The 72089-nt window shown below is 35.5% G+C and overlaps 4 protein-coding genes and 2 pseudogenes across 4 annotated transcripts; all 6 read left to right on the forward strand.

Moving 5' to 3' along the window:
* The first annotated feature begins 2663 nt into the window (after positions 1 to 2663).
* LOC101393993 (olfactory receptor 51F1-like) lies at positions 2664 to 3599 on the forward strand. The gene has a single exon (XM_004434128.1). The coding sequence runs from the start codon at positions 2664 to 2666 to the stop codon at positions 3597 to 3599; it is 936 nt and encodes a 311-aa protein (XP_004434185.1).
* A 7929-nt stretch (positions 3600 to 11528) lies between these two features.
* LOC101400716 (olfactory receptor 51F1-like) lies at positions 11529 to 12488 on the forward strand. The gene has a single exon (XM_004433918.2). It carries the CDS (start codon positions 11529 to 11531, stop codon positions 12486 to 12488), a length of 960 nt encoding a protein of 319 aa, XP_004433975.2.
* Positions 12489 to 25334: 12846 nt separating this feature from the next.
* LOC101394235 (olfactory receptor OR51C1-like) lies at positions 25335 to 28380 on the forward strand (annotated as a pseudogene).
* Positions 28381 to 44780: 16400 nt separating this feature from the next.
* LOC101400976 (olfactory receptor OR51C1-like) lies at positions 44781 to 45732 on the forward strand (annotated as a pseudogene).
* Positions 45733 to 50553: 4821 nt separating this feature from the next.
* Positions 50554 to 51513, forward strand: LOC101401242 (olfactory receptor 51F1-like). Its single transcript, XM_004433919.1, has one exon. It carries the CDS (start codon positions 50554 to 50556, stop codon positions 51511 to 51513), a length of 960 nt encoding a protein of 319 aa, XP_004433976.1.
* A 16517-nt stretch (positions 51514 to 68030) lies between these two features.
* Positions 68031 to 71693, forward strand: LOC101394486 (olfactory receptor OR51C1-like). Its single transcript, XM_004434129.2, has 2 exons — positions 68031 to 68948; positions 71670 to 71693. Exons 1-2 carry the CDS (start codon positions 68031 to 68033, stop codon positions 71691 to 71693), a joined length of 942 nt encoding a protein of 313 aa, XP_004434186.2.
* Positions 71694 to 72089: the final 396 nt, after the last annotated feature.

Raw genomic sequence — 72089 nt, forward strand, 5'->3', positions numbered from 1 at the left:
AGCTTCAAATAAGCCTAATTTGGACCCTTACTCTACCCTTTGCTAGATGTATCACCTCAAACAAGTTACTTAAACAATCTGAGCTTCAATTCACACTATAACAAAATGATGAAAACAATGCCTTGTACTCCTCTTCCATGCTTAATCTCTTGCCTTCCAATAAGTTATCCGAAGAACAACAACTATCTTTTTACCTTGCAAATATGTTCATGATCCTTCTGCGATTAAATCCATCTGCTGTTTTCTATTGTTTCAGATTAAAGATGAAAGTCTTCAGATGGTACTTACCTCCCTTTCCAGCCTTTTCTGTGTCCCTACTCTTACTTGCTTTCCCAGGTTCCAGCGACAGGCCTTCTTTTAGATTCTTTCATCCTCAGAGTCTGAAACACGCACACTGTCTCCTTGAACCACATCTCCATCCTCACACTCTCTTATTTATTCCCAATTCATCCTTTAGATCCAATCACAGAAGTAGGTATAAGTAAATTTAATGTATCTGTTTTTCTCATTATTAGGCCTCACTAACAGAACTGGGCAGCACATAGTAGATCTCTAGCCAAATTATTAAATTAAAATAAATTTGTTAATTAAAATAGCCAAACATGGATGAATTAATTAAGCCATAAAATATAGCACATAGTAGCTGCTCAAAAATGGTCATTATCATTATTTCAGAAAATGCCAAAAAACTCTGTTTATTGAAGACTTGCTTTCATGCTTTCTTTTGGTCTTTCTTCATTTCTTTTTTCGCTCCTTAATTCATTGAAAAAATATTTACGAAGTGCTTTCTTCCTTCTGTTTAATGATTCTTTCTTTTAAGGCAGAATGAAAGGAATGAGATGCTAAATTAAGAACATTAGATAATATATGTAATGAATCCCTTCCTCTGCGGGGCTGTGTTAGATACTCAGTTATGTTGCTTCCTCTTGTTTTCCCCTCAGCGGCTATAATCCACAGCAGGAAAGATTTGGTTAACATCTGCACAAGAATGTTACTTTAATGAGTTTTTCCTCAAGTGTATCAGGTGCCTGAGGAAATCTGTGCATTTTCTCTGTGATGAGTTGAGAGGCCCCACTGGGGCCGGGGGTTCTGCTATTGCTAAGTCAATCATCTGGGAAAAGCCACTGAAATGGTGCTTTGTTCCTGAAAGGGCTGAAATTGTAGATTCTCCTGCACTTAAGTGTCTCAGGAAGTAGTTCCAGCAGCTCAGGAGTTTTCACTTCTCTTCTGTCTGGTAGGGTCCTGTGAGGACAAAGTAACTTCTTCCTCCAGTGAATAGTAGGTAAGGAGATGAAGGAAAGAGAAGATGCGAGGGAGAAGAACCAGGGTCACAGAGAAGTAGAGAAAGATGAAGCAGAAGTTTGAAAGAGGAGGAAATATCTCTTTCCTGCTTTTCCAGGCTTTGTGGAGTAGTGAGGAGGGAGATAGAAATGGGAGTCAGAGTTTGGGGAAATAAATCCTGCAGCAACTCGCTAGAAGTTTAAAATAAAGATGAGTATTAAAAGTTTTCCTTGGAACTCAGAATCATGAAAATTCTTCTTGGCCTCATTCATGCTGGAATGGGGAGACATACCAAGGATAGCAACTGCTAAGGGCCAGGACTATGGTGAGGGGAATGCAAAATTGAGGGGGACATCAAAAAGTTCAGTAAAAATGGTAAATGGTATTTTAATACAACATTTTTAATCTAAATTTTTTTAACTTTTAATTATTTTTTAAATTCATGATTAATAAAATATCTAAATTTTAAATAAATGTGCCAGTGCCATGCCAAGCCATATTAGAGCCTAAAGCAAAAGGAAAAGTGTGCACCTCCAGTTTTAATAGAAGCAAACTCATCAATAATATTTTTTAAATCTACTTTTTTGCTTATCTCATTTTCAGTTGACTAAATTGCCATGTTGAAATTTTTCTCTTGACTAGGTGAGGATTCTAAATAATTTTTAATTAACTTTAGCCAAAGTAAAATTAAAATAAGTTCTATTTTTGTATAAACAGAATATTTAAATTTAAAATAATGGCGTGAGATTTAATATAATTTTTCAATTTTTCAAGTATGTTAATTTTTATATACTTTTTAAGTATGTTAATGTTCCAGAAAACATTAACTATTAAAAGGCACAGAAAAACATGCACATAGAGGTGTACGTTTTTTCATTTTGCTTTAGACTCCAATGTGGCTTGACCTAGCTCTGGTCTTTATTTGGAATTTTAATGCTCTGTTTGTCATGGATTTTTTGCATTGATTCTGACTTTTTAAAACATTGTATAAAAATGTTATTAATCTGATTGTTGAGTCTTTCAGCACGTTCCTTATACTTCATACCCAAGGCAAGTGTCTTACTTGCCTCACCTGAGTTTCAGCCCTGCTGCTCATAGCACGTGCTAAGCATGATATAGTAGGAAGAGCAAAAGCTTTGAGTCAGAAACACTTGCCTGTTACTTTTGTTTAATGAATTAACTTAACCTGGCTGAACCTCTATTTTCTTATCTGTCAAATGAAGGTAATAGGAAAGAGCTACCTCTAAAGTAACTGTAAGGACTACACGAAGTGTAATAAATTAAGCAACTACCAAAATGTCTCACAGAGAGTAGCTTTGACTCAATGAAATGTATCATTGCAGGAACTTTCTGAAGGGGTGTGCCATTTCATTCAGACCACCATGCTGTCCATTGGTAATTCCACTCCCCAAACTTTCTTCTTGACTGGAGTTCCAGGGCTAGAAGATTTTCACATCTGGTTTTCGATCCCCTTTTGCTGCCTTTGTATGGTTGCTCTCCTGGGAAACAGCACTATCCTGTATGTGGTGATCACAGACTCCAGTCTCCATGAACCCATGTACTATTTCATCTCCATGCTCTCTGCCACTGACATGGGCATCACTATTTCTTCTGTTCCCACAACACTGGGTGTCCTCTGGTTCAATGCTAGGATTATCAGCCTAGATGCCTGCATCGTGCAGATGTTCTTTCTGCACGGATTCACCCTCATGGAATCCTCTGTGCTTTTGGCCATGGCTTTTGACCGCTTTGTTGCCATCTGCAACCCCTTAAGATATACTATGATTCTGACCAACTCTAGAATCATCAAAGCTGCTGTGGTGTTTTTTGTACGAATGCTGATTAACCTGATGCCCTTGCTCCTGCTCCTTAAGCGGTTGTCTTTCTGTGCTCCTAATGTGCTTTCTCACTCCTATTGCTACCACCCTGATGTGATTAAGTGTTCTTGCTCAAGTATCAAGGTTAATAGCATCTGTGGCTTAGTTGCTCTCATTCTGACATCTGGTATAGATATTCCCTGCATTTTCCTCTCCTATGTGCTGATCATCAAGTCCATTCTCAGCATTGCCTCCCCAGAGGAGAGACAGAAGGCTTTTGGCACCTGCATCTCTCACATTGGTGCTGTTGCCATCTTCTACATCCCCTGGGTCATCTTGGCTTTAGTACATCGCTTTGGTCATAATGCTCCTCCATATGTCCATACACTGATGTCAAATCTCCATTTCCTATTTCCCCCAGTTCTGAACCCCATCATATATAGTGTGAAGACCAAACAAATCCGTAAAGCTTTCCTCAAGCTGTTTCCAAACACAGAGTAGCCGATCTAACTATACAAGGACCTGGATAGAGATAATCTTTCTTCTTTACTGTCTTCTTTCTTCCTTCAACATTTTATTGAATAACATTAGTATTGGTAATATTAGGTATTGGTATTTTAGGTATTGGTAATATTAGATCACACAAGAAACATCCCCGTTTTTATAGTTTATATAGTCTATTGGCAGAGACATAAAATTAAATATATACTAAGAACGATGAATGAGAAGTATTATCACAGAATTATATTTAAGGGGGTAAACGGACACTTAAGAAAATATCTAAATCATATTGGAGACTCAAAAAATTCTTAAAGGAGTTGCCTACTTGGATTAAGAAGAATGTGTAACAAATAAAGATGGAAGGGCCTTCTAGGATGGAAGGGCACACAAATCCTCTGACTACAAGATATATATAAAGGCAGGGTCAAAATTTCACTGAAGGAAAAATAGATTTTTCTGCCTTATTTTATATCTTGTAGAAAAATTTACATCTTAAAATGATGTGTAGCTCATTGGGTTTAAGAGTATAATACCATTTCTGAACTTACTGTAAACAGTATTAATTTTTCCTTTGTTAAATTTCCCCAGAAGCAGCAGTAAAATTGAACAAACAATAGTAGACAGAGAAACAATAAATTAGTAGAATTGTAATATTATGTTCATACAAGTGTGTGTCTGATTACCCCCTAGTAATTTCTATGATGCCTTCCTCTGCTTTCACTCTCCACAAATAGTCTCATGATTTTATATGTTTCTTTTTTGTCATAAAGCCTTTATATATTTCCTCTCCTCATCATTTCTTCCCCAACAAATCAAACATTTGGAGATAAAGCCAAAACTGGGCTTAGAGAGACTTTTCTAGTCTAAAACGTATATATTAGGAAATACAAGAAAGGCAGAAAACAAGTTATTTAAGCATCCATCTCAAGAATCTAGAAAAAAGAAGAGAAAATTTTTAAAAAGCAGAATAAATGAAATAATAAATACTAGTGCAAAAATTTATGTTAAAAGCCATCATACAATAAATAAGATAAAAAGGCAAAAGTTAATTCATCAGAAAGACTAATAAACTTGACTGGCAAGAGTGATAAATTATAATTGAGGAAAAGCATAAAAATCAATGTGAGGAATGAAGAGGTGACATCATTACTCATCTTAAAGACATTTTTAAAGATTTAAAAGAAAATAATTCTTAAAATCTGGCTGCCTATTTTTTTGAAAATTTAAATGAAATGTACAAATGCCTAAAAAGCACAGCTTAGAACAGTCATAAAAGAAAAAGAAAACTCAATAGTGCCATATATGTTAAATACATTATATTTATATTTACAAACAAATACAAAGACATAAAAGTAGAAAGGAAGGAAGGAAGAAAAAAGGAAAGAGGGAGGGAGAGAGAGAAAGAAGAAAGGAAGGAGGGAAGGAATGGAGAAAGAAAGAAAACTAACAGAATAATTGGCTTCAATCTCTAACCCACAGAAACTTTACATAAACTCCAACTTGACACAAACACCTCAAGAGAATAAGAAAAGAAGGAACATTTTGTACTGAGGTTTAGGAAACCAATTTGATTCAACATTACAAAGAATGACACAGCCAATGAAATAATGCAAAGCAGAATAACACAGTCACACTCCCCCACGCACACACGCATACGCACATGTGCACATATACCAAAAATAAATGGAAAGGAAAGAAGAAATATAATTACTATTATTTATAGAAACTCTGATAGGTTGTGTAGAATACCAAGGAGAACCAACAGATAAACTTTTAAATTAAAATTGTACTTAGCAAGATTTATGATACAATGTCACCATACAAAAAATATTTTTCATATTTTTCCACTAACAACCACTTAGAAGAGCAGATTTAAACGATTACCATTTAAAATACATAAAAAAATCAAACACTTAAGAATAAATTTTTCAAAGATGTAAAACAGCTCTACTCGGAAAACTATAAAACAACATTGAAATTTTAAAAATGCTAAATAAATGGAGCGCTAAACCATATTCACTAATTGGATATTCAGTACTTTGAAGTATTCTGAAATATTCTCCCCAAGTTAGTTTATAGATTCAATAGGATCCCACCAAAACCTCAGAATTTCTGTGTAGCTGTGTGTGTGTGTGTGTGAATTAACAAGCTGATTCTAAAATTCGTAATGAAATTAAAAGAGTAAAGTTTGAAGTCTTACTCTTTTCAATATCAGAACTATTACAAAGCTACAATAATTACAGCAATGTAGTTTTGGCCCAGAATTAGACAAATGAAGTAATGAAGCAGAATAGACAGTCCAAAAAATATACCAAATATACAGCCAATCTATTTATAAAAAATGTGGAACCATATAGTCTTGGGGAAAATTGGTCTTTTCAAACAAAGTTGCTGAGTTAATTTGCCATTCATATACAGAAAAAAAAACTTGACCTCCACCTCAAATCATAAACAAAAATCTATTCTAAATGGATTATGGATTTAAATGTGAAAAATTAAAAAAATAAGTTCCTATAGATGATACTGGACAATATATTTAAGTTGTTGGAGTAAGCAACTATTTCTTAAACAGAACATAGAAGACACTAAATATAAAGAGAAAACAGCTTGCTCTAAAGTAATACAGTAAATTCTGTTCATCAAAAGATATTTTCAAGAAACCGAATATTAAAAAGAAGATTTGTGTCCTGTATATATAAGGAACTCTATAAAATCAATAAGAAAAATCAAACAGACCAATGGAAAAGTGGAGAAAAGTTTGAAAAAGACCTTCGTAACCATATTCACTCATTATATGAAAAGGTGTACAACATCGTTAGTTAGGAAAATGTGAACTAATACCAAAATCACATAGACTACAATCCCACAAGAATGGATAACCTTAAAAATACTGATAATACTAAGTACTGGTAAAAGTTATGAATCAACAGGAACTCTCCGATGCTACTAGTTTGAGTGTAAATTGGTACAAACTTTTTGAAAGACGATTTGATAGGATCTCAAAGTTGATCCAGCACTTTAACCTCTAGAATATAACCAACAGAAATGCACATATGTGTGTGCCAAAAGATATAATAATGTTTGTAGCTGCGTAATTATTTATAACCAAAACCTGAACACAACTAAGTGTACAAGAAAATAAAAATTGACAATTTTTAGTATGTTCATATAATTATAAGAATTAAAAACAATAAACAAATACTATACACAACATGGAAGAATCTCATACAGATAATGTTATAAAAGAGCCAGAAGCAAAAGCATACACACTGTATTATTTAATTTATATATTTATATTTTATTACATTATACATGGAAGTTATAGGCAAAACTAATACAGGATGTTGGAATTCAGGAGAGTAGTTACTTTTGGTGTAGAAGGGGGGATAGTTATGGGATGGGATAGAAGAGGATATCTAGTAAGATTGTCTATCAGGATTGGCAAATTATAGCCTGCAAGCCAAATCTGGCCTGCACCTGTTTTTACAGATGAAGTTTACTTTGAACACAGCCAAGTCAATTCAGGAATGTCCATGGCTGTTTCCATGCTACAACATCAAAATTGAATAGTTAAGACAGAGAATTTTATGGCCTGAAAAAGCCTAAAATATTTACTATCTTGTCCTTACAGAGAAGAAAAAAATCAACCTACTGGACTCTGTTCTTTATCATTGGTAGAGTTGCAGTTACATATGATAAATCACTGAGCAGTACACTAATGAAATGAATGATCTGCTGAATGTATATTATTACCTATCTTTTAAAATTTTATTTACAATTCAACAAATCATCATTTGCTTCCTGTGATGTATTCAGATGTATCCGGGTGTATTAGATAATGTACTAACCATAACGAGCACAGTCTTTGTCCTAGATAACTTCAAAATCTCAGTAAACAGTCATGAGTTATCACTTAGGGCAGAGGTAGATGTCACTCTGTATTTTAGTGCTTCTCTGCTCATTAGGAACCAGAGACCGAAGAGCAGTCAAGACCCACCAAAACAAATTTCTTTAGCCTTTAGGTAGAAGTTACCTATTGCTGCATAACAAATTATCACAAATGTGGTGGTTTAGAAGAACTGGAAATCTTTATCTCACAGTTTCTGTAAATCAGGAATCTGGGTACAGCTTAGCTGAGTCTCTGCAAGCCTATAATCAAGGTGCCCTTATGACAAGGTTCTCATTAGAGAATAGCTCAAATGAAAGTTATAAAAATAGCTTTGTTTGATCTCCAATTGCTTAACCACCAGTCCTGGGATGGGGCGGGGGGAGATAAGGGTGCCCTCCACCAACTTATAAGCCAAGTTTTTTCTGGCCTTTGGACACAAGCAAAGGCTTCTGATCTCCTGGGCAGGGGTAGGGGATACCAGAGAATGATACTTTCCCCCAAGCCTTCCCATCTATTCCTCCATTTTTCTACCAACACTTGAGCCCGGGTAGCTGTGCCCTGCCCTGTCCCTGCCCCAACGCAGCCTACCCTGCCTGACTGGAGAAGGATATGCTTTCAAGATCACGTGGTTATTGAAAAGATTCAGTTAGTTCCTTGTGGTCCATTTCTATCCAGCTGTTGGCTAGAAAACACCATATTGAGTTTCTAGCTGGTTGTTGGCTAGAGAAGGACCTCTGTTCCCTGCTGTGTGGGCCTGCCCAACGTGGCAGCTTGCTTCATTAGAGCCAGATCTTATGTTAACACAAGCACAGAAGTGATATCCTATTACCTTTGCCATATTCTATTGGTTACAGGCAAGTCACAGGTCCTAGCCACACGCAAGAGCAAAGGATTACGCAAGGGCTTGAGGACAAGGAGGCAAGGATAATCAGGGACTGTTTTATTACTTTATAATTGGTCCATCTTAGAAGGATTTAGGTGGAAATCCTAGTTAGATTATAAGCTCTTTGAAGGGAAAGTTTTAATTCTTTCACACTGGCTCACAAAATTTTGCATAATGATTTGCTCATAGTTTATCATTGTTGTTGAAGTATCGATCCAGACACTTGATAGCAGTTCCAGGCAGAGTTATAGTGCTTGAATTGAACACGTCACACCTTCTTCTGTTAAGAGTTTTCAAACAAGGAAGCATGGGAATAATAGCCAATAAAAGTTAGAGAAAAATAGCTCAATAGGAAACAAATTACTGGCTTTATTGATATCTAGGCAAACACAAGACTCTCTGCCAATGTGGGGCTTCTCTATAAGGAGAAACATAATGTTTGGGTCTGGGTCTTCTTTCCTTTGAAGCTAGACTTGCTAGGTCTATAAATCAATCTGAATGCATTACTCAACTACCCACATTGGCAAGAATGACCAAACTCCCCCAAGAGTCTATGCTCTTGAACTTATTACCACAGGAAAACAACAAGTACAAGAGCAAGAACACATGCACATAAGAACTTATCATTCACCCACAGTGACCCAGTCACTACCAAAATGGAGCCCAATTCCTATATCAGGAGCTGAACCATTTCTTGGGGAAAAGCAGTGAGTGGCTGGGCAGAGATAGATTTGGGAGTGGACCTATCATTCTCCCTACAGATCAGTGTGGTATAGTGTAGGTACAGGGGCCTGGAGACTGGGGTGCACATTCTTTCTCTCTTCGTTGTCACCTTAATTATTCCAGTGAACACCAGCTTTCTTTCCTATCTAACCAACATACTGATAACCCATAATAAATGACATGTGTCTCTCTATTCCCTAGTGCCTGGAACAATGTCTAAAATTTCCATTTATATGGATGATTTAGTTTATTTGCTTTGCATTTAATGTCCCTGTGGACCACTGACAACTTGAGTTAGTAGCTAAAACCATTCTGAGATTATTCAGCATTGTTCTGTACTTAGAGGTGAAGAGAGAGGGCTTTCAGTTTTTCTCTGTCTATGGTTCCAGGGAGATTCACATTTTAACAACGTCCCCAAAGCTCAATCCCACTTTATTATAAAGTCCACTGTTCCAGAACTGTAACCTGTTCTCTCTCTGCTGGTGAAGACAGAGAAGGCTCCTCTTCCCACATGAAGCTGGTAACACGGTAGAGGAAGGTGTTCATTGTGTTGACTTTGTGCTTTGCTTGTTACCTACCCACAAATATTCATATGGGCTTACCGAAAAGCCAGATAACATTAGGGCCCATGCTGTCCTCAGAGATCCATATAACACACATATATCTGACACCTACTGGTTTATAGTTAAATATTGTAATGTTTTTTCTCAAATTGAATGGAAACCATGAAAACTGGAGTTTAAAAGGAACCATAGAACACTAGCATAAAGGGAATGGCAACGTGCATACTTATTACAGAGTATTTACTCCCAGGAAGTAAACTTACCTACATTTTATAAAGCTTGCTTCAAAAATATTAATATTATAATCATTAATATTGCTATTACTTGATGTGTCTTCCTAAAATTGATTTTAATAATTTAAATATATTACTTTAAAATTATTTTTAAAGTTTTAATTTGAACTAGACTTTACAACATTTATAACATTCCTGTGTGTATTGATTCAACTGCCTCTCTTATTCCTTGCAATGTCTACTGAAAACCTCTATTGTATCCTCAAACCAGCATCCATCACTTCATACCCCTTGAACAGCAGTAAATTTCCCCCTAGTAATTCACAGTGAAAAAAGTAGGCATTGGTTAAAAAGGAAGGAAATTCTGACATATGCTCTGACATGGATGACTCTTGAGGATATTATGCTAAGCAAAATAAGCAGGTCACAAAATGACATATATTGCTTTATTCTACTTATGTGAGATATTTAGAGTAGTCAACATCATAGACAAAGTATAATGGTGGTTGTCAGAGGCTGAGAAAATTGCAGAATGGGGAGTTAGTGTTTAATGGGTATAGAGTTTCAAGTTTACTAGATGAAAAGTTACGGAGATGGATGGGGGTGATGGTTGCACAATATTAGGAATGTATTTAATACCGCTGAATTGTACACCTAAAATGGTTAAGATGGCAAATTTTATATTCAGTGTATTTGGCCATGATAAAGAAAAATGGAAAAAAAAAATCAACAATTAAGCACTGTCTGATAATTGCATCACCATAACCCTCCACCAACATACCCCTATGCCACATATCTCTAGTGTCAGTGAAAATGATGATCCTTATCTTTTTGAGAGCTAATTACTACCATTCTCTATGTTCAATCATCTAGTTCCATCTTTACTGGTTTTCTCTCGTAAATCTACTCTCTGAGGTTGTTCACCCACACCTTTGGATTAAAATGGAACTTAAGGGCCGGCCCCGTGGCTTGGTGGTTAAGTGAGCGCGCTCCACTGCTGGCGACCCGGGTTCGGATCCCGGGCTCCCACCGGCGCGCTGCTTGTCCAGCCATGCTGAGGCCGCGTCCCACATACAGCAACTAGAAGGATGTGCAGCTGTGACACACAACTATCTACTGGGGCTTTGGGGGAAAAAATAAATAAATAAAACCTTTAAAAAAAAAAAAAAAAATGGAACTTAAATGATAACTTCCAAATGTATATTACCATCAAAAATCTGGAGAATTTTGCCTGAAAATTCACACCCACATGGGTACTGCAGAGCCGTGGATGTCTTTAGGTAGATTTTTCATAGTCATTTCATACACATCATATTCAAAATAGAATGCATTAATTGTTCTTAACTAATTTTCTATTTATAGAATCTTATGATCTAATGGAGCTTCAAATTCTATCAATATAGAAAATAATTATCATCAAAATGCATAAAATAATGTGGACATATTTCCCTTGAAATTGAGTGAAAATGTATATACGTATATATATATAAAATAGAGTTTGCTTTAGAGTTTTCTGAATGATACATCACTTACCCATGACCTTAGATAACCTCTCCTACCCAAAAGAAATTTATCTAGACATTTTTGTATAACAGTGTAATTTATTATTTCTATAGGATGTGAGCATTGTGAGGACAAATGCTACAAGTCCAGAACAACATGGATATCTTAAGTAACTTGACATCTAAGTTGCCAACCTTCTTATTGACTGGCGTTCCTGGACTAGAGTCTGTCCGTGCCTGGATCTCCATTCCCTTCTCTTGTCTGTATGCCATTGCCCTCTCTGGGAACAGCATGATCCTGCTGTTCGTCATTACCCAGCAGACTCTCCATGAGCCCATGTACTATTTCCTCTCCATGTTGTCAGCTGCTGACTTGGGCTTGACTGTTTCTACAATGTCAACAACATTAGGCATCCTCTGGTTTGATGCAAGTGAAATCAGTCTAGATACCTGCATTGTTCAGATGTTTTTTCTTCATGGATTTACCTTCACAGAATCTGGGGTGCTAGTGGCTATGGCTTTCGACTGCTATGTGGCTATCTGTGATCCTCTGAGGTACACTACCATTCTCACTAATTCCAGAATCATTCAGATGGGTCTCTTAATGATTATACGCACTGTAATATTAATAATGCCACTACTCTTGCTCCTTAAGCCCCTCAATTTCTGTAGAGTGAATATCCTTTCACACTCCTACTGTTACCATCCAGATGTGATTAAATTAGCATGTTCAGATACTCGGGCCAACAGCATCTGTGGATTAATTGATCTCATCCTGACCACAGGAGTAGATATGCCGTGCATCATCCTGTCTTATATCTTGATCATTTGCTCTGTCCTCAGCATTGCAGCCCCTGAAGAACGACACAAGGTCTTTAGCACCTGTGTCTCCCACATTGGAGCAGTTGCTATTTTCTACATTCCCATGATGAGCCTGTCCTTGGTACATCGCTATGGTCGAACAGCACCCAAAGTGGTCCGTTCTATGATGGCCAATATGTACCTGCTTTTGCCCCCTGTGCTCAACCCCATCATCTATAGTGTAAAAACAAAACAGATTTGCAAGGCTATACTGAGTCTTCTCCTTACAAAATAAACAGAGATGATTGCTTGAGAACAATCAGCAAACACAACTTTCCGTGTAGAAAAGCAAGCCTGGTAGGTTACTGCCTATCAGATATTTTTTCTCATTTTTTTTCATGTATTCAACAAATATTTAGTGAGCATTTTTGTGATTTCAGTCATAAATATAAGTATGATATACCCCTAACATTTTCTAGTCCAACAACGGAAATGCTAAAATAGTAATAAAGAAATAATAAAAATAATACAGTAATTAATTAAGATTTAGTGACTGTTTATTTTATACTAAGCATTCTACTAATAGCTTTTCTTTTTTTTTTTTCTGTTGAGGAAGATTCGCCCTGAGATAACTTCTGTTGCCAATCGTCCTCTTTTTTTCCCTTGAGGAAGGTTTGCCCTGAGCTAACATCTGCACCAATCTTCCTCTATTTTGTGTGTAGGTTGCTGCCACAGCATGGCTGCCGATGAGTGGTGTAGGTCCATGCCTGGGAACCGAACCTGGGCTGCCAAAGCTGAGCACGCCAAACTTACCCAATAGACCATGGGGCCAGCCCCTCTACTAACAGCTTGTAAGACATTTTCCATTTATTCCTTAAAACAGCTCAATGAAATATGTCATATTATTAGTTATATTTCAGAGATGAAGAAACTCAGTCCTTGAGACCATCAAAAGCCAAACATCTAACATGGATCAGGGTTGAGATTTGAATCCAGGCTTTCTGTATCTTAGACGTGATGTTCTTCACTGGTGTATACTCTGCCAAAAGCATGTAGGAAATATGTTATAAGATCAAAAGTTAGAACTGGATCTCTGTGTCCATATATCATGCCTTTAAAGAGATGTGTTGTCCTTCTTAGAATATACTTTAGCTTATTTTCTTCATTCATAATTAATAGTTCAAAAGGTAGAAATAGATATGTCATGGCATGTAAGCCATAGATCTGTATCCAGTACTGGATAGTCAACAGAAAAGCTTCAAGGATTAAAGACAGTTGCTAATTCATTACAGGAAATGGGAAATTTGGAGAACTGGAAAAGATTATGAAGCACTGTAGAATGTAAGGATGTTCGAGGTAGAGGTTCTTAATCATTTTCTGCACAACGTCCCCTTAGGAATCTAGTGAAATCCATGAACTCTTCTCCACAAAAAATCACATATAAACATACTCATATTATTTTCCATAAAATTTCAGATTTTTCACAAATGCTGTGAAAGACCTCCTATGGTTGTCTTAACCAATTAAAGAACTAATCAAAGAACCAAAATAATTCATGATACTCAGCCTATAAACACATACATAGCTAGACCTAAAATATTTTGTTCCTAAAAGAGATTATGGTAACTATATCAATTTAAGAGGCAGGTAGACGCTTAAAACACAGTTGTATAAAATGGTAGAAAAATGCAGAGAAAAATGGAGAGGCAAATCTGATGGAAGTCACGTCAATTTTATTGCAGTTGGAAAAGTGGTAATAGATAGGAGCGATGCTTCATGTACACCACAAACAATGAGGGCAGCAATGTGATGGAGCTAGCTCTCGCCAGCTTCTAAGAGGCCATAATATGCATTTCTCCTCAACTCTGCGTTCACTTATGTCATATCGGCAGCTTGAAATCAGTACAAACACTTCAAATAAGGACATTTTTTTTTCAGAGGTTCAGTTTACCGACGCACAAGTGACTGGGGGCTTACTTTACGCTTGGCCTTGTGAGAAGTAATAGAAATTTAAATGTCAATAGAACATATTCTCCGGCACTTAAAATCTTAAAATCTAGTGTGTAAAGTAGCGACATAAAAAATTACACAATAATGTACTAAATATTGTGATTGTTGATAATACAAAATTATACTCCTTGTTTGTGTTGTCATCTGAGTTCAAAATGCTTCCAAAGGTAAATAGAGGAGAAGGGTATTTTGGAAACAATTCTGTGGAAGAATGTAAGGGTTATTGTGTCACCATTTTACTCTATTTGAAAAATACTCTCCTGAGTTTTAAATTCATAGGTCCCATCTGGACATAACATTGAAGAATGTGAAAACACAAAACTTTTCTTTCTTTTTTATTCTGTTTTCTCTATCCATCAGATTCTTTCGAAGAAATTTTGGTTATAAGATTTGTATTAGTTTCTTAAAGAACATCTTTTGCTTGAACAATGCTATTTTAAAATGAATTGATTTGTAGATTTGGTTTAGAAATTTGGTTGTATTTCCTGAATTTTATATGTGGGGACTTTTGTGGTGGTAATTCTATATGCCTGTTGGCTACTTGGATCCTCAGAAAGATAGAATGCATAAGAATATTAAAGTTCAGGGACTTATACTTTGAGAAGCTCAAAAGGCTACAGCATTACAAAGTGTGCTCCTAGTTTTCGGTTCAACTAAAGAAAACTAAAGAAAAGACTAAACAACTTTGGAGAACTCTAGCTGGAACTGAGCAAGAGAACAAGAGCATGAGAAAGAGGAAATGTATTTGGAGAGTTTTATAATGTGCAAGCAAAAACTTTGATAATTTCATTTAGTTTGAGTTGTATTGTCAGTCTACAAAACGTCTAGGATACTACATATATATGTTAGTATAATTTATTAAAGGAAATACTAGTACTTGGCTTAGTATGTAGAAAGTGTTTGAGGTAAATTTATTAAATTAACATTCTAATAAATTTCAGTAGCTCAAGAGGGCACCACTAAAAAGATATTCATAGCAGAGGCTTGAGGATCTGAGTAGCTCATTCCATACATCACATGTAGAAATAAAATAGGGTGACAAGAAAGAAAAAAAACAGCAGTGTGCATGTGAAGACATATCCTTGTTTTTACTGTTTTTCCATACACTACGTATGCCACAAATCTTTCATTTGTGTACATCTGTTGTGTTCTCTTCCTTTTCTCTCCCTTCAATTGATCCATCTAGCATACTGCCATCTGATCAATGTATGGGTAAAAAAAGAATCAAAATATTTCCTTCAGAAGGATAGATCTTGTTGAAGTCTCTCAGCCTTGTAGTAAAAGGCTTTCTTATTAACTTCATTACCCAGATTTCCAACTAGACTTGTATCCTCACCATTCCTCTCATGAAACAGGTTAATTTCAAGTTGAATCATGCTACTTCCCACTCTAAAATACCACATTCCTTTCACTTTTGCTTTTAATCTACATTGTAATCAGATGATTACAATGGAATGATTTAATCATTCCACTATTTTTATGAGCCATTCTTTTACCGATAGAATAAAATGAGTGAGGAACGTGAGCATGCTGGGATGGATAGATTACATGAACCCAGAAGACCCACCCAAGGGTCAGCTCCATGAGAGGCCCAGAGGACACACATTCCTCAAGGCCATTAGGAGTAAGCTGTGAAAATGATACCAGCATCACTGAGAAGTTGAGAAGTGGCTCTCCTCTGTTGATCAGGGATGACAGTAGGAGATGCAGTCACAGACCCAGGTTCATTAATATCCATGCATATCATGAGGCCTTGACCTAATAGAGGCCAGATTGCAGTGGTTAATCACCAAAAAAATCAAGGGGCTGCAATTATCATAAGAACCACCGAAGTCCAAAGAGCAGACAGGACAGTTTAACATGCAAGTAGTTGTGAGGATGATAAATAAAGCATGAGATCCTGGGGCAAATTCAATATGCAGTCAGTGAGGGGCTAGGTAAGATTTATTATAAAAAGAAGACAAGAATGGACAAGAAGAAGGTTGGAAGGAGGCTGTCATACGTTGATATAAGGTTAACCTTGAGTTAAGGAGAGAAAGAAAGAAAAAATTTTGGTCGAAAGAATCATCTTAAACTATAGTGTAGTTCTAAACAGAGTTAGTCAAGGCCATTGGTATCCTCAAGTCAAACTCACCTGTCAGAGGTGCCTTCATGCCTTCCTGGAAAGGCTCTGCCACATTCACTCATTGGCTGGAAGCAGCTCATAGGAAATGTGGCCTCCTTGGAACGTGATGATGGATTTAAGAACTCAGCAGCTAGGACTGCTGTTCTCCATAATCTAAAATCTGAAGGGTACAATTAATAACCTACACATTTATCAAATTAAGAGGAAACTATGTTGGGCAATACAAGGAGGAGCCAAAAATCAAACCTTAAGACAGAGAAGCCAGAGCAGCTATGAGCTGCTCAGAAGTTGAACTGTCTGTCATTTCCCAGTCTTCATGCGCCTCCCTTGAAGTTTCAAATACTCAGGAAATGGAGTATCAGGATGAAGGATAAATGAAAATTTTAGTATTCTTTTCTGCAGCTTTTCTCTAACTCAGAAATCATTTTGAAATATAAGGCTAAAAATTCTCATGAGAGAGCACCTGATTGGCCCTGCTTGGGTCAGCTATCTAAGTCTCTAGTATTGATCAACCGGGTTCACGTGTACAGGCCCAGTATATTGGGTTCACCTCTATGTTTGAGGCTGTTATCATAAAAAGGGAAATGTTTTTACTAAAGAACTTCCCAACACCACTCTAATACCCACTCTTTATTTGAAAAAGCACATTAAGAACATTTGATTAATGACAAATGTTTTTTATGTGAGGGTTATGATTCTGGGGATTAAATGATTGACTAAACAGAAGAATATTTTCAACTTTAAAATTTCCTGTTAGTAAAACTGCTCCAGGCAAAAGTACCAAGGATGACAAAATCACTGATTAGATGAATAACGAATATTTACATAAAATTACAAAGAGCAAACACATGTGTTAGCACGGCATGTCTTTCCTGGGGGCCAACAAAGATAGATTCAGATATTTTGAAGCAAAGATTAAAAAGTAATCAAGATAAAAAACTTACTTTGTTAGGCATAGAAACAATAAAATGTCTCTCTTTTATGATTTATATCCTTCATAAAACTTTCATGTTTATTATATCAAAGAATTACTTATTCTGACAATGACTGTTGTACAAATTTGCTACTAATAACTGATAGTGCTATACACCATTAAACTTTTAAGAAAACTAATAATTCTTAGCCTGGGACAATTTATGAGAATTAAATAAAATATGCCAAAACAATTACTAAATGTCTATGGTAACCTCAGTCTATGTTTCTGTACTCATTGTTCTATGTTGTTTTAAACAGAACAGAAATCCATTATTTAAAACTAATTTCCACAAAATTATACATTTATTTGTTCATTATTTATTTATTCAGTGAATATGTATTAATAACTACTATGTATAAAAATAAATATAACATGCACTCCTAGGACACGTACTCTCATGAATCATTTGTAACTGTGTCTTCCTATCAAAATGATCCAAATGCCCCATCAGTACAACAAATTCAGCAAGTCCCAAACCAGATTTGTTTTGTTTCTTTTAAAAACCATTTGATCCTTCTGTTGATGAGTGAAATTATTTCTGATAATGAAGGATGTAAGGTGATTAAAAGTTTTCCTTCTTTGAAAAAACTTGACCAAGTGATCCTCTGAACCCTGGAAACATGTCTTTCTGTTTAAATTTCTATTTGATCAAAACTAAAAACTTTTGATCTCCCTTTGCAATGTCACCCTTCTTTCAGCCAACCAAGACTGATTTACTTATGTCACTATTGTCCTTCCTCTCTATCTTCATCATTGAAATTGTTACCTTGTAACATAAATGTAACATCTTTGATGCCGCACTCAATATGTTTTCTCACCTCTGACACCACTATTCTGTGCCTTCAGAATCTCTCTTTACGATAGACAGATTCTATCCGGTGGCCCTACCTTTGTGTCTCCTCATTGTAATTTATCCTCTGCAATTGTCAGACTAATCTTATACTAGAATCACATAACTTAAAAAAACTTTCAATAGCTTCTCTTGCTGTCCAAATTGTAAACAAACTCCACCAGCCAAGAAAACACTAAATCCTAATCCTGTGTACTTTTCTTTAAAATTTTCAGAGATTATCAAGTTCATCATTTTATTCTACAGATAAAAAAACTGATCCTTTTAGCTATGACGTCTTTTCTTTGAGCCACATAGTTAATAGCAGAGAAAAGTTTTCTGGATTTCTGGTTGTATAACACAGTATTCTTGGAATTCTATGATGCTTCTCTCAACAATGGAAATGCTTCAAGTATTTGCCTACCATCATTGTTGAGTCTCTTTTTTTCCCTGTCTTTTCATTTTTCTAGAAATGTATAACAAAATTATAAATACAAAGATTTCCATGCAGTAAACATTGGAGTGCAAATATCTCTTTGACCCTGATTTTTATTCCTTTGGATAAATACCCAGAAGTGGGATTGCTGGATCATCTGGTAATTCTGTTTACTTTTTGGGGGAACATGCATACTGTTTTCTATAATGTCTGTACCAATTTAAATTCCCACCAGTAGTGTACCAGGGTTACCTTTTCTCCTCATTCTTGCCAATATTTGTTATCTTTTGTTTTTTTGATAATAGGCATCCTAATAAGTGTGAGGTGATATCTCATTGTCCTTTTGAATTGCATTTCCCTGATGATTAATGATATTGAGCACCTTTTCATGTACCTGTTGGTCTATAGCTAACAATATTGTATTGTACACTTAAAATTTGCTCAGAGGGTAGATATTATGTTGTGTCCTTACTATAAAAAATAATAATAATAAAAGAGATGGGAAGAAATTTTGGGAGGTGATGGATATGTTTACAGTATTGATGGTGATGATGTTTTCATGGTGGTATTGTTACCCCCAAATTCATCGAATTGTATACACTGAATAAATACAGCTTTTTATATGTCAATCATACCTCAATAAAGTAGTTTAAAAAAGAGATTTCCATGCAAGTTCTACTGAACCAACTTGCTAAATTAACCAGCAATCTTTATTCTCTCTGTAAAATATACTGACTGACGCTTGCAGCCAGTTGAACACTCATAGCTCATTCTCCAATTAGCAAGTCCACATTGCCCCCAATAAGTGAACTGTAGGCTACTTGTTTTTTCTTAATAGTCATCATTATTATAATGGAAGTTATATACCGTGTATTAAAGATATGGTTTAAGAAAAGAAGATAATATGGAATTCCAATTTGCAGAACTACATTAGAAGGCTCAAAATCTACATCTAATGATGATGAATAAATCACATATATAAGTTTTAGGTTGAAAGAAAATGTTCAATGTAGGTTAAAATTATTTTTATGACCCGTGCATTTAACCAATTTTATTAGATAATTAACCTAGCCATCAACCAAACAAGGTTGAATAAAATTACTTTTATTTTGCTTCTTTATATGATTCTCTTTTCTACACTGTGAAAAAGAAATTCAAGAGTGAGGGATAAATTAATTTGATAAACACTGTCAACTACTGATTTTGTGTCAAGCACTGTGTTCATCAGTACATGTCAGGTAAATAAAAAATGTTTGTTTTTGCCTGAATAACTAAGACTAAAAAAAATAATGTACCTGAAATTACTTGCAAAACATTAATCACTATACAGATGTTAATTAATATAATCCTAATTAATATAATTTTTTTTCTGGAAGTTACTTTCACTCGAGTTGCCATGCTGCCAAATCTACCGTCTTCTATTGAATGGACCACCTCTGTCAAGCCACTTGAATTTGTAATTCTATTTTACTGCTTAGTTCTGAATTTTAGGAATGTATTTGCTCATTTAACAAATATTTAATGCATACGTACTATATAACAGAGACTATGCTATTACCTGAAGATGCTTTCAAAACATGTGTTATTCCACTTACTTGTATACAAAAATTCATGTAATAGATTATCGACAAGAAACACATAGCAGAATAAAAATCAAGAGGAAATACTGAATCCTCATTTTAAATGCTGTATCCACGTTTAAGGTAATGATTCAATTCCATTTTTAATTAAAACATATAAACAGAGTTACTGCGTCAATATGTTTATTGTTCTTTGCTTGGTTCTTTTCCACTTGTCTTAGCATCCACATTACCTGATGCCATCCAACTAACCTGGGGGCAGAGAGGTAAAGCACAACAGAATGGCACAGAAATCCCCCAGAATGTGTTTATCCCAGTTGGGTAAATGACTACACCACTAGTTTCCTTATAAAATTCTTTGTTCACATAGAGGTAAATGGCCTGCATACACCCACTCTAAATGAGGGTGAGAGAAGTCTCTCCTCCTTGTCTAAAGGCCAAGTCAAGTAGCTGCTCTCAGATCAGACAGTATTTGATTGTATCTATAATAAAATGAGTCAGATGACTTTAAGCTGCATCATGAGTGAGTTTAAACACAAGGAAGAATTTCTTGAAAGTGAACTTAGAGACAATAACTCACCTGGTCTTCTGGCATTGCTTCTTCAAGATCTCTGTTTGTATCCCTTCTAATTCTCCACATCTTGAAAGGTAAGACCCTCCCCACTTACCCCTGGTCCCTGATCTCTACACACACCCAGATCCTGATATAGTTAGGACTTCTCACTGTTTTGTTCACTTCCATTGGCCTAATGCCTATTTAGATATTCCAAATCCCATATAGATGTTTTGTTTTCATTGTTTAGCTAATCACAGCAAAATCTGTGACCAATGGACCTTTTACCCAATCACTCTTCACCATATGAAAGTGCAGTTCTCCTGTAGCCCAACAATCCTTACTAATTTTTGTCAATTAGTTGACTGAAAGCAAGCATTTTAATGAGTTTTCCTTTGGCTGATGGTGAAATCGCATATTCTTTCTGTATTTCTAGAATTCTTCTTTGGGGAATTCCATTTTAATGCCTTTTGCTCATTTTTTATATTGTCATTTTTTTACTGCCCTACAATGGGCACAATTTCCAACTGAATATTGTATATGTGTCAAATATTTCCCCCAATTTGTAGTGGGTTATGTGGAAGGTTTTTTTAATTATGTGGAAGGTTTTTTTTGCCATAAAACAATTCTTTGTATTTTAACAAATCAAATATATCAATCCGTACCTCTATGGTTTACATCTTTGATGTCATCATTAGATAATTCTCACTCAAAGATTATATAAATATTTACCTGCTTTTTACTCTACAATGTATTTTATTTATTCATAATTAAACATTTAACCATCTGGAATTAATTTAAATACATTGTGGTGTATGCTTTATTATATTTTTTTCAAATGGATAGTCAGTTTATCCTACTCCTTTTATTCAATAACTCACTCTATTACTACTGGTTTAAGAAGCTTCCTTTAAACTTACTTAAATGTTTACCTAGGTCTCTTCCTGTACTTTTAATTTTCCCAGGGTTGTATTTGTTTCCATAAAGGTACTAAATTATCTTAATTATATCAGCATCTAATATAATAAATTAGATACAATTCTCTGTATTACTGATTCTTTTAGTAATCATGGCAAATTCTTCTATGCTGGTATATGCCTCTGTCGATCCTTTCAGATGGTGAATTTCTATTCTTGGCCTTGTTTGTTTGTTTCAGCTTGCAGTCAATTCTCAACTAGGAAACATTTCAATACTTCACATTTTATTTTAAAGAAGATTATGTGGTGGGTTTATTTTCTGAACTTTTACATATCTTTTACTTTTTCCAATAGAAGTAACTGGGCTGGATATCAGATTTTGCCAGAAATTCTACTGAAGTGAATCTGTTGCTTTCTGACACTCAATATGTCATGAAAGAAATTTAAATCCAGCCTTATTTTTAAGTTTTTTTGAACTATTACTTACATGTCATAAAAAGTATACTACAAAGTCTCTCCTCTGAGCATTTACTTACACAGTATAAAAATAATACAAGTCAAAGATTTTTAGTAAACTTCTAAAGATGTGCAATCATGAGTACAATTCAGTTTTAGAACATTTTTTCATCACCCCTCATGCCATTTTGCAGATAATCCCACTCCTACCCTCAGGCAGAGGCAAATACTTTCTGTGTTTAAAAAATTTTCTTTTCTAGATTATTCATAATGGTGCATAACACAGTATGTAGTCTTTTGTTTCTTGTTTCTTTCATTTAGCATAAGATTTTGGAGATATACTCATTTGTAGCCTGTAATAATATTTTTTTCCTTTTTATTGCTGAGTGGTTCTCCATTGTATTGGTGTTTCACATTTTGTTCACCATTCAACTGGTTGGTGGACATTTGAGTTGTTTCCAATTCAGGGCTATTATGAATAATGCTGCTATGAATATTCGTGTGTAAGTTTAGCATATACATAGGCTTTCATTTCTCTTTGGTAGACTCCTAGGAGTAGAATTTCTGACTCATACCTTAAGTTGATGTTTAGCTTTTTAAGGATCTGCCTATCTGTTTTTCATAGTGGCTGTACCATTTTACATTTCCACCAGCAAAATATGATGTTTGCAGTTTCTCCACATGCTTGCCAAGACTTGATATTATTTTTCTTTTTGCTTATAGCAATATCTCAATGCATTTTGAATTTTCACTCTCCTAATGACCAGTGACGTAGATCATCTTTTCCTGTGCTTATTAGCCATTTGTATATCTTTGGTGAAATATCTGTTCAAATCTTTTGCCCATTTTTAGTTGGATTGTTTGTCTTATTATTGAGCTGTAAGAGTTTTTTACATATTCTGGATACAAGTTTTTCATGTAAATGCTTTCTCCCAGTCTGTGGTTTGTCTTCATTTTCTTAAAGGGGACTTTTGAATTGCATTTTTTTTTTTTTTGGCAGAAGTCTGACAGTGATCACTTTTTTTTAATGGATCATACATTCACTGTGGTATCTAAGAATGTTTTTCTTAACCCACAGTCACAAAATATTCTCCTATATTATTTTCTAGAAGTTTCAGATGTTTAGCTCTTACCTTTAGGTCTATGACCCCTTTGGAGTTAATTTTGAGGACAGTGTGAGGTAAGGTCTAAGTTCTTATTTTTATTTTTGCATAGGAATATCCAATTGTTCTAGCACCATTTGTTGAAAGTCTATCCTTTCCCTCATTTAATTGTCTTGGCAACTTTGTTGAAAATCAATTTACCATATGTAAGGGTTTAAATCTAGAATCTCAATTTTATTCTATTGATCTATATGATGATCCTTGTGTCCTGTGTCTTGATTATGTTGATTTAATATAAAGTTTTGAAATCTGGTAGTATAAATACTCTAATTTGGTTCTTCTTTTTTAAAGTTGTTTTGTTCATTATAAGTCTTCTAAATGTCCCTATAAATTTTAGAATCAGAGTTAATTTCTACAAAATAATGAATCCTGCTGATACTACATTGAATTTATGGATCCTTTACGGATCCATAGCCGTCTTAAAAATATTTAGGCTTCTAATCCATGAGCATATGTCTCTCCATTTATTTACATATTTTTTATTTTTTCTCAGCAATATTTTGTCATCTTCATTGTACAAATCTTGCTCATTTTTTTTGTAATTTTTTCTTACATATTTCATTCTTTCTGCATGGTGAATAAAATATTTTTTAAAGTGTGTTTTCTTTTGTTTTATTTGTAAAACCAGCCTGATTTTAATTTCTTTATAGGAGTCTTACTTTTTTCAGCCTAAAAACTTGAAGGTTTTTAAAAAGATTGTAAATCAAATATTTTGTGTATATTTCCATCTTCACTGATTTTACCTGGGATATAATGAGCTCTTTCAATCTCCAAACACTGCAGCCTGTTATTTGGAACAGTCATTTTTCTTCCACTTGTTTTGGTTTATTTTTCCTGGGACATTAATTATCTGTATGTTGGCTTTTCATTTTTTGTCCTTCTCAATCATTATTTTCTCATTATTTTCTTTTCACTATTTCTTCCTATGCATTACGGGAGGATTTTTCAAATGCATTCTTCAAATTGAACTGATTTAAATTATTTTACCTCAATTCTGTTTGTGATTATATCTAACATTTGCTTTAATTCTATTATATTTCCCTTATCTCATTACTTTGGTCTTTCTTTCCTTTGTTTTCTCTTTCTTTCATAATGCTGTATGATGCCATTACCTGAATTACCTTAGGATATTTTCTTAGTTTACAGAGGTTTTGACATCTGTGATGACGATGACTGAGTCGTTATGATGTGAAAGGGAATGTGCTATGTGATTTACAGACATTATTACATATTCATATATGCTTATATGCTGAATTTTCCAGATGTTGTTCCCTTTTTCTATTTATACAACGTTTTAAAGATTTCATGCTAGCAGGGTTTTTTTTTTCGTTTATACACTTCCTAGTGCAAAGCAAGATCTTTTCACACTTTTTTTCCCAATTAACCATGTGTGTGGCTTCCTCATGGCTACCATCTCAACAAGCACGATTATGTGGAGTGCAGTTTGTGATCCATTTCCCAGTTCCTAGCAGCCTACAATTTCACTACGGGAACACCCATGCCACCAACACTGTCTGGTTCTTGGCCACTTTGAAATGTTAGAGGAAATTAAAACCTAAATTCCCAAAATGTGCTGTTGCCAGATTTTTTTCTGTTTTCCTTTTTGTTGACAAAAATGTACTTGAGTGAATATTCATTTCAAAATTCAACGCGTTTCTACCAATGCCACCCCTTACGCCATTATCTTTGGCTGATTCTCTTGTGATGAGATACCCGCTACAAGGAAAATGTCCTTGGTCAACTTGTAGTAAGGCATCTTACAAAAAGAGATGCCTGGTCTTCATTTTTTATTTTGATGCAGACTCTGGATTCCTGAGTGTAGACTGTGGTAATGGTGTTAAGTGCTGTCCTATACTTCCACTCAATCCAACTCCATATTCCTTACTTAGGAGTGGTTAATCACTCTCAAAACATTCTGGATGTAGGACATCGATCAGTTTTAACATTAGTATTTCTTTGGTCTATTCCTTTTTCCCTTTATTTGTTTTTGAAAATTTAATAGAAAATTGGGAGAGACTGTTTCCAGTAATACTAGCTAAAGTTACTTTAAAATGGAAGTCTATTTTAAATTTTAAAAAGAAAACTCAGAGAGCAATATGCAGCACAAATTAGAAAGAGTTGCAATAGAGACAAAAATTGATCAACAGATGGGAGGTGAGAGGACATTCAGCTTTCTGCATTAGGCAACCTGATACATAAGCTACCATAGATCTATAGAGCTATTAATTAAAATGGGGAAAATAGAATTCAAAATTTTGGGGGCTGTGGACACTAACTCAGATGCAGTCATGTTGTGCTTGAGTTGATGTTGAGATATTTAAGTGGAGAAATCAAAGAGTTAAATATATGGACCTCATATTTAAGAGATTAACGTGGGATAAAGAGAAATGCTTTAAAGTAGGAAAATAAATGAATAAAACTATTGTTCATGGAATGCCTATGGAATTGAAACTATGTAGAAATGGGTAACATGTTTGGAGAAATAGTCAAACTTATTTTTATCTACATCCACAAGTGATGTAGTCAGATGCTAAAATTTATAAAAATGGGCATATTAATGAAAATAATTTTGGATGGCTTCTAAAGGAACAATGGAAATCTTAAAGAAATTAAAAATATATTTTGAGCAATAGTTTCATTATTATAATAAACATGCTATATCAACCATGGATTAATTTGAATTATAGCATCCAATATTATGCTTAAGAATTTACCATTTGCTAATATTGTCTCATCAATTTATTTACATATCATACAGAACATAGGCAATCTTGAAATAAAATTGTTTCAACACTGAACCATAGAAATGATAAATAAGAGACTTGCAAACATACATAGTTCTAACACATTTGTTTTATTTATTAATAGAGAATTATAATAGTGTTAAAGTAGAATTATATCATTATTATTGGTATTGTCATTATTATCATTAGAAAATGTAGTGTAGTTGTTAATAGCACAGGCTCTAAAGTCTTCTTTATTGATTCCCAATGTCATCTCTTTCAGATTTTATAATCTTTGGCAATTTATCCAAACTTTTCAAATTTATGCTTCTGTAATAAAAATACCTCTCTTAGGTTTTTCATAGTCTCAAATGAAATAATCTACATAAAATACCTAGAATATTATATGGAACATGGTCTTCTCCTTCACAATATTATATATCTGAATAACTTTGTAAGAGATCAAGGTCAAGTTAAGGACCAGCGTATACATGTTACAAAAGAACTTTATTATTATCATCATTAATTTTTACCATAACAGAGGCAGGTTTCACAATGGTAAATAAACAAGACAGTATTTTACTGTTACAAATTAAAAACAATATCAAGCTACAGATTCACAGGAACTGAAGCATCTCTCCTCTAGTTCCCTATAGTAAACGTATGTAATGAGACAGGACGAACTGGCATTATTTGGGGTGAATTCTTAGGTATATGTAGTCTTTGGAAAGAGATGTTTCCCTGCTAAGTTAAAATGAATTTTCTCTCAGAACCTGAGTTTAATAAATCTAAAATCACAAGGCAAACTTAGTCAATTATTTTCTTAGGCCAAGTCCTACTCATGGTTAAGTAGAATATTTCAGGAAGGGCAAATAAAATAAAAATCAATTAGCAAAAGTATTTTGAATATCTACTACGAGCGAAGAATTCTACTAAGCAAAGTTTCGCTAAAAATAACCCTTTATACTCATTAGACCATAGTAATAAGTATAAGCTTACAATCCAGTTGAAGCATAAAAAAGGTAATCAAAATATGGATAAGAGTACAAGATAGTAAGTGATGAACACCAAATAAATTTACCCAAGTAAATTGAAATTTAATTAAACTTAATCTTATTTCAGTGATTAATCACACAGGCATAATATCGAGTGAAAGAAGCAAGATGCAAATAGTATACACTGCACGACTCTATTTACATCAAGATCAAAAACAGAGAAAAGTAATTATAGAAATAGAAGTCAAAGTAATGCTTACTATAGGAGAGGATACTGACGAGGATGAGGCAGTGGGAAGCCTTAAGGGCTGGTGATAAAGTTTATCAATTGATCTTAGAAGTGGTTACCTGAGTGCATATAGATGCCACCAGACTTCCTTTTGTGCACTTCACAAAATGTTTATTAAACTTTAACTAAATATAATGTTTAATTCTAAATTTAGAAAGTCAAGATCTTACAACAGAATTCCGCTGTTACAGACCATAATGCCTTCCGTGACTCCACTTTCTCTATTTTTCTCTTGTCTGGCATCCTTGGACTTGAATGGGCCCATGCCTGGATCTCCATTCCCTTCTGCTGCCTCTATTTCACTGCCCTTTCTGGGAACACCTTGATCCTGTTCACAGTCCTCACTGAGCCAAGCCTCCACGAGCCAATGTACTATTTCCTCTCCATGTTGTCCACCACTGACATTGGCTTATGCATCTCTACACTGGTGACGGTAACAGGAATATTCTGGGTCAATACCCGGGAAATCAGCTTCAATGCTTGCTTATCACAGATGTTCTTCATTGTTCTTCGCTATCGTGGAAACTTCAGTGCTCCTGGCTAAGGCCTTTGATTGTTTTGTGGCCATATCTAAACCGTTGAGATATGCTACCATTCTAACTCATGCAAGGATCACAAGAATTGGTTTGGCAGTCATTACCAGAGGGACTGTCATTCTGACACCACCAGTCCTGCTTCTTAAGCATCTATCATTCTGCGCAGCCTTGTGCTCTGTCACTCCTACTGCTTCCACTCAGATATGATGAAGCTCTAGTGTTCAGATACAAAGATCAATAGTGCATTTGGACTAACCGCAATTATCTCTACTGTTGGAGTGGACTCTATCTTTATCCTGCTTTCCTATATCTTGATCATTCCCTCCATTCTCAACATTGCTTCCCCAGAGGAGAGGAAAAAGGCCTTCAGCACCTGCATTTCTCATATCACTGCTGTGGCCATATTCCACATCCCTTTGATCAGCCTGTCTTTTGTTCACAGGTTTGGAAAACGTGCCCCACCCTACGTGCCCACACTCATTGCCAATGTATACTTGCTCATTCCCCCTGTGATGAATCCAAGAATCTATAGTGTGAAAACAAAGCAGATTCAAAAAGCTATGCTCAAACTTTTATGTTCCAAAGGAACTCATATTTAACAGTCACTGCTCCTATTAAGACCTGCTTCAATGTCAGTGAAATGTTTTCACAAATTCAAGTTATAGACCTATGTAATTTTAGAGTTAAATAGAAATAGATATTATCCAATTCAATCATCTCCACAATGTAGTTAATCCTACCTAAGGCAATCTTATCTTTTCTACATCAAAATACTAATTCAGATTCTCACTACCTCTCAGTTACTACCTCTCATTCCTATAAATGACTAACTGAGCCCCCATCTCTATGCTGTTTCTGCCCCAAACCATCTGTCATTCACTTTGAATTAATTTTCCAAATATCCAACTGAAATGAAACTTAAAAACAATTTTTTTTTTTTTTAATAATAAGGGGGTTGGCCCAATGGCATAGTGGTTAAGTTTTCATGCTCTGATTCAATGGCCCAGGGTTGGCGGGGTCTGATTCTGGGTAGAGACCTACACACCACTCATCAAACCATGCTATGGTGGGATCCCACATATAAAATAGAGGAAGACTGGCACAGATGACAGCTCAGGACCAATCTTCCTCACGAAAGAAAAACACCAATAATCATCCCTTGCATGTTTATTTCTCAAACACCAAATAAATGAAACAAGTCCTATATATATGATAGTTAAATTCCTCCACAATTTAGGTTTAAATTCCTTTAAAGTTTAATCTACCTCTTTCCATTTTCATACCTCTGCAGTCTAAGAAAATCAGTCAACTAACTGCTCCATCACGTATATGCAACTTTCCGATGGTGGCCTTTACTGTTGACTCCACTTCAACCTTAACACCCATTCCTCCACCTTGAAATTTTACTTATGTGTCAAGGCTAATCTTCAAATATCCTCTTCATTAAATTTTTCATGATTTCTCCAATGATTGCTGACCTTTCCCTCCCATAATTTGCCTTTTATGTTGCTTTGTCTGTATCTTTTTTGCCTTTGTGTATTATTGACTATGTATTTTATGTATAAATATACATTATTATCATTATTATTATAGCTTCCACAAGAATGTAAATTCCCTAAATTAACAAAAAAAAAAGGAAGCCTTGATTTTCTTTGAAGCTGCTATAATATGTAGAAGAAGACCTTTCACATAGCAGACACTCAGTGATAGTTGTTGAATTGAACTGAAGATGATAGACTATCAAATAGTCCTTCTGAACAATTTTGGTGATAAGTAATTCAATTCAATGTTTGGCCAGTATAACATAAGAAATCTCCCTTATAAATGATCCTATTTGTTCTACCTATATTATCTAGCATTTGATGATAGTTCTGACTTTCCAAACCATATAGACCAAGGGCAATTTTGGCACCTGAGATCACAGCCTCAGAACTTATCCCAGTTTGCATAAGGCCCAGTTTTGCTAAGAATAATTTAAGCCATTTTTTTCCACGAATAGGTTTCCCAGAACTAACTGTCATTACATAATTTTTTAAAAATTTCCCACATGCCAAAGACAAAAACTAATGAACCATCCTCAAATGCTTACTCATCCTTTGCTCCTGCATCCAAAGAATCTGTATTTCTTGTCTATTCTAACACTATAATATATCTTCATTTCCACTTTTGCACTTAGTCTAGGACACTAAAATATTTAAACTAAATCACAGTTTCCTTATAGGTCTCTAGGTCTCCAATCTTGTCCCTTTTTCTCCTTCTGCTTTCCATAATAATAAGAAAAAAACTTTTTAAAAGGTTTTTAAATTAATTTTAGTTATATGAGAAATGATACATATGCTGTCATTAATAAAAGGCTTATAGAAAAGCCCAAAGTCCTCCTTGATATATTCCCTCAAGTCCAGTCTTTCCACCTTCTATATAGGTAACCACTGTACAAGTTTCATTTCTATCCTTCTTTTTTCTAGGCATTTATGTCCATCACTATTGATAAATAAAACTTAAGTAAATTTTATCATTCATATTTCAGGCAGTAACAAAATTTCCTAGGGACACTTTGCCTATTATTTTAAGAACTACATAAAACCAACAAGAGAAATGTGCTCATTACTCAGAATTCTTACGTATCTCTTTCTTCCTTCATATCTCCTATTCAACACCTTCCTAGGTACTAGCCACATGTGGTTCCAAACCCCATTGGCTAATTCTCTCTACATGTGTGATATCTTTTTGGTAAGTTGTTAGTTCAAGAATGCTACCAGGCATAGACATAGAAATGTTGTGGAATGCTATCTCTAAGAATTATGTCCCCTGGCTCACCTCACATTAACCACAGTCACTAACTACCCAACAACAACTACAGTAGTTCATTTCCCAGCCCTATGCCCTGGCTTTTGGCAGTCTTATTTATCCCACCCCGCTTCACACGTTCACTTCTTTACAGAGGATGATAAGACAGTGGCACACGTTACTATAAAAGGCATCACCAGCTCAGGGTTTTGGGGCCATAAAAATAGAAGGAATAAAACCAAGGGTATGACAATCCCAAATTATATTCTTATTCATCATCCAACAGCAACATGGATCTAGTATTTACATTAAACTAGTTATTGGGACAGATATTCAGACTATAAACATGAAGATTAGCTTCTCGCTTTAAGTGAGATCGTTCCTAAGTGAGGAATATAATTTTAAAAGATATAATTTCATTAAAATGTTTATTATAGATATACCCTCTTTCAGGAAAACTTAATATAGCACACAAATATTGGATAATTCAAATTATAAAAAACTTTAGATGGTAATTCTACTTTACTGCAACCATAGTGTAAAATCACACACCACCTGACATAGAAGGAAATAGGAAGAAGCAAAACTAAAATGATAGAAGCCACTTAAAAATGACAATTAGTGTGATATATTATTTGAATTAATAATGCAAGTCAGTGGGGAGGTAGTATTCACTATATAAAATTTTAATTGACATTCCAATTTTGGTGAAGGTATCTCTTGTCTGTGAAGTATTTTCTAAAGGCCAATCAGTAAGAATTCTGGTACACAGCCAGATACATAAAAATTGATGGAGCTCTTGTAAAAATATGGATTCCTGGTGCATCCATACAACGGAATATTATTTAGAGCTAAAACGAGCTATCAAGCCACAAAAAGACATTGAGGAACTTAGATGGATATTATTCAGCGAAAGTAGCCAATCTGAAAAGGCTACATACACTAGAATTTCAACTATTCGACATTTTGGAAAAAGGGAAAACTATAGAGACAGTAAAAAGATCAGTGGTTGCCAGGAGTTTGGGAAGAGGAAAGGATGAATAGGTGGAACACAGGATTTTTAGGGCAGTGAAACTATTTTGTATGAGATTATGATGGTGGATACTTGTCGTTACACATTTGTCAAAATCCACAGAATGCACAAAACCAAGAGAGAACTTAAAGTAAACAATGGACTTTGGGTGATAATGATGTGTCAATGTTATTTCATTGATTGTAATAAATGTACCACTTCAGTGGAGGATTGTTGATGGTGGAGGAGGCTGGGAGTGTGTTGGGCTGAGGAGTGTATAGGAATTGTGTAATTTCCACTTAATTTTGCTATGAACCTAAAACTGCTCTAAAAAACAAAATGTATAAAAATTCAGAACCTGAATCCCACTCCCCAAATACTTTATTTTATTTGTTCTGGGATAAGGCCTAAGAATCTGTATTTATAATATAGTCCCCAGGTATATCTAATACTCAGTCAATTTGAGGAGCCACTGAGCTATAACAAAGTACAACTGCATATCTCTCTGTTATTTGCTTATTATCTCCAATCCAAAATTTGTTTGTTTTGATGTCTGTCTGTTGGGGAAAAATAATCTTTAGATCTTTCTCTCTGTGTAATATTTGTGTCTAAATTCCCAGAGTATAAAGGATGATTTCGTGGTCTCCTTCACAAAGCAGGTGTGAAACTATATTCATATATGTTTCATGTTTGTTCAATATTTAATTTTCCTGGCATATATTTCAATATTAATCATAGGAAGTCAAAAATAAAACAACCTCAGCAATTGTAGTACATTAAACCACATGGGAGAGCAAGTCGATTAGGCGTGCAGAGTGCCTCTGAAGCACAATGGCAAAAGCAGCAAATGCATTTGGCCAGAAAGATCCCTTAGGAATAGGCTTGCTGATGGATAAATCACTCTTCTGACGTGGGTTCCTCATAGATACGCTCCACTCTGGGATCTGAATGGGACCTCAGAGCCTGGTCTCTTCCTCATTTTCTTCACCTGGTGTAAGTACAGGAGCATCAGAGAAGCAATGTATATGCATTAACATTAGAAGGTCAGTGTGGGCTCGTTGTGCAGCAAGAGATTTGCCTTCATCAGGGGAAGTGTTTCTAAAAGGAAATTATAAGATAATATCCATGCAAACACAAGATGCTGTGGAATTGCCTTTGATTAAAGAATTTACAACAGGAAAGGTCCTGGTACTTTATTGTTTTAGTACAGCTTAGAAATAAAAAATAGAGATTCTTTGCAATGTACTGGATCTCCATTATGAAATATTCATATACAGTGAAATTCTGAAAATAAAAAAATATCTAGTTTATGCAGTCAATTTAAAATCTGGCTGGGGTTCTTTAGATAAGACAGAATATCTAAAATATATTACCCATGATGCTAGACATAGAGAGTCTGAATAGCCCAAAAACTGAATTTGAGTCATCAACATAGAATTCTGCCATAAAAAGCAAGAACAATCTAATTTCATTAAGTGAAAACATAAGATATGGGACACATATGCCCAAATCCCAAGTGTTGAGCTTCAAAGAGACAAATAATTTGTCCAAAAATAATAGTGATTCTTTACTAGTATGGCATGAGATTTTAATTCTTTTTCTTGTAGTGGGCATGATGCTGCTCCATTAAGATTAACAGACTGTGATATTCTTAAAGAGACCAAGACATTCAACCCAGAGTAATAACAAATAGACTCACTTGAAGACAATTAACTCAAGTTAATTATGTCAAGAGTGGATATGAAAATGATCAGAGCTAACCAAAGTATCCATAACTCAAATCCATGATTTCAAGAGGTCATATTATACAACACATACTATTCATTTTATCAACAGTCTTAATAATTTAGCATGTAAGGAAATAATGGTTTTTCCAACTCCCCTGAATATTGACAAGGAAATAAGTTTTAAATAGAGTCACAAAAGTCAGGAAGTGAAAAACAGACCTATCAAAAATCAAGTGTTTGAAACCCCAATACACATGCATTTAAATGACTATTTAGAGCCAAGGAACAATGATAGGATATGGTTATTGAAGAGGAAAGAGATCACATTAATACTTTACATTTTATTAATTCACATTCATATGTGACACAAAAGTTTATTTTTTAAATGTTATTCTACCAATTTCATCTCAAGGAGAAGCACAGTTACGTAAAACAGTGGAAATTTTAATAAATTTTGAATTTATATAAATAGAATTCAAATCTTAGCTTTTCCACTGTATGAAATATTACAATATCTCTAAGTTTTACCATTTTTGGTGAAAATTTGGAATCTATAAGCAATATGATTTTTAAATTAAGTGAGATAATTGATGCAAAGCACTTAAATCATGTAAAGCCTGACACATCGTGGGATTCCATAAATGATAGGTCTTTACCTTGCAATAAATATCACTATTATCATCTCCAATTTGCCAGTGAGAAAATATCATCAAATATATTCTAAGTTAAGTCCTATGATCCCAAAATTTGTGTTACTATTATACCTTCCCTCCATTTTTGCACTATTAGTTAGGGTTCTCTAGAGAAACACAACCAACAGGAGATGATAGATAATTAAATAGATGATAGATAGATAGATAGAAAGATAGAGATAGCGATAAAGAGACTTATTATAAGGAATTTGTTCACATGATCATGGAGGCTGATAAGTTCCACAACCTGCCATCTGCAAGCTTGGAGATCCAGGAAAGCCAGTGGTGCAGTTCCAGTCCAAGTCTGAAGGTCTAAGAACCAGGAGAATTGATGGTGTAAGTCCCAGTTCAAGGACAGGAGAAGACCAATGTCCCAGCTCAGCGCTCAGGCATAGAGAGAGACTCTTCCTTCCTCTGCCTTTTTTTTCTATTCGGAGCCTCAAATAATTGAATGAGACCCACCACATTGGGGAGGGCAATCTGCTTTACTCAGTCTACTGATTCAAATGCTAATCTCTTCCAGAAACACTCTCATGGACACACCCAGAAATAATGTTTAATCAGATATGTGGGCATTCTGTGACCCAGACAAGTTGACAAATAAAATTAACTATCACACACCACACACACATCCAAGTCCATTTCTTGCCAACAATACATAGAATTCAGGTCTCAATCTAGACATGATTATTTATTGGAAACCATTCCTTCTCCCTGACAATCAGCTTGTTGTCCACTTTATGTGCTCTCATAGTATTTTAGATGTCCTCTTTACACTCTATAATTCCATGTTACTTGTCTGTGTCCCCTAGTCAACCAAGTATTTTTTAGGGTCAGGGACATTGCTGTGCTTAGCATTTAATTTTCTATGCCTGGTCCACAGTATATGTGCAACATACATTTGCTGAACGACCAAATGAATGCATCCATCTCATTTTCAGTATTTGTGCTTAGACAAAGTGACTGTTTTGTCGTGTAGTATTGGAAGCTCACTACTGCCTGTTTCTGGCTCATTCCATGCACTAGAACACTGCTTCTTAAAGGAGCATCTTACAAGCTCCCTCCTGCTGTTTCTAGGTTTGTCCTCTTTATGGCACACAGATCAAATGTAATTCTTCTCGAATATAATAATATTTCAGCCATTTGAAAACAACCATGTGCTTGGTCTTAGTTTTCTCTTCTCTTGGCTGATTATAAACCTTATAATTCCAAGGTGTTCTTTTTTTCTTTATACACCCATCATCATCCCTTCAATTCACTTTAACAGGTATAAGACTAAAAATTAATTAGTTTCTTTTAGGCAACTGGAAGAACATGTGATAAAATTAATATCACTTTTTGGAAGGAACTAAAATATCTCTATGTTACTCTCCTATTCTAAAATTCTAGGATTCAACATCACTCTAAACTGTTATGAATGAAGACATTAAAAGCCAATATTCTAAGTGGCCTTAGAGGATTCCTCCAAAACCAAAATAGCATTTCTTCTTTCGTCCTCCTGCTGCTACTTTCCTGCTCATGAACACGGGTTTTTAATATTAACTTTCTTGTTTTTTTTTTTTTAATTAAATCTGCTTAAATTTGTATTGATGGTTCCAGCCATAGAGCATTATTCTTCTAGTATAACAGTTACCTATGTAAATGTATAACCTTTAAAATGTTCTAAAATTATCTGATGAATAAGAAATTTTTATTTTTATTTTTGCATGTTAATTTTTGAATGATGCCAGAAAACTGAGGGAGAAACTGATTTTATTTCACTTAATATAATTTTCAGTTAAATAATTATGAAGTCAATGGAACACAAATCACCTCATCATCAGCACAATAACAATTCCATAATCACTATAGCACACACATGAAATTTTCTGCATAAGGTGCTTTCCATAATCTCTCGTATATTTAGTGTATTAAGTAATACTCACAAGCTTGTTTCTGTGGTGTCTTTTTAAACTGCAACTGCATAGAATAATAAAACAATAATAGGGATTATCTAATTCAATCATCCTTAATATTAATACTAAATGTCACAGCCAAAGATGTGACTAGTTTGTGGTTGAACCCAAAATGAGCAGTCTCAGATGCAAGATATGCTGGGATCTCAGCAGCCCCTGAGAGCAGGAATAAAAGTTGAGACTGGACAGCAGTAGTAGCTGGGGATTAATAAAAAGTAGTCAATAGAGGGGCAGAGTCAAGATGGCGGCGTAGGAAGACTCTGAACTCGCCTCCTCCCGTGGACACAGCCAATTTACAACTACTCGTGGAAAAATTACCCCTGAGACAGAACTGAAAACTGGATGAGAGGAACTCCTGCAACAACGGACAATCCTAACTAGGGTAGAAGAGGCAGAAACTCCCTTCTGGAGAGGAAAAACGCCGCCTTCACAAGCCGCCATCTTCACGGCCGCCGGGAGCAGCTCACAGGTACGCACCCTCCCTGGAGGTGCGAGGTCCTGAGCTGGGGAGCGCCCCCGCTGTGGGCATTTTGTGGACCCAGCACAATCGAGACCAGCGGCATAATATCTGACTTTGCCTGCTACTAAAACATTGGGGAGCACCCCCAGAAAAGCTGGTTCAGAAAGAAACTAAAACTGGTTCTTAAAGGGCCCGCGCACAAACTCACCCGTTCCAGAAAGCATCCTAAAGTCACCAGAAAGAAAGGTGCACAGTGCTTTGGTGACAAGAGACTCACCTAATAGGCCCTGAGTGCATCTCGGTGAGGGGTGAGACCTCTCCAGGGACAGGGACATTGGCGGCGGCCATTGTTGTGGCCTGGTGTGAGCATGCTGACACAGACGCCATTGGAGTTCTCCCTGAGGCCTGCTAGCCCAGGGTCTGCTCCACCCGCTAGAGCACCGATTTAATCCAGCTCAGCCAGGGCAGGCAGCCCACCCTAGAGACTGGCCCCACCCAACAACAAGCCCTCAGGCAACTTGTGGTCCTGCATAGATTGGTGACTGGATTCTCTGCAGCCTGGCAACTGAGCCGAATTGAGCAGGGCAGGGTGTGCACAAGGAGCGGGAGGAGAGTGTGGGGCGGTGGCAGAGTGTGTGGGGCTCCCGCCGTGGAGAGACTGGGTCCACTTGGGGAGGTCGGGGCGGCCCCACAGGGCATGACTGTGTTGACCGTGTGTGTGGACCTGTGGGCAACAGGGCTTGTCAGCTGCAGAAGACTTGTGCTTCTCAAAGACCCACATAGGAGTTTGCCCCACGTTCCAAAGCCTGAAACAATTGGGTGCTCCTGTGCCTGAGGCCAGCCCCACCCAGCTGCAATCCTCAGAGAGCTGACAAGAGACCTAATAGGCTAGAGGCTTACAGCAATTGTAAGGCCCTGAGCCTAACAACCTGCCACGCTGGGGGCCTAATCAGTTAAAAGAAATACTACAACACAAATGTGGTATTAGAATTTACAGCCAACTGTGCTGGGCCTCCCCACACCTGATAAAGAGACTGAAGGGCCCACAACAACTACAAGCAGCTGAGCATTGCAACAGCTGGCCAGGAGCATAACTCAGCCTCCCTGGGCACCTACAGGGAGAGCTAACAGGCCACAATAGAAGGACACACGTAGCCCACATAGGGGCCACCCCTGGAACATTGAGAACTGAGGGAAGCACCCTGGAAGCCTCCTAAGGCATCACTTACATAAGGTCACCTATCCAAGAGCAGGAGACATAGCTGACCTACCTAATTCGTAGACATAAGCACAGGGAAAGAGGCAAATTGAGGAGGCAAAAGAATACATTCCAAGTAAGGGAACAGGACAAAACCCCAGAAAAGGAACTAAGTGAAACAGAAATGAGCACCCTACCCAACAGAGAGTTCAAACTAAGAGTGTTAAGGATGCTCACTGATCTGGGGAGAAGAATAGATGAACTCAGTGAGAATGTCAACAAAGAAATGGAAGATATAAAAAAGAACCAATCAGAAAGGAAGAATACAATACTGGAAATGAAAAATTCATTAGAGGGACTCAAAAGCAGAGTAGAGGATACAGAAGAACGGATCTGTGAGCTGGAAGAAAGACTAGAAGAAATTACCCAAGGTGAACAGGTAAAAGAGAAAAGAATTAAAAAGAGTGAGGACCGTCTAAGGGACCTCTGGGACAACATCAAGCGCACTAACATCCGTGTTATAGGTGTCCCGGAAGGAGAAGAGCGAGACAAGGGGGCAGAGAATCTATTTCAAGAAATAATAGATGAAAACTTCCCTAACCTAAGGAAGGAAACAGACATCCAGGTACAGGAAGCACAGAGAGCCCCAAACAAGATAAACCCAAAGAGGCCCACACCAAGACACATCATAATCAAAATGTCCAGAATTAAAGATAAAGAGAGAATCCTAAAAGCCGCAAGGGAATGTCAAGTTACATACAAAGGAAACCCCATAAGGCTATCAGCTGACTTCTCAGCAGAAACCTTACAGGCTAGAAGAGAATGGCACGATATATTTAAAGTGCTAAAAGGAAAAAACTTACAGCCAAGAATACTCTACCCAGCAAGGTTATCATTCCAAATGGAAGGAGAGATCAAAATTTTCCCAGATAAGCCAAAATTAAAGGAGTTTGTCACCAAGAAACCAGTGCTACAAGAAATGTTAAAGGGACTGATTTAAGGGGAAAAGAGAAGACCACAAATAGGAAAAATTATCTATTTCCACGATTAGAACGTAATGGATACAAATGCACAAAAAAGAGGTTAGATATGATATCAAAAACATAAAAGGAGGGAGGAGGGGAGTTAAAGAGTACAGCTTTCAGACAGAGGTCAAACTAAAGTGACCATCAATTCTGTATAGAAGAAGTAAGGAACAGAGAAGGACTACTAAAACACTGAGAAAAAAAAAAGTTAAAAAATGGCAGTTAGTACATACTTATCAATAGTTACTTTAAACGTCAATGGACTAAATGCTCCAATTAAAAGGCATAGGGTGGCTGACTGGATTAAAAAACAAGACCCATATATATGCTGCATACAAGAGACACACTTCAGACCTAAAGACACTCACAAACTGAAAGTGAAGCGATGGAAAAAGATACTCCACGCAAATGGCAATGAAAAGAAAGCTGGGGTAGCAGTACTCATATCAGACAAAATAGACTTTAAAACAAAAACTGTAAAAAGAGACAAAGAAGGGCATTACATAATGATCAAGGGAACAATCCAACAAGAGGATAGAACACTTGTAAATATCTACCCACCCAATGTAGGTGCACCTAAATATATAAAGCAATTATTAACAGACCTAAAAAGAGAAATAGACAGTAACACAATAATAGTAGGGGACTTTAACACTCCACTTACACCAACGGATAGATCATCCAAACAGAAGATCAATAAGGAAACATTGGCCTTAAACGACACACTAGAACAGATGCACCTAGTAGATATATACAGAGCATTCCATCCAAAAACCGAAGAATACACGTTCTTTTCAAATGCACATGGAACATTCTCCAGGATTGATCACATATTAGGCCACAAAACAAGTCTCCATAAATTTAAGAAGATTGAAATAATACCAAGCATCTTTTCTGACCACAACGGTATGAAACTAGAAATCAACTATAGGAAGAAAATCAGAAAAGCCACAAATACGTGGAGATTAAACAAAATGCTACTGAACAACGACTGGGTTAACGAAGAAATCAAAGAAGAAATCAAAAAATACCTGGAGACAAATGAAAATGAAAATACGACATGCCAGAATTTATGGGATACAGCAAAAGCGGTTCTAAGAGGGAAGTTTATAGCGATACAGGCCTATCTCAACAAACAAGAAAAATCTCAAATAAACAATCTAACAATGCACCTAAAGGAACTAGAAAAAGAAGAACAAACAAAGCCCAAAATCAGTAGAAGAAGAGAAATAATAAAAATCAGAGCAGAAATAAATGAAATAGAGACCAAAAAAACAATAGAAAAAATTAATAAAACCAAGAGCTGGTTCTTTGAAAAGATCAACAAAATAGACAAACCTTTAGCTAGACTCACCAAGAAAAAAAGAGAGAAGGCACAAATAAGTAAAATCAGAAATGAAAGAGGAGAGGTTACAACAGACACCTCAGAAATACAAAAGATTATAAGAGAATACTATGAAAAGCTATATGCCAACCAATTCGACAATCTGGAAGAAATAGATAAATTCTTAGAATCATACAACCTTCCAAAACTGGATCAAGAAGAAGTAGAGAATTTGAATAGACCAATCACCAGTAAGGAGATCGAAAGAGTAATCACAAACCTCCCCAAAAATAAAAGTCCAGGACCAGACGGCTTCCCTGGTGAATTCTACCAAACATTCAAAGAAGACTTAATACCTATCCTTCTCAAACTCTTCCAAAACATTGAGGAGGGGGGGAAGCTCCCTAACTCATTCTACGAAGCTGACATTACTCTGATACCAAAACCAGACAAGGACAACACAAAAAAAGAAAATTACAGGCCAATATCACTGATGAACATTGATGCAAAAATCCTCAACAAAATACTAGCAAATCGCATACAACAATACGTTAAAAAGATTATACACCATGATCAAGTGGAATTTATTCCAGGGATGCAGGGATGGTTTAACATTCGCAAATCAATCAACGTAATACACCACATTAATAAAATGAAGAACAAAAATCACATGATCATCTCAATAGATGCAGAGAAAGCATTTGACAAGATACAGCATCCATTTATGATAAAAACTCTGAATAAAATGGGTATAGAAGGAAAGTACCTCAACATAATAAAGACCATATATGACAAACCTACAGCTAATATCATCCTCAATGGTGAAAAACTGAAAGCTATCCCTCTAAGAACAGGAACCAGACAAGGATGCCCACTGTCACCACTCCTATTTAACATAGTATTGGAAGTCCTAGCCAGAGCAATCAGGCAAGAGAAAGAAATAAAAGGGATCCAAATTGGAAAGGAAGAAGTGAAACTGTCACTATTTGCAGATGACATGATATTATATATAGAAAACCCTAAAGAATCCACCAGAAAACTTTTAGAAGTAATAAACGAATATGGTAAAGTTGCAGGATACAAAATCAACATACAAAAATCAGTTGCATATCTGTACACTAACAACATAGTAGCAGAAAGAGAAATTCAGAATACCATCTCATTTACAATTGCAACAAAAAGAATAAAATACCTAGGAATAAACTTAACCAAAGAGGTGAAAGATCTGTACACCAAAAATGATAAAACATTTCTGAAAGAAATTGAAGAAGACACAAAGAAATGGAAAGATATTCCGTGCTCTTGGATTGGAAGAATTAACATAGTTAAGATGTCCATACTTCCTAAAGCCATCTATAGATTCAATGCAATCCCTATCAAAGTTCCAACAACATTTTTCACAGAAATAGAACAAAGAATCCTAAAATTTATATGGAACAACAAAAGACCCCGAATAGCTAAAGGAATCCTGAGACAAAAGAACAAAGCTGGAGGTATCACACTCCCTGATTTCAAAATATACTACAAAGCTATAGTAACCCAAACAGCATGGTACTGGCACAAAAACAGACACACAGATCAATGGAATAGACTCAAAAACCCAGAAATAAACCCGCACATCTATGGGACAGCTAATCTTTGACAAAGGAGCCAAGAACATACAATGGGGAAAAGAAAGTGTCTTCAACAAATGGTGTTGGGAAAACTGGATAGCCACATGCAAAAAAATGAAAGTAGACCCTTACCTTACACCATACACAAAAATTAACTCCAAATGGATTAAAGACTTGAATGTAAGACCTGAAACTATGAAACTTCTAGAAGAAAACATTGGCATTTCGCTCTTCGACATCGATCTTAGCAACATCTTTTCAAGCACCATGTCTGACTGGGCAAGAGAAACAATAGAAAAAATAAACAAATGGGACTACATCAAACTAAAAAGCTTCTGCACAGCAAAGGAAACCATCAACAAAACGAAAAGACAACCTAACAATTGGGAGAAGATATTTGCAAACCATACATCTGATAAGGGCTTAATCTCCAAAATATATAAAGAACTCATGCATCTTACCAACAAAAAAACTACCAACCCAATTAAAAAATGGGCAAAAGACCTGAACAGACATTTCTCCAAAGAAGATATACAGATGGCCAACAGACACATGAAAAGATGTTCAAAATCACTAACTATCAGGGAAATGCAAATCAAAACTACAATGAGATATCACCTCACGCCCGTCAGAATGGCTATAATTAACAAGACAGGAAACAACATGTGTTGGAGAGGTTGCGGAGAGAAGGGAACTCTCATACACTGCTGGTGGGAGTGCAAACTGGTGCAGCCACTATGGAAAACAGTATGGAGATTCCTCAAAAAATCAAGGATAGAACTACCATATGATCCAGCTATTCCACTGTTGGGTATTTATCCAAAGAACTTGAAAACACCAATTTGCAAAGGTACATGCACCCCTGTGTTCATTGCAGCAATATTCACAATAGCCAAGACTTGGAAGCAACCTAAGTGCCCATCAAGGGACGAATGGATAAAAAAGCTGTGGTATATATACACAATGGAATACTACTCAGCCATAAGAAACGATGAAATCCAGCCATTTGTGACAACATGGATGGACATTGAGGGTAATATGCAAAGTGAAATAAGTCAGAGGGAGAAGGTCAAATACCGTATGATTTCCTTCATTAAGTAGTAGGTAATAACAACAATAAACAAACACATAGGGACAGAGATTGGATTGGTGGTTACCAGAGGGGAAGGGGGGAGGGAGGAGGGTGAAAGGGATAATTCGGTACATGTGTGTGGTGATGGGTTGTAATTAGTATTTTGGTGGTGAACATGATGTAATCTATGCAGAAATAGAAGTACAATGATGTACACCTGAAACTTTTACACTGTTATAAACCAATGTTACTGCAATAAACAAAAAATTTAAAAAAAAAATTAAAAAAAATAGTAGTCAATAATACAACAAGTAGACACATGAGGTGTCACAAACTATGATCGGGAGACAGAATGTTAGGAGGTAACATTTTGTCAATAAAACACAGCTGCAGGAGTAACTTCTCTAAATCAAGCAGTTGGAGGCATCGTGGTTCTGAATGTTCATGGAGGACCAATGGGATTCCAGCCAATGACTGGACTACGAGGAAAGCATTCAGTCTTCGAAAAGCCAAAGAGAAGAAAATTTAGAGTATTCAGAGCACCACCACATTGGGTTAGTGCAGATCTTAGCAAGACTTTTCAGTACATAAGGAAACTAGGTCATGAGTGAAGTCAATATGGGAAAGGAGAAAGGAGGGAGAAGAAAACTTACCAGGACCTCACCTACATAACAGTAAGTCTCAATTCAGATGCTACTTACTGGAGAAGCTGAAAACTTAAATGTGTTATTTGTCTCCATGAAGACATTCTCTGTAAATGTACTATTCTGAGGCTATATGTAAGGAAAAGGTGGCAATGACTGCAACAACACTAGGCTGGAGAGGGAAGTACTAATATCAGGTCTCTGTACACTCAGTTCACTCTTAGCCCTTAAATTTAATACAGGTGCATCTGAAAGGACTAGTTGCTGAAGGTGATACAGAGAATTTTTTTTAACAGTTGTGTATCAATACAACTAAAGTGACAACAGATAAGAAAATAAAAAATTGATACATGCACCCCTGTGTTCATTGCAGCATTATTCACAATAGCCAAGACTTGGAAGCAACCTAAGTGCCCAACAAGGAACAAATGGATAAAGAAGATGTGGTATATATACACAATGGAATACTACTCAGCCATAAGAAACGATGAAATCCAGCCATTTGTGACAACATGGACGGACATTGAGGGTATTATGCAAAGTGAAATTAGTTAGATGGAGAAGGTCAAATACCGTATGAATTCCGTCATTAAGTAGTAGATAATAACAACAACAAACAAACACATAGAGACAGAGATTGGATTGGTAGTTACCAGAGGGGAAGTGGGGAGGGAGGAGGGCAAAAGGGATAATTCGGCACATGTTGGTGGTGATGGGTTGTAATTAGTATTTGGGTGGTGAACATGATGTAATCTATGCAGAAATAGAAGTACAATGATGTACACCTGAAATTTACACAGTGCTATAAACCAATGTTACCGCAATAAACAAAAAATTTAAAAAAAAATCAAGATCAGAAAAGTAAACTTAGACTAGAAACAACTCTGCAAGACAGGGGTAAGATCCATTGACCAAGAAATAATGAATAGAATATTTTGACTTGTATAAAATAGATTCCTTAAATAAAGCTATTTCCTGAAAAGGCTATATATCTTTAAAATGTATGATAAATTTCCATTAAATGCACTAGTATGAACACAAATATTCAACCACATGTTTTTTTTCTAATCAAATAATAAGTGTTACTTTTGAAAACTAATATTACTTTGAAGTGTCCATTAAATTCTTGGTATTTTCAGATTATCTTGATCCCATTCTCCCTTGTGTGGGGAGTGCAAGAGTACCTACACAATGCCTAGAGTCAAAGAAGATGACAAAAAATACCCTTGAGATTTAAAAAAAAAAAAAAAAACGTGATCCATTCTCTAATATTAATCCGGATACAGGTATCATGGAGGCGAAGCAAAATATAGCAAAAACGAAAAGAAATAAAACCTGGGGAGCACGAGGGAGAGATATAGGCCTAAGAATAATCTCCAATTTGATTTATCTAACTATAGTTAATAGAAATCACAATGAAATTGCAGAATGGTGTATTCATTTCTCATTCCAGGACATTTTTCCAACAGAACTATTCTTCCATAGTAATCATGTCATCTTTTCCTAACATCACTTCCTCATCTCTGAAGTTTTTCCTGATGGGAGTTCCAGGACTAGAAGCTTCCCATGCCTGGATCTCTATCCCCTTCTGCTGTCTCTACATAACGGCTCCCTCTGGGGGTGGTATAATCCTGTTTGTCATCATGATTGAGTCAAGTCTCCACAAATTTATGCACTATTTCCTCTCTATGCTCTCCACTGCCGACCTGGACTTGTGTATTTCGACACTAGTCACTATGCTGGGCATATTCTGGTTCACTGCAAGACAGATCATTTTCCATGCTTGTGTTGCTCAAACATTCTTCATTCAACTCTTTACTGTCATGGAGTCTTCAGTGCTCCTGGTGGATGGCCTTTGACCACTTCATTGCCATTTGTAACCCACTGAGATACACTACCATCTTGACTGATTCTAGAATCCTCAACATGTGGTTTGCCATCCTTGTCAGGAGCACAGTAATCCTAATGCCTCTGGTCCTGCTTCTTAGACATCTATGCTCCTGCCAAAGCCATGTGCTCCATCATTCTTACTGTTTCCATCCTGATATAATCCAGCTCTCATGTTCAGACAATAAGATCAACAGTGTTTTAGGACTTACTGCCCTCATTGTCACTGCAGAAGTGGACTCCATCTTTATTCCTCTCTCCAACACCCTGATTATTAAGACTATCTTAAGCATTGCTTCCCCACAGGAGCAACATAAGGCCTTTAGCATTTGTGTTGCCCACATAGGTGCCGTTGTCATCTTCTACATCCCTCTCATTAGCTTGTGCTTTGTCCACAGGTTTGGGCAAAAAGTACCTCCTTATGTACACAGTCTTATGGCCAATGTGTATTTGCTTATTCTGCCAGTGATGAATCCCATTATTTACAGTGGGAAAACAAAGCAGATCCAGAGGTCCATTAAAAAAGTCCTCTTTCCCAAGGGATCTGAGGTCTGACTCTGACACCTTTGCAATAAAATCTACTATTGAGTTATCACTTCCAAGACATTGGCCTTAATCAATATGATCTCTTCTATCAGTGAATCAAAATCAAAAAACCTAGGAGGTTCGGTTGGTGGGTGGGGGATGCAGTTTGGGGGAAATTTATTTTTTATTTTCAATAGAAAATATTATTAATCTATGCTTCAGCATTGTGTGATGAAATGTCCTAATATTATGGATATGTCAGTAAAGTTTTGAAAGCGTGAATAACAACGGTTCAAATGAACACTTTTCCCATTAGGTTAAGACTCCAAATTATACTTAAGATAATATCTCATATCTTTCTGTCCCATTTAGTTTTTTTAAAGTATACATAATAAAGAGTTATTAAGTTCTGTTTAAGCTTAGATTAAATTAGACCCTGTTATCTATTTTTTCTTTCATATAATTAATCCCCATTGATTCATTGTTTCATTTCCTGAGTGGCTCCTTTTGCCAGACACTGCAAAACATGATAGAGTGGCAGAAACAAATAAGATATTGTCATGATTAGTGAAATATGTATATTTCACAACTAATGAAAATCTAATGGACTATGTGATATCTTACAATATATAGATAGAAGCAAAAGAAGTAATAAGAATATATAAGAAGAGTGTTTAATACAACCTGAGAATATCGTGAAATCATCACAATGTGTTGTTTGAACTGTAAAGTCAAGAATTGGAGAGATCAACTTTCAGAATGGTAGCATGAGATCTGTGGACACTCTCTCCAGGAAAACAATCAAAAATAGTGAAAATTACATATAGATCTAGGTATACACATTAACATCCTTTGGATATTGCCCTAAGGGCATACAGCAAATGAAAAACCATTAATTCAAGAAAATCTATTATATTATTATAAGACCTAAAGAGTTATCAATATAAGAACAACAGGAGTCAGTGGCACTTGAATCACAGCCAGATTTTGCCATTCCCTTCCCCTTCAGCTCAGCCTATCAATAGCTCCTCCAGATTGGTATAGTCAAGAACAAAGTGTGCTGGACCTGTGGCTTAGCAGTTAAGTGCGCGCACTCTGCAACTGGTGGCCCAGGTTTGGATCCCAGGAGCGCACCAACGCACCGCTTCTCCGGCCATGCTGAGGCCACGTCCCACATACAGCAACTAGAAGGATGTGCAACTATGCCATACAACTATCTACTGGGGCTTTGGGGGAAAAAAAAAAAGGCGGAGGATTGGCAATAGATGTTAGCTCAGAGCCGGTCTTCCTCAGCAAAAAGAGGAGGATTAGCATGGATGTTAGCTCAGGGCTGATATTCCTCACAAAAATAAATACATGCATACATACATACATACATACATACATACATAAATAAATAATTACATAAAATTGTTTAAGAAAAAAAGAACACAGAGATTCCTTCCTCACCCTCCCACTCTAGCCCGATCCCCACCAGCTCTCAGTCTAAGGCTATGATATCTCCCCAAAAGGGCAGATCACAGTCTTGCTTACTCTCCCCAATCCCAGCTCCAATTATGGAAGCTAAATTCCAGGTGAATGCATTCAAGAGGTCAGTGGTTGTCTTCATCCACCCAGCCCCATTCATATGGCAGAGGCTCTATCCTAGGCGTGGCATTCAGAGAATACATGGGCTCCAATCACTCTGTCCCCAGCTCTATCATAAAGCAGAGGATTCATGATGAGAGATGTAAGAAGAAAAGACTATGTGCTATCTACAGTAGTGTCATGCATGTAAAACAGGTGTTTAACTCCAAGAGAAATGGGCCACAATAGAATTAAATTATAAATCAATAACAAAAATCTGGAAATCCACAAATATCTGAATATTGAACAATATGCTATTAAATAATCAATAGACCAACAAAGAAATCACAACGGGAATTAGAAAATACTTTGAGATTTGCTCATAGTTAATTCTTGTTGAAGTAACAGTCCAGAAATTTGATAGGGGTTCCAGCTAGAGTTACCGTGCCTGAACTGAACCTCTCACACTTTCTGCCATTAAGAGTTTTCAAACAGGAAAGCAGAGGAATAACAGCCAATAAAAATTAGAGAAAAATAGCTAAATGGGAAACAAATTACTGGCTCTATTGATATCTAGGCAAACACAAGACTCTCTGCCAAGGTGGGGCTTTCCTATAAAGGAGAAACATAATGTTTGGGTCTGGGTCTTCTCTTTTCCTAAGAAGCTATATTTTTCTCACTTCACCCAGAATCCTGAGGTAATCTGCATGACTGAGGGACAAGGAAGGCTAGGAGCACAGCAGCCAGGTAGTGGAAATCACAGAATGAATGCCTATCCTATGAACCACTTTGTGGAATTCATTAGGAAGTCTGCCGACAAGCTAGACTTGCTAGGCCTGTAAATCAATCTGCATTCATTACTCAACTGCTGACATTGTCAGGAATGACCAAACACCCCCAAGAGTCTAGGCCCTTGAACTTATTACCATAGGAAAACAGCAAGTACAAGAGGAAGAACACATGCACATAAGAACTCAACATTCACCCACAGTGACCTGGCCACTACCAAAATGGAGCCCACTTATATATATCAGGAGATAAGCCATTTCTTGGTGAAAAGCTAGTGAGTGGCTAGACAGAGACAGATTTGGGAGTGGATGTATCATTCTCCATATGGATCAATGTGCTGGTGTAGGTCAAGGGGGCCTGGAGACTGGGGTGCATATTTCTTCTCTCTTTGTTGTCACCTTAATTTTTCCGGTGAACACTGGCTTGCTTTCCTATCTACCCAACATACTGATAATCTATAGTCAATAACACGTGTCTCTCTAATCCCTAGTGCCTGAAACAACGTCTAAACTTTCCATTGATATGGATGATTTGGTTTATTTGCTTTGCACTTAATGTCCCTGTGGACCACTGACAACTTGAGTTACTGGCTAAAATCCTTCTGAATTTATACAGCATTGTCCTGTACTTAGAGATGGAGAGAGAGGGATTTCAGTTTTTCTCTGTCTATGGTCCCAGGGAGATTCACATTTTACCAATGTCCCCAAAGCTCAATCCCACTTTATTATAAAGTACACAGCTCCAGAACTGTAACCTGTTCTGTCTCTGCTGGTGAAGACAGAGAAGGCTCCTCTTCCCTCATGGAGCTGGTAAGACAGTAGAGGAAGGTGTTCATTGTGTTGACTTTGTGCTTTGCTTGTTACCTACTCATAAATATTCATATGGGCTTACCGAAAAGCCAGATAACATTAGGGTCCACTCTGACCTCAGGGATCTGTATAACACACAGATATATGACCCCTACTAGTTTATAGTTAAATGTTATAATGGTTTTTCTCTAATTGAATGGAAATCATAAAAACTGGAGTTTAAAAGGAACCATAGAACACTAGCATAAAGGGAATGGCAATGTGTATATTTATTACAAGGTATTTATTCTCAAGAGTTAAACTTTACCTAGTATTTTAAAAAGCTTGCTTGAGAAATATTAATATTATAATAACTAATATTGCTTTTATTTGATTGAAGTCAAAATTTATTTTAACAATACAAATATATTACTTTAAAATTATTTTTTAAAGTTTAATTGAATAAGAGTTTATAAAATTTATAACATTCCTGTGTGTACTGATTCAACTGCCTCTCCTATTCTCTGCAATGTCTCCTGAAAAACTCTACTATATGCTCAAACCAGCATCCATCAGTTCATACTCTTTGAACAGCAGTAAATATCCCCCTAATAATTCACAGGGAGAAAAGTAGGCATTAGTTAAAAAGGAAGGATATTCTGACATATGCTGTGATGTGGAGGACATTATGATAAATGAAATAAGCTAGTCACAAAAAAACAAATATTTCATGATTCCCCTTATACGAGATGTTTAGAGCAGTCAAAATCATATAAAGTAGAATGGTGGTTGACAGAGCCAGGGGAAATTGGGGAATGGGGAGTTAGTGTTTAATAGGTACAGAGTTTAAGTCTTACAAGATGAAAAGAGTTATAAAGATGGATGGTAGTGATGGTGGGATAAAATTATGAATATGTTTAATACCACTGAACTGTACACTTAAACGAGTAAGATGGTAAATTTTATATTCAGTGTGTTTGGCCACAATGAAAACAATGAAAAACAAAGCAAATAAGCACTCTTGATAATTCCCTTACATAACCCTCTACCAACATACCCATTTGCCACTTATCTCTAGTGTCAGTGGAAATGATGATCCTTATCTTTTTGAGGGCTAATTACTATCAAACTCTATATTCAATCACCTAGTTGTGTCTTCATTGGTTTCCTATTGTAAATCTACTCTCTGAGGTTGTTCACCCACACTGATGGGTTAAAATGGCACTAATACAATGATAACTTCTAAATGTATATCACTAGCAAAAATCTGGAGATTTTTGACTGAAAATTCAAAATTCAGACCCACATGGGCACTGCAAACCCATGGATATCTTTACATGCATTTTTCATAGTCATTTCATACACAACAAATTCGAAATTGAATGCATTGATTGTTCTTAAGTAATTTTCTTCACATAGCTATTATGATCTAATGATGTTTAAATTCTTTCAATATGGAAAACAATGATTATTAAAATTATAAAATTATATTGATACATTTTTCTTGAGTTTAAGAGTAAAAATGTTTAAATATACATACATATATGTGTGTATATATATAATAGAGTTTGATTTAGAATTTTCTCAAAGATACAGTACTTATCCATGACCTGAGATAACTTTCCTTACCAAAAGAAAATTTACCTAGATATTTTTGTGTAACAATTTAATCTATTATTTCTATAGGATGTGAGCATTGTGAGGACAAATGCTACAAATCCAGAACAATATAGACATCTTAAGAAACATGACATCTAAATTTCCAACCTTCTTGTTGACTGGGATTCCTGGACTAGAGTCTGCCCGTGCCTGGATCTCCATTCCTTTATGTTGTCTGTATGCCATTGCCCTCTCTGGGAACAGCATGATCCTGTTTGTCATCATTACCCAGCAGACTCTCCGTGAGCCCATGTACTATTTCCTCTCCATGCTGTCAGCTGCTGACTTGGGCTTGACTGTTTCTACAATGTCAACAACATTAGGCATCCTCTGGTTTGATGCAAGTGAAATCAGTCTGGATACCTGCATTGTTCAGATGTTTTTTCTTCATGGATTTACCTTCATAGAATCCGGGGTGCTGGTGGCTATGGCTTTCGACCGCTATATAGCTATCTGTGATCCTCTGAGATACACTACCATTCTCACTAATTCCAGAATCACTCAGATGGGCCTCTTAATGATTATACGTACTGTAGTATTGATAGTGCCACTACTCTTGCTCCTTAAGCCCGTTGATTTCTGTAGAGTAAATGTCCTTTCACACTCCTACTGCTACCATCCAGATGTGATTAAATTAGCATGTTCAGATACTCAGGTCAACAACATCTGGGGATTAATTAACCTCATCTTGACCACAGGAGTAGATACACCATGCATTTTCCTGTCTTATATCTTGATCATTTTCTCTGTTCTTAATATTGTGTCCCCTGAAGAACGACACAAGGTCTTTAGCACCTGTGTCTCCCACATTGGAGCAGTCACTATTTTCTACATCCCCATGATGAGCCTGTCCTTGGTGCATCGCTATGGTAGAACTGCACCCAAAGTGGTCCGTTCTATGATGGCCAATATGTACCTGCATTTGCCCCCTGTCCTCAACCCCATCATCTATAGTATAAAAACAAAACAGATCCGCAAGGCTATATTCAGTCTCCTCCTTACAAAATAAACAGAGATGATTGCTTGACAGAAACAAGTAAAAATGACTTTCACTATAGAGAAGCAACCCTGGTTGGTTACTGCCTATCACCTGTTTTTTCTCATTTATTCAACAAATATTTAGCAAGCATTTTTTCATGTTCAGTCATAAATATAAGTGTGATATGCCCCTAAGATTTTATAATCCAATAAGGGAAATGTGAAAATAGTAATAATGAAATAATAAAAGTCATAGTCATAGTAATTAACTAACATTTAGTGACTGTTTATTTTATACTATGTGTTCTACTAACAGCTTTTAAAACATATTCCATTTATTCTTCAAAACACTAGAATGAAATACATAATATTTTTCTTCTTCTTTTTTTTTTGCTGGAGAAGATTCACCCAGAGCTAACATCTGTGCCAATCTTCCTCTATTTTGTATGCGGGTTGCTGCCACAGCACGGCTGACAAGTTGTGTAGGTCCACGCCCAGGATCTGAACCCGTGAACCCAGGCCACTGAAGCAAAGCATGCTGAATTTAACCACTACACCACAGGGCTTGCCCCCATAACATTTTTAATTATATTTTAGTATTTTAGAGATGAAGAAACTGAGGCCTACAGACATGTAGGCCATAAAAGCCAGACCTCTAACATGGATCAGGGTTGAGATTACAAATCCAAGTTTTCTGTATCTTAGATGCCATGCTATTCACTAGCATATTCCATAATCTGCCAAAAGCATCTAGGAAAGTTGTTATAAGATCAAAAGTTAGAACTGGATCTTCATGCCCATATATCACGCCTTTAAAGAGTTGTTTTGTCCTTCTTAGAGGATTCTTTAGCTGATTTTCTTATTCATAATTAATCGTACAACAGGTAGAAATAGATACCTTGTGGCATGTAATCCATAGATCAGTGTCCAGCACTGGACAGTCGATAGAAAAGCCTCAAGGATTAAAGACACTTGCTAATTCATTACAGAAAATGAGAACTTTCGAGAACTAGAAAGATCACGAAGAACGGTCGAATGTAAGGAAGCTTGGGACAGAGGTACTTAACCTTTTTCTGCTCAACGGCCCCTTTGGAATCTAGTGAAATCCATGAATCTTTCTCCACAAAAAATCACACATAGACACAGTCATATTATTTTCCATAAAATTACAGATGTTTCACAAATGGCATGAAGGACCTATTGTGGTTCTATTAACCAATCAAAGAACCAAAGAAAATAATTCATGATGCTCAGCCTATAAACTGTTACACATAGCTAGACCCAAAATATTTTGCTCCTGAAAAGTGATTATAGTAACTATATCAATTTAAGAGGCAGGTAGAAGCTTAAAACTCAGTTGTATAAAATGGTAGAACAATTCAGAAGAAAATGGAAATGGGAACCTGATGGTAGTCATATTAATTTTATTGCAGTTGAAAAAGAGGGAACAATGGGAGTGAAGTTCCACGTACACCACAAACACTGGGGGCAGCAATGTGAAGGAGCTGGCTCATGCCAACTTTTAAGAGGTCATGTTGTGCATTTCTTCTCAACTCTGAGTTCACTTACGTCATATTGAACATACGGCATGCAGCTTGAAATCAGCACTTATGCCATGGGAATTGACAAACACTTCAAAAGAGGATTTTTTTTTTTTGGAGATTCAGTTTACCACCACACAAGTGACTGGGGGCTTACCTTATATTTGGCCTTGTGAGAAGCAATAGAAATTAGAAGATCAATAAAACATATTCCCTGTACTCAAAAGATTAAAGTCTAGTGTGTGAAGTAGCAACAGACAAAAAATTACAAAATAATGTACTGAGTGTTGTGATTGTTGATAATACAAAATTATATTCCTTGTTTTTATTGCCATCTGAGTTGAAAATATTTCCAAAAGTAAATAGAGAAGAAGTGTATTTTGGAAGCAACTCTGTGGAAGATGTAAGGGGTATTGTTTCACCATTTTACTCCACATGAGAGAATGCTCTCCTGAGTTTTAAATCCATATGTCCTATCTGGATGTAGCGTTGAAGAATATGAAAACACAAAACTTTTCTTTCTTTTTTTTTCTGTTTTCTCTATCCATCAGCTTTTTTTTTTTTTCTTTTTTTGAGGAAGATCAGCCCTGAGCTAACATCCATGCTAATCCTCCTCTTTTTGCTGAGGAAGACCAGCTCTGAGCTAACATCTATTGCCAATCCTCCGCCTTTTTTTCTTCCCCAAAGCCCCAGTAGATAGTTGTATGTCATAGCTGCACATCCTTCTAGTTGCTGTATGTGGGACGTGGCCTCAGCATGACCGGAGAAACGGTGCGTCGGTGCGTGCCCGGGATCCGAACCTGGGCCGCCAGTAGCAGAGCGCGCACACCTAACCACTAAGCCATGGGCCAGCCCACCATCAGCTTTTTTAAAGTAAATTCAGATTATAAGATTTGTATTAGTTGCTTAAAGAACATCTTTTGCTTGAACAATACTATTTTAAAAGGAATTGATTTGTAAATTTGGTTTAGAAATTTGGTTGTATTTCCTGAATTTTATATGTGGGCTACTTTTTTCTGATAATTCTACATACCTGTTGGCTGCTTGGATTCTCAGAAAGATAGAACACATAAGAATATTAAAGTTCAGGGACTTTTCCTTTGTGATGCTCAAAGAGCGATAGCATTACAAAATGTGTTCCTACATGAACTGAAAGCTAGGAGCTAAAGAAACCTAAAGAAAAGATTAAATATCTTTGGAGAACTCTAGCTGGAACTGAGCAAGAGAATAGGATGGTGGGAAAGAAGAAATGTAATTGGGGACTTCTATAACGTGGAAACAAAACTTGGACAATTTTATTTAGCTTGAGTGCATTGTTGGTCTAAAAAACGTCTAGGATACTACATATATGTGTCACTAAGTATAATTTATTAAAGGAAATAGACTAGTGCTTGGCTTAGTATGTACAATATGCTTGGTGTAAATTTATTAAATTAACATTCTACTAAAATTGATTAGCTCAAAAGGGCACTGTTAAAAAGATATTCACAGGAGAGTCTTGAGGATCTGAGTAGCTCATCCCATAGGTCATATGTAGAAATAAAAAGGAATGCCAAGAAAGAAAAAAAACCAGCTGTGTACATGTGAAGACATATCATTGTTTTTACTATGTTTTTCCATACACAATGTATGTCCCAATTCTTTCACTGATGTACATCTGTTGTGTTGTCTTCCTTTTCTCTCCCTTCAGTTGACCCATCTAGTACACTGCCATCTGATCAACTTACAGAAAAAAAATGAATCAAGATATTTCCTTCAGGATAGATTTTGTTGAAGTCTTTCAGCGTTGAAGGAAAAGGCTTTCTTATTTACTTCATTACCCAGATTTCCAACTAGACTTGTATCCTCACCATTCCTGTCATGCAACAGGTTGACTTCAAGTTGAATCATGCTACTTTCCTTTCGAAAATACAGGATTCCTTCCCCTTTTGCTTTTAATCTACATTGTGTTCAGAGTTTACTTCCTTTATGAACCATTCTTTTAGCAGTAGAATAAAGTGACAGGAACTTGAGCATGTGGGATGGACAGATTGTATAAACCCAGAAGACCCACGCAAGAGTGTGTCCCATGAGAGGCCCAGAGGACATGCCATTCACCAAGGCCATTAGGAATGAGCTATGAAAGTGATACCAGCATCACTGAGAAGTTGAGAAGTGGGTCTCCTCTGTTGACCAGGGATGACAGTAGGGGATGCAGTCACAGAGCTAGGCTTAATCAGGTTCATGTATACAGGCCCAGTGTATTGGGTCCACCTCTTTGTTTGAGGCTGTTATCAGAAAACAGACATTTTTTTGCCAGAGAACTTCCCAACACCACTCTGATACCCACTCTTTATCCAACAGAATGCACTAAGAACATTAGATTAAATGACAAGTATTTTTAAGGCAAGGGTTTTATGATCTTGGGGATTAAATGATTTAATAAACAGAAGAATATTTTCAGCTTTAAAATTTCCCTTTTAGCAAAACCACTCAAGGCAAAAAGTACCAAGGATTGCAAAATCCCTGGTTATATGAACAATGAACAGTTACATAAAATTGCAAAGTGCAAACGTATGTATTAGCACATCACACCTTTCCTGTGGGCCAGCAAAGACAGATTCAGATATTTTGAAGCAAAGATTAAAAAATAATCAAGATAAAAAACTTACTTTGTTAGGCATAGAAACAATAAAATGCCTCTCCTTTATAATTTAGATCCTTTGTAAAATTTTCATGTTTATTATATCAAAGAATTACTTATTCTGACAATGACTGTTTTATGAATTCAATTTAATATTAAACACTTTGATATTAATAACAAAGAGTGCTATACACCATTAAAACTTTTAAGAAAACTAATTATTCTTAGTGTGGGACAATTTATGAGAATTAAACAAAATATACCAAAACAACTACAAAATGTCTATAGTAACTTCAATCAACGTTTCTGTACTCTTTGCCTTACATTGTGTTAGACAAAAAAGAAATCCATTACTCAAAACTAATCTCCACAAAATTATATATTTGTTTGTTCATTATTTATCCAGTGAATATTTATCAACACCTACTATGTGTAAAAATAAATAAAATGTGCACTCAAGGGACATGTACTCTCATGGATCATTTCTATTTCTTCCTACCAAAATAATACAAATGTCCCATCAGTACATCAACTTCAACAATTCCCAAACAAAATTTATTTTGTTTCTTTTACAAACAATCTGATACTTCTGATAATGAAGGATTTAAGGTAATTAAAACTTTTCTTTCTCAGAAAAAATTTGACAAACCGACCTCTGACCCTGGCAACATGTCTTTCTGTTTAAATTTCTATTTGATCAAAACTGAAATTTTGGATCTCCCTTTATGATGCCATCGTTTTTTCAGCCAGTCAGGCCTGATTGATTGATGTCACTTTTGGCCTTTCTCTGTATCTTCAAAATTGAAACTGTTACCATATAATGTAAATGGAACTTCTTTGATGCTGCACTTGATATAATGCTTTCTCACTTCCAACACCACTATTCTTTACCTTCAGAATCTCTCCTTACTATAGGTGCATTCTATCAGGTGGTCCTATTTTCAGTCTCCTCTCATTGAAATATACCTTCTACATAAGTGTCAGATTAATCTTACAATAGAATCACATTGCTCAAAAAAAGTTTCAATAGCTTATCTTGCTGTTCAAATTGTAAACAAACTTTACCAGCCAAGAAAACACTAAATCATAATCCTGATACTTTTCTTTAAAATTTTCATAGATTATCTAGTTCATCATACTATTCTGCAGATAAAGAAACTGATACTTTTAACTATGATGTCTTTTCTTTGAGCCAGATACTTACTAGCAGAGCAAAGTTTTCTGGTTTTCTGGTTGTATAACAGTATTCTTGGAACTCTACCATACTGCTTCTCTCAACAATGGAAATGCTTCAATTACTTGCGTGCTATTCTTCCCTGTTTTTCCCCTTTTCAAAAATGTATAACAAAATTATAAATATAATGATTTCTATGCAATGAACATTTGAGTTCAAATATCTCTTTGAGATCCTGATTTCAATTCCTTTGGATAAATACCCAGGAGTGAGATTGCTGGATCATCTGGTAAATCTATGTTTACTTTTTTGAGGAACATCCATACTGTTTTTTATAATGGCTGTACCAATTTAAATTGCCACCAACAGTGTACCAAGGTTCCCCTTTCTCCTTGTCCATGCCAATATTTGTTATATATATTTTTTAATAATAGGCATCCTAACAAGTGTGAGGTGGTATCTCCTTGTGGTTTTGAATTGCACTTCCCTGGTGATTAATGACATTGAGCACCTTTTCATGTACCCGTTGGTCTCCAACTAACAATACTGTATTATATACTTAAAATTTGCTACGAGAGTATATATTATGTTAAGTGTTCTTACCACAAAAAATAATAAGAATAAATGTGGTGGGGAGAAATTTTGGGAGGTGAAGAACATGTTTACAGTATTGATGGTGATGGTGGTATCATGGTTGTATGTTTACCCCCAGATTCATCCAGTTGTATGCACCAAATAAATACAACTTTTTATATGTCAACTGTATCTCAATAAAGTAGTTTAAAAAAGAGATTTCCATGCAAGCTTACTTAATCAACTTGCTAAATTCACCAGCAATCTTTATTCCCTCTGTAAAATATACTGACTTATGTTAGCAGCCTGTTGGACTCTCATAGCTCATTCTCCAATAAGCAAGCCCACATTGCCCCCAATAAGTGAACTGTAGGCTACTTGCTTTTTTCAATTATCACAATTACTATAATGGAAATTATATACAGTGTATTAAAGATATGGTTTATGATAAGAAGATAATATAGAATTTCAATTTGCACAACTACATTAGAAGACTCAAACTCTACATCTTATGGTGATGAATAAATCACAAATATAAGTTTCAGGTTGAAAGTGAATGTTTATTGTAGGTTAAAATTATTTTTATGACTCCTAGATTTAACCAATATTATTAGGTAATTAATCTATCAACCAAATAGAGTTGAACAGAAGGACTTCTATATTGTTTGTTTATATGATTCTCTTTTCTTGACTGTGAAATAGATCTTCAAGAGTGAGGGCTAAATTAATTTTATAAACACTATTGACCACTGATTTTGTGTCAAGCACTGTATTCATTAGTACATGTCAGGTAAATAAAAAATATTTGTTTTTCACTAAACAATTAAGACTAAATAAGACAATGTACCTGAAATTACTTGGAAAACATTAATCACTATAGAGATGGTAATTAATAAAATCTTAACTAATATAATTTTTTTTCTAGAAGTTGCTTCCACTTGCTTCTACCTTATTCTGTTGAAACGACCAGCCTCACGGAGTCACTTGACATTGTAATTCTATTTTACTGCTTACTTCTGAATTTTAGGAATGAATTTGCTCATTTTAACCAATGTTTAATGCATACATACTATGTACCTGGTACTATGATATTACCTGGAGATACTTTCAAAGCATCTAGTATTCCACTTGGTTGTATGCAAAATCGATGTAATAGCCTATCTACAAGAAACACATAGCAGAATAAAAATCAAGAAGAAATACTGCATCCTCATCTTAAATGCTGTATCCATGTTCAGAGTAAAGATTCAAATTCATTTTTAATTAAAACATGTAAACACAGAGTTACTGTGTCAATATGTTTAGTATTCTTTGTCTGGTTCTTTCCATTTGTCTTAGAATCCATATTTCCTGATGCCACCCAACTAACCCAAGGGTAGAGAGGTGAGACATAAAAGAGTGGCACAGAAATCCCCCAAGGGAGTGTTTATCCCAGTTGAGTAAATGACTGCACCATCAAGGTTCCTTATAAAATTCTCCATTTATATAGAGGTAAATGGGTGGCCTGCATACACCCACTCTAAATAAGGGTGAGAGAAGTCTCTCTTCCCTCTCTAAAGTCCAAGTCAAGCAGCCGCTCTCAGATCAGACAGTACTTGGTTGTATCTATAATAAAACGAGTCAGATGATTTTAAGCTGCATCATGAATAATTGAGTTTAAACACAAGGAAGAATTTCTTGGAAAACTTAAAAACAATAACTCACCTAGTCTTCTGGCATTGCTCCTTCAACATCTCTGTTTGTATCTCCTCTAATTCTCCACATCTTGAAAGGTAAGACTCTCCCCACTTACCCCTGGTCCCTGATCTCTACACCCTTCCAGCTCCTGATATAGTTATGAGTCCCCACTTTTTTGTTCTCTTTTATGGGCCTGATTTAGAAATTCCAAATCCCATGTAGATGTTCTGTTTTCATTTGTTTACTAAAACTGTGCTTCTTCAGTGTATATACTTTCTGACACACGGAATAACCAAACCCCAAAATACAATCACTGGCTCATCCTCACCATTGTTTAACTTACATTTCTCATTGGTTTACACTTACTGCAGCACATTTATTCCATTCAGTCTCTTAAGTCTGCAGCAATTGATTTATTTCTTTTTTAATTTTTTCTGAATACCAGAAGCAGTGTGGCACAGTAAAATGACTACACCTTTGAAGTCAGCCAGACCTGAATTCACACACTGGCTCCATCATATCAATCGATGGGAACCTTTAATAAGTTCTTCACTCTGAACGTAGGTCATCTCACCTGAAAATTGGGGATGTTAGTCACAGCCTATTAATGGTGCTGTTAGATTAAAGTAACATATGTAGAGATGTGTAGAGCACAGATCCTGGATCAATATTAATTTCTCTTCTCTCTATGAACATTAAAACTATCCTCTCATCTATCTTCCAGCCTTTCATTTAGTTCATATTTCAGTGCAGGCCCTAGACACTGAGACTGCACTGCCTCAGGCACCACGTTCATAGGAGACAGGCACTGTTTGCGTCCATGTAGGTGGTTAACTTCGTTAACACTCCACAGACACTGTTCCTAAATTTAGAATAAATATAACGAAAGGTTCTCTCAAATACTTCTCTATGAATGTATAAATCAATTAAATTAATTGAATCCATGACATTTTAAATCATAAGAACAGCATTTTGCCATTCTAGGAGATTGATTAGTTATTCATTGTTTTAATAAATCATCATGTGATGGCAACCAATTTTCCTCTGCAGCAGGATAGAACTCCAGACATTTATATGAGATGACTGATAATCTAGAAAATTGGACCTGGGATTCATCTTTCTAAAAGAATAAAGGTGTTTTACCCTTTTCTTCATTACTCATACTTCTTAGAAACTAGAAAAGAATAAAACTCATTGTCCTCTTTTCCTAAAACCTTCAGGTGCATATTCCAGCTCATGTCCAATTACATATGCATGTATTATATTGACAGAAATTAAGAGTTGACTAGAGTGAGGATGACTTGGAGGTAGAGATCACAACACCAGACTGGCTGTTCCTGCCTGATACGGAGCTCATGCTAGCCCACCAGTTCCTGACCCCTCTTCCTTTTTCCACTCTAGAAAGCACAGTGATGCTGAGAAACAAATTATGGGCAAACAGGTGATGTTGTGTATGTGATTTTGCCAGAATATAAATTTTATTATTTTTTAGAGATACTAGAGGGTTCCTTGGATTAGATGAAGAAACAATACAATGGAAAATGTCAAAGAAACTAATAAGTGGAAAACATAGATGTTGTTTCTCTCTCAGTAACCACAGAGTACAGCAATCTGTTCTACGCTTTTTTAGTTCAATAAAGAATGATGCCAATTTCTAAATTGAAGGAATTTAGCACAATGGCTTATATATACATTAATCTGTCTATAAACATTATTTATTACCTTGAAAATAAAAGGTTATTTTGAGGGTTAAATACACATAGTAGACACTTGGTACTTCATTATTTAAAGAATTAATAAACAAATGATCAAAGGAATGATTGATTTATATATGCACATGATATGCACATTAGCAGCGGTAGTTGTTGCTATCACTACTAGTAATTTGTGAGAAATTACATTGTCAATTCAAAGGAAATTAAGTCTTAAGTGTTTGACAAACAATGACAAATGGACCTTTTACCCAGTCACTCTTCACCATCTGAGAGTGTTGTTCACCTGGAGCCCAGCAGTCCTTACTAACCTTTGTAAATTAGTTGATTAAAAGGAATCATTTTAATTAGTATTTCTTTGGCTGATGGTGAAATCGAATATTCTTCTCGTATTTCTAGAGCTCTTCTTTGGGGAATTCCATTTCAATGCCTTTTGCTCATTTTTTATATTGTCATTCTTTTTACAGTCCTACAGTAAGCACATTTTCCAACTGGATATTTTATGTGCTTCAAATATTTTCCCCAATTTGTGATAACCCTTTAATTCTGCTTAAGATGTTTTTGCATTAAAACAATTCTTTCTATTTTAACAAATCAAATATATCAATCTTTACCTCTATGGTTTATATCTTTAATGTCATCATTAGAAAAGTCCTATTCAAGGATTATATAAATATTTACCTGCATTTTATTCTAAAATGTATGTGGTTTATTCATAATTAAATATTTAATAATCAGGAATTAATTTAAAAATATACTGTGGTGTATGCTTTATTAGATTTTTTTCAAATAGATAGTTTATCCTACTCCTTTTATTCAATAACTCACTCTATTACTACTGGTTTAAGAAGCTTCCTTTAAACTTACCTAAGTGTTTACCTAGGCCTATTCCTGTAATTTTAATTTGTCGCAGGGCTGTATTTGTTTCCAAAAAGGTACTAAATTATCTTAATTATATCAGCATCTAATATAATAATTTAGATGAAATTTCCTGTATTATTGATTCTTTTAGTAATCATGGCAAATTCTTCTATGCTGGTAAATGACTCTGTCGAGACATTTATTCTCGGCTTCTATTCTCGGCTTTATTTCTTTCAGCTTGCAGTCAATTCTCAACCAGGAAACATCGTAATACTTCAAATTTTATTTTAAAGAAAATTATTTGGTGGGTATATTTTCTGAACTTTTACATATCTCTTACTTTTTCCAATAAAACTAACTGGGCTGAATATCAGATTTTGCCAAAAATTCTACTGAAGTAAATTTGTTGCTTTCTTTTTTGTGTGTGTGTGTGTGTGGAAGATCAGCCCTGAGCTAACATCCATGCCAATCCTCCTCTTTTTGCTGAGGAAGACCAGCTCTGAGCTAACATCTATTGCCAATCCTCCTCCTTTTTTTCCTCAAAGCCCCAGTAGATAGTTGTATGTCATAGTTGCACATCCTTTTAGTTGCTGTATGTGGGATGCGGCTTCAGCATGGCCAGAGAAGCCATTATGTCGGTGCACATCCGGGATCAGAACCCGGGCTGACAGTAGTGGAGCCCGCTCATGTAACCACTAAGCCACAAGGGCCGGCCCCCTATTGCTTTCTCGACACACAATGTTTCCTGAAAGAAATTTAAATCATCTTATTTTTAAGTTTTTTTTTAACTATTACCTACGTGTCATACAATGTATACTACAAAGTGTCTACTTTGAGCATTTATTTACATATTATAAATATTATACCATTCAAAGATTTTTAGTAAATTTCTAAAGACACGCAGTCATCACCAAATTCAGTTTTAGAAAAATTCTTCATCACCCTAAAAAGTTCCTTCCTGCCATTTTGCTTTTAATCCCACTCCTACCTCTAGACAGAGGCAAACACTGCCTTTAAAAATTGTCTTTTTTGGATAAAGTGCATCACACAATATGTAGTCTTTTGCTTCTAGTTTCTTTCATTTAGCGTAATGTTTCTAACCTACACCCATGTTGTAGCATGTAACAGTATTTTTTTTCTTCTATGCTGTGTATTACTCCATTGTATTGATGTTTTTCACATTTTGTTCACCAGTTAACCAGTTGGTAGACATTTGAATTGTTTCCAGTTCGGGGCTATTTTGAATAATGCTGTTATGAACATTTGCGTACAACTTTAGCATATACATAGGCTTTCATTTCTCTTTGGTAGACTCCTAGGTGTAGATTTTCTAGATCATATGGTAAATTTACGTTTAACATTTTAAGGAACTGCCAACCTGTTTTTTAAAGTGGCTGTACCATTTTACATTTCCACCAGCAATGTATGATGTTACTAGTTTCTCCATATACTTGCCAAGACTTGATACTATCTTTCTTTTTAATTATAGCCATTCTAGTGTGTGCATAATGGTATCTCAATGTATTTTGAATTGTTATTTTCCTAATGAACAGTGATGTTGATCATCTTTTCCTGTGCTTATTAGTCATGTGTATATCTTCTTTGGTGAAATATCTCTTCAAATTTTTTGCCCATCTTTAATGGATTGTTCCACATATTATCCAGTTGTTAGAGGTTTTTTTTTTAAATGTATATTCTGGATACAAGTTTCTCATGCAAATATTTTTCCCAGTCTGTGATTTGTCTTCATTTTCTTAAGTGGAATTTTGAATTGTAACTTTTTTTTTGGCAGAGGTCTGGTAGCGATTACTCTTTTTTAATGGATCATAGTTTTATTGTGGTATCTAAGAATGTTTTGCTTAACCCACGGTCACAAAATTTTCTCCTATATTTTCTTCTAGAAGTTTCAGATGTTTAGTTCTTACATTTAGGTCTATGATCCATTTAAATTAATTTTGAGGTCAGTGTGAGGTAAGGTCTAAGGTCTTTTTTTCTTTTTCCTACACAAATATCCAGTTGTTCTAGCACTATTTGTTGAAAAGTCTCTCGTTTCCCTCATTTAATTGTCTTGGCACCTTTGTTGAAAACTGATTGGCCATAATGTAAGAGTTTAAATCTAGACTTTCAATTTTATCCTGTTGATCTATATGATGAACCTTGTCCCGTATGTCTTCATTACATTTACTTAAGATTTGAAATCTGGTAGTATAAGTACTCCAACTTGGTTCTTCTTTTCCAAAATTCTTTTGATCACTATAAGTCTTCTGAATTTCCAATAAATTTTAGAATCAGAGTCAATTTCTCCAAAAAAAATAGCCTGCTTATACTACATTGAATTTATGGATCCATTAGGGATCCATAGTGTCTTAAGAAGATTGAGTCTTCTAATCCATGAGCATATAAAGTCATTCCATTAATTTATATATTTTTTAATTTCTCTCAGCAATGTTTTGTAGCCTTCAGTATACAACTCTGGCTCATTTTTTTGCAATTTTTTCTTACATATTTTCTTATTTTTTTTCTGCATACTGAATGCAATATTTTTTAAAAAGTGTGTTTTATTTTGTTTTGTTTGTAATACCCATCCGATCTTAATTTCTTTATAGGAATTCTACTTTTTTCTCCCTGAAAACTTGTAGGTTTTTGTTTTTTATTGTGTAAGTCAAATATTTTATATATATTTCCATCTTCATTGATTTTGCCAGGAATATAATGAGTGCTTTCAATCTCCAAACACTGCATTGGAACAATCAGTTTTCTTTCAGGTTTTTTTTGGTTTACTTTTCCTGTGACATTAATTTTCAGTATTTTCAATTTTCGCTTTCTGTCCTTCTCAAATATCATTTTCTCATTATTTTATTTTCATTATTTTTTCCTATGCATTATGGGAGAATTTTTCAAATGTATTCTCGAAATTGAACTGATTTAAATTATTTTACCTCATTTCTGCTTTTGATTATCCAATATTTGTTTTATTCTATTATGTTTCTAGTATCTCAATATTTTGGCCCCTCTTTCGAATGTTTTGTCTTTTTCATAGTATTATATCATGCTAATATCTGAAATTACCTTAGGATATTTTGTTCTTAGTTCTACAGTGGTTTAACATCTATGATGATAACAATTGAGTCTTCATGATGTGAGAGGCAATGTGCTGTTTGGTTTACAGACATTACATATTCATATGTGCTAATACTCTGAATTGTCAAGAGGTTGCTCCATTTTTCATTTTATGCCATATTTTAAAGATTTCATGCTAGTATTTTTTTCCTTTATACACTCTCTACTGTAAAGCAAGATCTTTTCACAATTTTGTTTTCAATAAACTATGTGTGTGGCTTCCTCATGGCTGCTGTCTCAATAAGCATGATTATGTGGAATGCAGTTTCTGACCCAATTCTCAGTTTCTAGCAGTCTACAGTTTTGCTAAGGTAACAACCATAGCACCAACAGTGTTTAGGTCTTTGCCACTTTGAAATATTACAGGAAATTAAAACCTAAAGTCCCAAAATGTGCTGTTGCCAGATTTTCTTCTGTTTCCTCTTCTGCTGACAAAGATGTACTTGAGTGAATATTCATTTCAAAATTCAATGTGTCTCTACAAATGCCACCCCTTACACCATTATCTTCTGCTGATTCTCTTGAGATGAGATAACTGTTCCAAAGAAAAATATCCTGGGTCACCTTAAAGTTAAGCATCTTGTAATAAGAGATGTTTGGTCCCCATTTCTTATTTTGGTACAGATGCTGGATTCTTGACTATAGACTGTGGTAATTGCATTAAGTGCTGTCCAATAATTTGACTCAATCCATCTCCATACTTCTTAGGAGCAGTTAATCACCCTCAAAAATTTCTGGATGTAGAACATCTATCAGTTTTAACATTAGTACTTCTTTGGTCTGTTCCTTTTTTCTTTATCCTTTTTGAAAATTTAATAGAAAATTGGGAGAGTTTGTTTCATGTAATACTAGCTAAAGTTATTTTCAAATGGAAGTCTGTTTTAAATCTTAGAAAGAAAACTCTGAGAGCAATATGCTGCACAAATTATAAAGAGTTGCAAAAGAGCCAGAAATTGATGATCAACTGACCTGAACCATTCAGGTCTCTGGATTAGGCAACCTAATACATCAAGCTACCATAGATCCATAGAGCTATTAATCAAAATGGAGAAAATATAGTTTACAGTTTGTGGGGACTAATTCAGACGCAGTCACAGTGTGCTTGAGTTGACTTTGAGTTATTTATGTGTGGAAATCAAAGAGATAGATATATGGATCTAGTATTTATGACATTAGCTTGGGATAAAGATAAATACTTTAAAATAGGAAAATAAATGAATAAAAAACATTGTCCATGGAATGCCTATGGAATTGAAAGTATGTAGAAATAGATAATATGTTTGGAGAAATTATCAAACTAATTTTTACCTACATTCATAAGTAAGTTATGTAGTCAATTAAATGATAAAATTCATAAACATGGGCATACTTAATGGAAATGAACTTGGATGACTTCTAAAGGAACAATGGAGATCTTAGAGAAGTTAAAAGTATGTTTTGAGCAATAACTTCATTTTAATAATAAAAATATTATACCCACCATGGATTAATTTGAATTCTTGCATCTAATATTATGCTTTAGAATCTATTATTTGCTAAAATTGTCTCATTAATTTATTTACATATCATACAAAACATATGCAATGCTGAAATAAAATTGTTTTGACTCTGAACCATAGAAATCTTAAACAAGAGATTTGCAAACAGATATCTCTAACATATTTGCCTTATTTATTAACAGAGAATTATATTATTGTGGAAGTTAATTGTATTACATTATTGTTATCATTATTATCATTATTATTATCATTAGAAGGTGTAGTATAGTTGTTGATAACATAGGTTCTAAAGTCTTATTTTCTGATTCCCAATGTCATCTCTTTCAGATTTTATAACTTTCGGCAATTTATCCAAACTTTTAAACTTCACTTAGTGCATCTGTAATAAAAATACCTCTCTCTTAGGTTTTTCATATGCTCAAATGAAATAATATATATAAAGTACTTAGAACATTGTATAGTACATGATCTTATCATTCATAAAATATTACATATCTTAATCAACCTGTAATAAATCAAAGGCCATATTAAGGACTAGGGTGTACATGTTAGAAAAGAAGATTATTATTTTCATCATTGATTTTTACCATAACAGAGGCAGGATCCACAATGGAATACAAGGCAGCATTTTAGTGTTAAAAATTAAGAAAACTATCAAGCTTCAGATTCACAAGAACTGAAACCTCTTTCTTCTACTTCCCTCTAGTAAATTTATGAAACGAAACAGGAAGAACTCGCATCATCTGGGGTGGATTCTTACGTATACGTAGTCTCTGAAAAGAGATGCTTCCCTGCTACATTAAGATGAATTCTCATTTAGAATCTGACTTTAGGGGCCGCCCCGTGGCTTGGTGGTTGGGTGAGCGCGCTCCAGTGCTGGCGACCCGGGTTCGGATCCCGGGCTCGCACCGACGCGCTGCTTCTCCGGCCATGCTGAGGCCGCGTCCCACATACAGCAACTAGAAGGATGTGCAGCTATGACACACAACTATCTACTGGGGCTTTGGGGGGAAAAAATAAATAAATAAAATCTTTAAAAAAAAAAAAAAAAGAATCTGACTTTAATAATTCTAAAATTCCAAGGCAAAATTAGTCAATTATTTTCTTAGGCCAAGTCCTACTCATGGTTAAATAGAATATTTCAGGAAAGGCAAATAAAATATAAATCAATTAGCAAAAAAATATTGAACATCTACTATGAGCAAAGAATTCTACTAAGGAAAGTTTAGCTAAAAATAACCCCTTATTCTTATGAGACCATATTAATAAGTATAAGCTTACAATCCAGTTGACTCATAAAAATGTAATAAAAAATATTGATAAGAGTACAAGAGGGTAAGTGATAAACACCAAATAAATTTAGCCAAATAAATTGAAATTGATTTGAACTTAATTAAATATCTTATTACAGTAATGAATCTCACAGACATATTATTGAGAGAAAGAAGCAAGATACAAAGATTATATACTGCATTACTATATTGATGTCAAGATCAAGAACAGAGAAAACTAATTATGGTAATAGAAGTCAGAGAAATGCTTAATATAGGAGAAGCCATTGATGAGGATGAGGCAGTGGAAGCCTTAAGGGCTGGTGACAACGCTTTATCAATTGATCTTGGAAGTGGTTACATGAGGGCATATAGATGCCAAAATTCATTTTATGCACTGTACTAAATATATATTAAATGTCAACTAAAAATAATTTTAAAACTCTAAATTTAGAAAGTCAAGATATTACAAGAGAATTCCATTCTTACAGACTATAATGCCAACCTTCCATAACTCCACATTCCCTACTTTCATCTTGACTGGGGTCCCTGGACTTGAATGGGCCCATGCCTGGATCTCCATCCCCTTCTGCTGCCTCTATTTCACTGCCCTTTCTGGGAACACCTTGATCCTGTTCACAGTCCTCACTGAGCCAAGCCTCCATGAGCCCATGTACTATTTCCTCTCCATGTTGTCCACCACTGACATTGGCTTATGCATCTCTACACTGGTGACAGTACTGGGAATATTCTGGGTCAATACCCGGGAAATCAGCTTCAGTGCTTGCTTATCACAGATGTTCTTCATTCACCTCTTCACTTTCATGGAATCTTCGGTTCTCCTGGCTATGGCCTTTGATCGTTTTGTGGCCATTTCTAACCCCTTGAGATATGCTACCATTCTAACTCATGCAAGGATCACAAGAATTGGTTTGGCAGTCATTACCAGGGGGACTGTCATTCTGACACCACTAGTCCTGCTTCTTAAGCGTCTGTCATTTTGCCGCAGCCTTGTGCTCCGTCACTCCTACTGCTTCCACCCAGATGTGATGAAGCTCTCGTGTTCAGATACAAAGATCAATAGTGCATTTGGACTAACCGCAATTATCTCTACTGCTGGAGTGGACTGTATCTTTATCCTGCTTTCCTACGTTTTGATCATTCGCTCTGTTCTCAACATTGCTTCCCCAGAGGAGAGGAAAAAGGCCTTCAGCACCTGCATTTCTCATATCACTGCTGTGGCCATATTCTACATCCCTTTGATCAGCCTGTCTTTTGTTCACAGGTTTGGAAAACGTGCTCCACCCTATGTGCCCACACTCATTGCTAATGTATACTTGCTCATTCCCCCTGTGATGAATCCCATCATCTATAGTGTGAAAACAAAGCAGATTCAAAAAGCTATGCTAAAACTTGTATGTTCCAAGGGAGCTCATAGTTAACAATTACTACTCCAATGAAGTGCTATTTCAAATTCAGTGAAAATTTATCACAAATTGGAGTTATAAACCTATGTAATTTTATAGTTAAATAGAACTAGATGTTACCTAACTCAAACAACTCCACAATGTAATTAATCCCACCTAAGGCAATCTTATCTTTCCTACATCAAAATACTAATTCAGAATTTCACTATCTCTCAGTTACCCCATTTCCGTAGATGACTAACTGACCTCCCATCTCTATGCTGTTTCTCCCCTAAATGACCAGTCATTCACTTATTAATTTTCCAAATATCCAGCGTGAATAAAACTTAAAAACAAACAAATAAGCATCTCTTTCATGTTTATTTCTCATACACCAATTATATTAAACAACAACTCCTGTCTGTGTTAGCTAACGTCCTCCACAAATTGTGTTCAAACTCCTTTAAAGTTTAATCTACTTCTTTGTCTTTTCATATCCTCTGCAGTCTAAGAAAACCAGTCATCTAACTGCTCCATCACGTATATTCAACTTTCCTGATGGTGGCCTTTTCTGTTGACTCCACTTCAACCTTCGCACCCACTCCTCCTTGAAATTTTACTTATGTGTCAAGGTTCATCTTCAAATATCTTCTTCATTAAATTTTTCATGATTGGTCAAATGATATCTGATCTCTCCTTCCCATAATTTGTTTTTTGGGAAATTTTATAGTTCTTTGTCTCTATCTTTTTTGCCTTTATGTATTTTGAGTATATGTTTTCTATATTTGAATATATATTATCATTATTATTATCACTTCCACAAGTCTGTAAATTCCCTTAATTAAAAAAAGCCTGGATTTTCTTTGAAGCTGCTATAATACCTACAAGAATACCTTTCACATAGTAGACACTCAGTGATAGTTGTTGAATTGAACTAAACACAATAGACTATCAAATACTCCTTCTGAACAATTTCAGTGGTAAATCATTCAATTCAACGTTTGGCATGTACAACATAAAAAATTTTTCATATAACTCAGCCCAGTTTTTCTGCCTATATTATCTAGCAATTGGTCATAGTTCTGACTTTCCAAACCACATAAGCAAAGGGAAATTTTGGAACCTGAGAACACAAGTCTCAGGAACTTATCTTAGTTTGCATAAGGCCCAATTTAACTAAGAACAATTTAAGCCATTTTCTTTTTTCATGAATACAAGGTTTCCCAGAACTAACTCCAATTATATAATTGTTAAAAAATATCTCAGGTGCTAAAGACAAAAAGAAATGAACCATCTTCAAATACTCACTGACCCTTTGCACCTGCCTCCAATGAATCTGTATTTCTTGTCTATTCTAACAGCACAATATCTCTTCATCTATACTTTTGAACTTAGTCTAAGACAGTAAATCTTTAAAGTAAATCACAGTTTCCTTATAGTTTTCTAGGTCTCTAATCTTGTCCCTTTTTCTCCTTTTGTTTTCCCTAAAATAATCAGAAAAATCTTTTAAAAAGGCTTTTGAATTAAAATTTAGTTATATGAGAAATAATAAATAAGATCTCATTAACAAAAGGTTTTTAGAAAAGCTCAAAGTCCTCTTTGATATGTTGCCTCAAGTCTAGTCTTTCTACTTTCTCCATAAGTAACTACTGTATAAGTTTTATTTTTATCTTTCCTTTTTCTATACATTTATATCCATCAATACAGAGAAAATAAAATTTAAAGTAAATTTCATCATTCATATTTCAGACAGTAACATAATTCCCTAAAGACACTTTGCCTGTTATTTAAGAACTACATAAAACGAACAAGAGAAATGTGTTCATTACTCAGGATGCCTACGTATCTCACTCTTCCTTCATATCTCCTATTTAATACCTTCCTAGGTATTAGCCCCATGTAGTTCCAATTCCTGTTGGTTAGTTGTCTCTACATCTATAATATCTGTTTGGTAAGTTAGTTCTGGACTGCTACTTTGTATAGAAATGTTGTGGAATGCTATCTCTAAGAATTACTCTGCCAGGCTCAACACACATCAACGATAGTCACTAAGTAATCTACCACAATTACTCTAGTTCATTACCAGGCCCTATGCCCTAGATTTGGCCTTCTGATTTGTCCCACTCTACTTCACACATTCATTTCTTTACAAAGTATGATAAGACAGTGGCACACTTTACCCTATGAGGCATCACCAGCTCAGAGTTTTGTGGCCATAAAAATAGAATGAATAAAACCAAGGACATGAAATGCCCAAGTTATATTTTTATTCTCTGACAGCAACATGAATCTATTATCCGCTATAAACCAGGTATTGGGACAGATATTGAGACTATAAACAAGAAGAAGATTAACTTCTGGCTTTAAATAAGCTTATTGCTTTGTGAGGAATATAATCTTCAAAGATGTAGTTTCATTAAAATATTTATTATAGATGTACCCTCTTTCAATAAAACTTAATAAAGGACAAAAATATTGGATAATTCATCACAAAGAACTTTAAATAGTAATTCTACTTTACGGCAACCATGGTGTAAATATCACAGACTACGTGACATAAAGGAACTAAGAAGAAGCAAAACTAAAATGATAGAAGCCACTTTAAAAAGAGAATTAATAAGGTGATATATTATTTGAATTAATAATGCAAGTCAGTGGGAATGTAATATTCACTATATAAAATTTTAATTGACATTCCAATTTTGATGAAGGTATCTCTTGTCCATGAAGTATTTTCTAAAGCCTGATCCATAAGAATTATGGTACAGGGCCAGAAACATAATAATTGATGAGGATTTTTTTTTTTAAATGCAGATTCCTGGTTCATCCATACAATGGAATATTATTCAGTGCTAAAATGAGCTATCAAGCCACAAAAAGACATTGAGGAACCCTAGATGCATATTATTAAATGAAAGAAGCCAATCTGAAAAGGCTACATGTTATAGGATTTAAACTATATGACATTTTGGAAAACTGAAAAACTTTGGAGGCAGTAAAAAGATTAGTGGTTGCCAAGAGTTGGGGTGGAGGAACGGATGAATAGGCGGAACACAGGGGATTTTTAGGGCAGTGAAACTATTATGTATGATACTATGATGGTGGAAATATGTCATGATACATTTGTCAAAATCTGTAGACTGGACAACA

Source organism: Ceratotherium simum, chromosome 7 (assembly GCF_057802395.1).
Source record: "Ceratotherium simum simum isolate JZ-2026a chromosome 7, ASM5780239v1, whole genome shotgun sequence".
NCBI classification, from domain to species: Eukaryota; Metazoa; Chordata; class Mammalia; order Perissodactyla; family Rhinocerotidae; genus Ceratotherium; species Ceratotherium simum.

What these genes read in the sequence shown, in the direction of transcription:
- LOC101401242 (XM_004433919.1), top strand. Translation starts at nt 50,554, where the DNA reads ATGCTACAAATCCAGAACAATATAGACATCTTAAGAAACATGACATCT.
- LOC101394486 (XM_004434129.2), top strand. Translation starts at nt 68,031, where the DNA reads ATGCCAACCTTCCATAACTCCACATTCCCTACTTTCATCTTGACTGGG. An exon ending in AAAAAGCTATGCTAAAACTT is followed by an intron (nt 68,949 to 71,669) that starts GTATGTTCCAAG and finishes TTGTCCATGAAG; the next exon opens with TATTTTCTAAAGCCTGATCC.
- LOC101400716 (XM_004433918.2), top strand. Translation starts at nt 11,529, where the DNA reads ATGCTACAAGTCCAGAACAACATGGATATCTTAAGTAACTTGACATCT.
- LOC101393993 (XM_004434128.1), top strand. Translation starts at nt 2,664, where the DNA reads ATGCTGTCCATTGGTAATTCCACTCCCCAAACTTTCTTCTTGACTGGA.